The sequence below is a fragment of the Trachurus japonicus genome, chromosome 11 (genome assembly GCF_045865225.1).
Source record: "Trachurus japonicus isolate A0001 chromosome 11, Traja_1.0".
NCBI lineage: Eukaryota > Metazoa > Chordata > Actinopteri > Carangiformes > Carangidae > Trachurus > Trachurus japonicus.
In genome coordinates this window covers 1,286,236-1,358,324 of record NC_140917.1, presented here as the reverse complement: position 1 = coordinate 1,358,324, position 72,089 = coordinate 1,286,236, and the positions used below count along the sequence as shown (strand labels likewise).

Here is a 72,089-nt window from a genome sequence, read left to right as displayed (position 1 = left end):
GGTCTTTACAGTTTCAGGTTTGTGAATCCAACAGTTAAATCTGAAACTCAAACCTGCAGGAACTTTGTGAACAGACAAACAGCGTCATCATGTCTGTCATTCTGAATATGAGTTAATGAACTCAGGTGCAGTTTTCCTATGTGCAACAGGTGCAAAAACACAATTATTACTCTCTCAGTTCATCTAAAATATGATGTTTTTCCTTTTAATATTTCTTATTGTGGCGTTTTTTGCAGCCTTTTTCCTTGATCTAAGCCAAGCTTCTCCCTGGACCGATGAAGTAAATCTGAACTTCATGTGCATGTCGACCTCACATTTAAATCTGACTAATGATTTTGAGGTTTTAAAATCAACATAAAGAGCAGCCTCCATCACAAAGAGTTCTGTACAGTTGATGTGGCGGCCTGTACATGATTATGATTATGATTATATCCCGTCGGCGAGTCAGTGGCACCATGATGACACGCTGCTTTCAGCAAAACATTCTTAGGGAGTCTGACATATTTTTATCTGCCGTGTTCCCCTGATTAGAAACCAAGACCAGATGGAGAATTACATCCTTTATGTGGGACCTGGTCTCAGTTTCAGCCAGATTTAGCTGCTCAGAGACTCGGTCCTGTAAGTGCAGCTGTGTGAAGCCAGAGAGACAGAGAGACAGAGAGACAGAGAGACAGAGAGACAGAGAGACGGAGAGACGGAGAGACAGAGAGACAGAGAGACAGAGAGACAGAGAGACGGAGAGACGGAGAGACGGAGAGACAGAGAGACAGAGAGACAGAGAGACAGAGAGACAGAGAGACAGAGAGACAGAGAGACAGAGAGACAGAGAGACAGCGTTACATCGTTACAGCGTATCATTACAGCTGACCAGTCATTTCACTTCCTGCTACATGTTGTCCCTCGTCGTTCCAGAGCTTCGTCCCGTCCCGCCGGTCTGGACCGTGTTGACATAAAGAACTGGGCTGAATTCCAGACTAATGGTTGTTTTCATCCTTCACTGTCTCTCATCAGACGGTTCTTTCATCTACAACAAACTAAACATGGAAATGATGTGTTTAATGTGTCGCAATAAACACGTTTGGCTGCTGCCAACAATGGCTGGTTTTAATCAGCAGGCTTTGTTTTCTTTTTTTTCTGTTTCTCTCATATGGGTGTTTTATTTAACTTGATTTGATTCTGTATGATCTTAGCATTGTTTTTACTTTGATATTTGCAGATTTATTTATTTATATTATGAAGTGCTGGATTGAATCCCTTGTGTTCTGATATTCACTGTTGAAATGTGAGTAACAAGTAACAAGATTCACCGTCGGTCAGTGGTATCGGTCCAGTCTTTACATTTATTTCTTTTAACAACCGTACAGTAGGCATTTTAAAAATAGCACTTGATGACAGATAGCCTACTTCCTGCTGACGCACTTTAATGAAACTCAAATAGCACTTTAGGACAACTATGGTCGGATTAATGCACTTTCATTTTTTACCATCCTCCTGATTGATGCAACTATTATATGATGTAACTATTATGTGATGTACCACTATGTTCACCATTTGTTTTGTCTTTGTCTAAATGTCATTCTTTTTCTTTGTGGACCATGAGACAACAGATGGAAACTAGTTCTCTAGCTAAATCTGACATATTTACATATCAAATAATAGTTTTTGTTTGTTCATGAATATGTGGAGTTCCGTTTCAAATAAAATAATACATGTATAAATAAATAAATGCATTCAAGGAAAACTCAATAAAAATCATTTTGAAAGAAAAGTAGGCTTTGTGTGTGTGTTTTTTTTTTTTTCCCCTCAAGTGTTTGAACACAGTCTAAATTGTTAAGGCAAAATACTTCAATCCTAATCGTTTGTTTCAAGTTTATGACTTAAATACCTCAATAAACATACTAGATAAGCCTGGACATGTGTTTTATAAACAGGCTGCAGAGAAGAGATGTGCAAAGTCTGCACATTTTAAATTGTGTGTTTGGGACTGAGTTTAAATGTCAGAATAAATACAACTTTTCTTCTTCCAGGAAAATGATGCAATCCTCAAGTTCATAAGGGGATTAGAGTATTTATTAGCACTCTGCTGTCAATAAAGCTCTGTCTTCCTCAGGTGTGAATGTGTGTGTGTGCGTGTGTATGTGTGCGATGTGTGGGGTATTTCTGGCGAGTGACTTCAAACGTGTCGTGTTTCTGCAGCTCACAGCTAAAACATTCAGCTGGTGAAAAAAAATAAAAATCCACATTTGTGAGGTAGAAATGAAGAGGAATTTGACCCCGAGTAGAAAAGGATAAAAGGTGTCTTTCTGCAGCGCGACCGACACGCCTCACACAGGGAGGGGAGGGGGGGGGAAACAGGAGGACAGGAGGGAGGGGGCTGAAGGACGAGGAGCCAGAAGGAGACTGGGGAGTGAGGAGGCCAGGAGAGGAGAGGAGAGAGACGGAGGGAGAGATGGAAATGCTGACAGAGAGAGACAGAGAGAGAGATGAGTAGAGGTGAAGACAGAATTAGTTTCTTTTTTTTTTAAGTATATTTTTTGGCTTTTCGTGCCTTTATTAGATAGGACAGTTGAGAGTGTGACAGGAAATGGGAGGCAGAGAGGGGGGGGAATGACATGCAGGATAGGGCCGTCCGACGCGGGACTCGAACCGGGGCCGCCTGCAGCGAGGACTTCAGCCTCAACACATGGGGCGGGTGCTCTACCAACTGAGCTACACAGCGCCCCAGAATTAGTTTCTTATACAGATCTCCATTAGCTGCAGCAAAGCCACAGCTTCTTCTTCTTCTTCCTGGGTCCAACAGCATCAAATATACAGTTGAAAACACAAAACATAAACATTATAAAAATTAAAAACAAAAAACCAAGTGAGTGATATGCTTCACCTGACAAAACAACAACAGAGTGTTTATGTCTCTTAACTGTGCTTCATTCATTCTTCCTTATATTAATTGTTCACATACTAATCCTATTACCCACATTTCTACATATCATATATGTATACTACTGTACATCATTACACATCACACATCATACTTGTATATACATTCATTCTACAGAATATACATTATAATAACACATATCATATATCCATGGAAATATACTCCATATATAAATATACCATGTTGTCTTACTTTGATAAATGCTGTTTTATTCGTGGTGAGTTTGATATTTTTCCATTCTTTACCTCTATACAGAACAGTACGCGTGATGGAGTTAGATCTTTAGGTGATGTAAAGTACAAGAACAAGAAGCTGAGACAACAGACTCAGCTGAGGACAGAGAGACGGCTGAGTCTTTCTTTCATCTTTAGAATATCTGACTGCCAGGAAGAACAACGTTAAAGGGAAGTTCCGTAATTCAGTATGGGACTAGTTCTTTCGATACATCAAGGACTCGTCACAATGAGCAGAATATGTTGAATCACATCACAACTGATATAATCACAGACACACAACGGTACAGACGGGTGGTGTTGGTGTTGTCCTTGTAGTTTGTTTTTCACTGCCTGTTTGTTTTTATTTATCTGTTTGTTGTTGTCTTTTGTATGTATTTTATTATTTGTTGAAAGATAAATAAACACTTTAATGACAAAAAAAAAAGAAAGAAGAAGGTGAGACCAGACTGTGATGGAGCAGCAGAGGACAGACAGGATGTGATGAAACATCTGAATCTCTCTCTTCTAGTGAAACTAAAACCTGCTGCTCCCTGAAGAAATAAAACTCCTCAAACTGCTCATGACTCCTCTCCTCCTGGTCCAACTTGTCCAACTGACTGTTACTGCTCCTCAGGTGGAGAGGTCACAGCCTCTTCTCCTCTACACTCTCTGCAGACAGAGAGCTCTTTGTGGTGGCGCCCTCCTCTGGCAGCAGCCGGCGCTGCACGCTGCGTCCACAGCAGCACATCTGGATCATACATCCAGATCACACATCCAGGGCCGTTGTATAGGGGAGAAAGGTGATGATAACTCTAGGGGCCCAGCGCCCAGTGGGGCCCATAAAAAACCCCAGTAGTCTAATCTTTGTATGACTGATTTATTCTGCATAAGACCCTGACTAATACTCATAGTAATGCTGCATTAGCATCAAAACAAAGAAGGCTAAATAAAAAATGATAATACATATGTAGTCTATGAAAAAAAAAGGAAAAGTTAGGGGACAGGGGCCCACTTTAGTATTCTTTAAGGGGGCCCAGAATTCCTAGCAACGGCCCTGCACACATCTGCAGCACGGAGGAGGAGGAAGAGGAGGAGGAGGAAGAGGAGGAGGAGGAGGAGGAGGAGGAGGAGGAGGAAGAGGAGGAGAGTGATGCTGCTCAGCCTCCGTCTCACTCATCTGAGCTCACTAAGGAGAGTCGTCACCACGACGACGCTGTGATGGAGAGTGAGACTGAGAACAAACTAAACTCACAGAAGAGGAGGTCAGCTCAGTGAAACAGAAGGATAAACAGATTCATCAAAGAGGAAAAGCATCATAATGCAGTTATGATGATAGTTCTTTCTATCTATCTATCTATCTATCTATCTATCTATCTATCTATCTATCTATCTATCTATCTATCTATCTATCTATCTATCTATCTATCTCTGTTACTGAATCTATATGAACCAATTAAAACTGGATTTAGGAAAAACAAAGAGGATCATTTCAAAGAGTGAAATACTGGAATATGAAAATGATCCACTGCTTTGGTCTGAACATGATCAATTATCTGTTTAGGATAAAAAACAAAAAACAAACTGAAGACCCTGTGTGTTTTTTAGCATTTAACATGAGTAAATATGAAAGTATCATCTGCTTTATCTGATAAAACTGCTGCTGAATCCTTAGAATAATCATAGTGAAATGAACATTTATCATTATCTGATGGTGATAGTGGTTCAATTTCAGTTCTGTGCATCCGGCCCTCGTTCATAAACTACACACTGCAAAAAAAGCTGCTTGTTTTTAGACACTTTTTACTTCTTTCAAGCAGATTTTCACTTGAAATAAGTAGAAAAATCTGATAGTGGAGCAAGTTTTTCTTTCTTATTACAAACACAAAAAACTTGCTTTCACTGGCAGATTTTTCTACTTATTTCAAGTGAAAATTAGTTTGAAACAAGTGAAAATGATCTAAAAACAAGTTCATTTTTAGGTGATGATTTTTATTTTAAGTGAAAAGAGTTTAGTTTTGACAAGAAATAAGACAAATCTTTGGAAAGATGTTGGGTTTTTGCAGTGCAGAGAGCTGCTGGGGTTAACTCACTCTGCTCTCTCTACCTCTACATCACTCTGTCTCTCATCCCTCCTCCACCACTCTGTCTCCTCCCCTCACACACACACACACTGTTCAGATGATGCGTTTGTTCGTTTGTTCATCCATTTACAAATCATTTTAAAATTCTAAAATTAAAATTCACAATTCATAATATAGGCTACAGCAGACATGATCTTGTAAAAAGTTTAAACATGTGTCAGAGTGAACAGAGCCGCTGGTGCAGGAGAGAAATTTACCTATAAACATGTTCTGATCTCAGTTCAGCTGCTTTCTTATTGGCCGAGCTACAGAAAAGTAAAAGTAAAGTAAAAGAAACTGTTAAAATTAACAAAACAACAAAGCTTGGTTTGACTTTTCAATTTTGTCTTTCCTAGCGCCTCACGTTTTTTCTTCTTTCCTTTTTCGTGTTTACATTGAACTCAATTTATCTGTATCAGTTCTTTTCTTTTGTTTTGCTTTATTTTCTCACCTCTTTTATTTAGTGTTGTTATCATTACTACTACTATTATTTTTACTATCATCATCTTCCCTTATCTCTATATCTTTTCTTTTCTTTTTTATTTTGTTATTTCTCTACCTTGCACAAGGTATGTGAATATTATTTCTTTACAGTGTTTCAGTGATTTGTTAGGTCAAGATGAGGTCATTCGTGTTAGAAGCCTTTTGGGTTTCAGACCTCACCTGCACATTTTTCTTTTCGTATCTTTCTCACTAGTAAGAGAGATAAGTAAATGCACTGTAATGGCACTTTATCTATCTAAACTTGCACTTGCACTTTAGAAACTGGCACTTTACAGATCACATGCACTTTATGTCTAGGTATGAATGTGTATATGATTGTGAATCATTGTAGAATTCTTGTTTGTTTATTACCTGCCAAGGGACAACGGATGCAAATCGGCAAGTTTTTAACATGTTTTGTTCTATTTTATATGTGCAAATAAATAAAGTCTAAAGTCTAAAGGCTGGGAGGTGTAGTTTCACCTCCATGCAGATGCAGTTCGAGGAGGAGGAAGAAGAGGAGCAGCAGCAGCAGAAGGCCGCTGGGCGAGGACAGAGGTCAGTGCTCCCTCTAGAGTTGGACAGAGGGAGTGCGGTGGCGGCGGTCAGCTGAGCCGGGGCCCGGGGGTCCTGCTGGACTGAGGAGCAAACCATCTGTCTGCAGGACGGGACGGGTCGTACCATCTGTCTGCAGGACGGGACGGGTCGTACCATCTGTCTGCAGGACGGGACGGGTCGTACCATCTGTCTGCAGGACGGGTCGTACCATCTGTCTGCAGGACGGGACGGGTCGTACCATCTGTCTGCAGGACGGGTCGTACCATCTGTCTGCAGGACGGGACGGAGCGAACCATCGGGTCGTACCACTGGATGGAAACAGAGTGGGTGTTTTATGTGGAGCCTGAAGGAAACGAGAGCTGCACTGCAAAAACTCTAAATCTTTCCAAAGATGTTTGTCTTATTTCTTGTCAAAATGTTTCATTTCTAGTCAAAACTAATCTCTTTCCACTTAAAATAAAAAATCATCACCTAAAAAATGAACTTGTTTTTAGATCATTTTCACTTGTTTCAAACTAATTTTCACTTGAAATAAGTAGAAAAATCTGCCAGTGAAAGCAAGTTTTTTGTGCTTGTAATAAGGAAGAAAAACTTGTTCCACTATCAGATTTTTCTACTTATTTCAAGTGAAAATCTGCTTGAAAGAAGTAAAAAGTGTCTAAAAACAAGCTGCTTTTAATGTGATGAGTCTGATTTTAATTATAATGAGATTTGTTTTGACTAGAAATAAGACAAATATTCTTGGTGAGAGTTTGAGTTTTTGCAGTGTAGTCATTTTCAACCTCCGCTGTGTTTAAAGCCTTGAGTCATTAAACGCAATTTTCATTTTCACTTCTTGCAACATTTGAAATGATGTGGAACAACTTGATGACTTTCTTCCATGATGATGAAAGTTTCAAATGTGAAGAAAAAAAAAGAAAAACCAGGCAGCGCAGTTACAGTATTAAAACCTTTACTCGGACATGATACAACAAACAGAAACAAGATTCAGAATTAATGACTGAAAAAATTATTCATATTTTTTTTTCCTCTTTCAATCCCCAAAGCACACGAAGTCACTCAGCTCCACATGAACAATGGAGCAGATACAAACCAGACAGAACAGACAGAGAGAAAGAGAAAGAGAGAGAAATTAAAAGAAGAGACAGATCGGCTTCTGCTTTTACACTTCTTGTGTTTGTTTAATACTTGGTAATAAACAAAAGATGATGAACAGTGAAGTTGGAGAAGAGAGAGAGAGAGGGAACGAGACAAAGAAAGAGTGGATTTTAAAGGTGGAGAGGAAACGATGGAGGAAGATTCTAGATCAGCAGCTGATCTGAGCTCAGTTTGTCTCTCTGACCGTCGCCCTTCACTTCACCATCCACCACCGTAACAACCAACCACCATCAGTCGTATTATTCAGTCATTATCGTCCAATCAGGTTCATTCAGAGTGACGGGGTGTTGCCTGGTAACCACAACTCCTCCGTCATCGTCTAAACCAGAACATGAAGCTTATTATTGTTTTGTGTTTTGTTTTGTTTTGTTTCCCCCCCACAGCTACGGCCACATGTGTTTAAACTAGGGCTGCAAAGGGCCGGAAACTTTCCATGGGAATTATGGGAATTAACTGGAAATTAGGGGTATTATAAACAAACCGTATCAAATCCAAACATAAATGTAAATATTTTGTTTTGTCATAAGCAGACATCCATGCTAAATAATACAATTAAAAAACATTTCAACAGATTTATTTGTGAGTAGAACTTTATCAAGTTAAAAAAAGTCCCATTCAAAATGTTAACTGAAAGGAGCCCCCCCCTCTTGTGCTTTGGGCTCTAAAGTGTGGCCTTCAGGGTGCATGTGATGGAGGAATAGCACCGTTCTGGACATTTTTAAATGTTTTTTTGAGAAATTGTATCACTTTTTCCTTTTTTGATAAATGTAACCTTTTTTTTTTAGAGAGAGAAATGTTTACCATTTTTTTCTAGACATTTTTAAACTCTCTTTTTGAGATATTGTTACCACTTTTTTTCCCAGAAATGTCACTAAAATGTTTCCAAAGATTCACACCAATGGCCCTAATTTGAACATACATTTACTAAGAAAGCAGCGTTATTCAGTCTCAGATGGGGGTCTGTGGTCTAAGTTGTGTCCATTTAGGGTCCTTGATGTAAAAAAAGTGTACTTGCATTAAATCTGGTTGTTTTAGCCAAGATTATGCTACAATATATACAACAACAACAACAAGTTCCCTGTTAAAGGGCCAATCTTCAATTTTGTAAATGTTGGATTTTTTCTTATTTATTCCCATATATTCCCGTTAATTCCCATGGAAAGTTTCCAACTTCCTGAATTTTGCAACCCTAGTTTGAACACAGTGAACACGTGTGTGTGTGTGTGTGTGTGTGTGTGTCGGCTGTGGAAACACCTCAGCAAATCCAGCTGAAGAAGAAGAGCAGGTCTCAATCTTTTATTTGCATTTCACTCGTGTGTTGGAAACTAAAGCCGACTGTTTCAGACTGTTTCAGGCTGGGGGGGGGGGGCTTTAAAACAGCACCGATACACAGCTGGAGCACCCAGAGGGTCCACCCCCCCCCCCCTGCCGTGTGTGTGTGTGTGATGCTGCTACACAATAATCACAACATAACATGACAAACAAGCGCTGGGGGGGCGGGGGGGGCTGCGTGGAAACAACAGCTTGGCAGTGATAAAGAACCAGTGAGGGTGGTGAGTGGCGTCAGGCCGCCTCATTGATCATGATGGGATGGCCGACACGTCAAAACGCTGCCGCCATGATATCTAAAAGCTGTACATAAAGATCCTGGTAACACTTTACTAGAATAGGTGATAACACTGTCATAACCATGACAACAGCTGTCATAACCATGACAACAGCTGTCATAACCATGACAACAGCTGTCATAACCATGACAACAGCTGTCATAACCATCAATGAATACTTCTGACAGCTGTGGTTAAGTGTCATTCAGTAAGTTATGTCACTTTTAATGCAAAGTTGACATTGTTTGAGATGTTTTTGTTCTGACAACTTGACATAATTGTTAAAGTTTGTCCATTAGGTCTGCTATGACAGTTTAAATTGTCTTTATGTCAAGTTGTCAGAACAAAAACATCTCAAACAATGTCAACTTTGCATCAAAAGTGACATAACTTACCGAATGACACTTAACCACAGCTGTCAGAAGTATTCATTGATGGTTATGACAGCTGTTATGTCAATCTGATGAATACCTATTCCAGTAAAGTGTTACCAGGATGTGTCTTCGGTCGCAGCCTCCATTTCCCAAAAAAATAATAATAAAAAAAGCCTCTTTAATCAACGTCTTTCTTGTGAAGAAGCCAGTAAGTAAAGTTCAAACTGTAACAAAGATGGCGACAACAACACTGCTACACAGTCAGAAGGTCACAGCATGCGTCTGCCTCGAGTGCACACGGTCGCAACGACAAACGTTTCGTGGGTGGCGCGGTGCAATCTGGTCTGGTGGTCTGGTCTCCCGTGGCAACCACCACCACAGATCGTCGCTGCTCTGCCGTCAAGTAAAGTTAAAAAAGCAAAAGAGGGTGGGGGGGGGGGGGGGGGAACACAACACGGCACTGAACCCCGTCCTCACAGCTCGACAACGCTCAGGCCACTTACACTAAAAATAAAAAAAAAAAGCTTCACATCCTTTTCAAACAGTCCAAGAATCAGAAGTTTTTATTCTGCGATGCGAAGCCGCTCGATTCTAACGTGAAGACGCGTTTGTTAAAGCAGAAGTAAGTGATATATTTGTGTTAATCTAAGTCTTAAATAGTTGTATCTTCCGACAGCAATCACTTCTATAGAGTGTTTGGTCTGAAACACGGGTCTGTCAGTCACTCTGCTCTGCTCTGAGCCCAGGAGAAAACTTTCCTTGTATCCTACAACCTTTATCCAATGAGGAGAGAGAACGGCATAAAGGGGCAGTCCTCTCTGTGTGTGCAGCCAAGGGATGCGCCTGAATGTGGTGACGTAGGGACGAGGACCAATAGATCCATGACGAGGGCGGGGGCTGCTAACTCCATCTGCTGACAAGACGTTACGGTGCGTTCAAGGCAACTCGTAACTGGTGTTTTTCTGACCTGTGAAGTGGTACCAGTTCGATCTGGTACGAGTTCACGGGTCAGAAGTTACGAGTGGCCGTTATAGTGACTTTCACAGGTAAAACAGGTCGGAGAAACACGAGTGGGTTGCCTGGAACGCTACAAAGTCGTAAGTCGTGACTTGAAGCTGTAATTTACGGTTTCAAAAGCCTGCCTGGAACGCAGCATTAGCCAAAACCACCGGATCGCTTACTTCTGCTTTAAGCTTAAAAGGTCAAAGGAAGCAAAGCGGTGGAAACGGGGCCGAGTGAAGACAGAGAAGAGGAAGAGCGTCTCCTCCTCTGTCCATCCTCTCATCATTAAATCTCAACAAATGAATCAAACAGCTCAGCTCAGCTCATCACAGCCAAAGCCACACACACACACACACACCGTAACAGAACGCACACACCCGACCACTCCACCAGCGTCTGCAGAGCCTGAAGTGTCTGAGCAGACTGAACCAGTTCCTCGTCCTCTACAACCACAGCTCAGAGCAAAACATAGAGAAACAACGATGTAAATGTCAGAGCAGAACTTAATGCTGTTAATGGAGGGATGAGAGCTGCCACCTCGTATCCACCGCTGTAACAGACCGAGATGAACTCACACAAACACAATGTTGCATGACCACTGTTTAATTAACCATTATAAGGTTATATACCAGTTGCATATTTTGAATTTTTGATGAGTAATTATTAACAAAGATGGCGTCTGCTTCCCATCCCCCGGCTATAAACACGATGCAGTAGCAGCAGGCTGAAACATTCAACAGAGGAAGCTCCAAAACATTAAAATCCTGCAGAAATAAAAAACAAAAAGCTGCTGTGATGTCAGTCTGAGTCCAACCAATAAGATGTTGGATGATTATTTACAGAAGCACACGTTCCTCGAGTCGCTCTGAGGAAACAAAGCTCATGTTGCATGGTTGCACTCAATAAAAACAAAAAAACTAAAACCTTCATTCAACACAACAGTCCAACTGTCTCTAACCAGCTCTCACATCTGTGAAGCCACAAAATCCTTTTCAACTGAAGCCTTAAAAAACCTCCAGCTGCTGTGATTGGTTCATCATCTGAACGAATCACATCGCAGCATTTACAGTACAAGAACTCTGCTCTGTGTGTGTGTGTGTGTGTGTGTGGTTAGACCAACTTAAAGACACGTTACACAAACAGCACCTGTCTTACAGGTCAAACTGCCTCCAAGTCCACATCACATGGGGCCGAGGGGCCGAGGGGCCGAGGGGCCGAGGGTCAATCCGCTGGGCAGGAAGCTCATCGCTCATCGCTCTAGTAGCTGATGGTCCCCCATGGCAACAAGACATTTTAACATTTAAAAGCCAGACTTATGTGTTGTAGATATCTGGAATTCAGTTTTACCTCTTGTCAAAAAGAACATTTCAGATCCACAACTACGTTCTTCCCCTTTAACCGTTCATGTGTATGGGGTTTGTCATTACAGATATCTACAATTCAGTTGCAGATATCCACTATGTGAATTACAGATATCTGTAACTGAATTACCACTAGTACTAATTCCAGTTACAGATATCTACAACTTGATTCTGACTAGTCATAATTCCAGTTCCAGATATCTTTAATTCACCTCAATTACAGATATCTACATGTCCCTGTTCAGATATCTGTAATTAAGTTTTGACTATAGGCAAAATGACGTTGTAGATATCTCAAACTGGAATTAGTACTAGTGGTAATTCAGTTACAGATATCTGTAATTCACATAGTGGATATCTGCAACTGAATTGTAGATATCTGTAATGACAAACCCCATACACATGAATGGTTAAAGAGAAGGAAGAATGTAGTTGTGGATCTGAAATGTTCTTTTTGACCAGAGGCAAAACTGAATTACAGATATCTTGAATAAAAAATCCAACTATTCCAAATGTAGTTACGACCAGTCAGAAAGACGTTGTTGATATCTACAATGTTAATTCTGGAGAGTCAAACTTAGCTTTTAAATGTTAAATCCGCTCGCCATAGGACCCTAGAGTTAAAACAGCTACGTTCATCATCACCTCGCCGCCCACATGCACAAGCACTTAGCTGGTGTTCGTTTTCTGAAGTAAAGTCGGGTTCACAGAAGAAAAAGAGGAGAGAAAATAAAAAATAAAAAGGGAAATCAACATCTGACACAGACCTGATTGGTCTGTGTCCTTGCATACTGTGTTTGCATTGATGTGAATGTGAATGTGCAAATTTTAAACTAAAAGACCGTATTAGTTATTTAGCACCTGGTAGAGGCGGCTCGGCACCTCTTCCCTGTAGAACGACACTGCACAATGTTGTACACGATGTCTCTAAGTCCTGTTACGATGTGGTGACTAAATGAGAAACTAAATAAACCTCAGTTATATGTCAACACTCTGTCAAATACTTCACTAACAGAAACGCTTTGATTTATAAGATTTAGAAGTTTCTCCTGATCACGATGTAGCTGCATTTGACTCGCTCAGATTCAGTTGCCCCCCACAAAAAAAAAAAAAATTCAAATCACAGTAAATGTCAAGTGCCATAGTCAATGAAATCCAGCCAATCAGTTGCCAAGAACAACAACAGGAAACACTGGCAAGAAGTTGGTGCAAAAGCAGCAGTGAGGTTGTGGTTTGGCCCTGGGCTCAAAACGATGGGATGGTGATGGGGGGGGGGGGGGTCGATTCAACAGCAGAAAATAGAGATTTAAAATCTGTTTGTTGGAGCCACTTATTTCCTCTTCACACGGCCGTGAACAGGCTTTTGTTTCTGCATAACTCCTGTGTCTTCTTTTTATTTTATTTTATTTTATTTTTTTTTTTATTTACATCTATTGTACAAAAGTCGCAAGCATCGAGCCAATACACACTGAATAAAGTTTCCAAAGCTGCAGGTAGTAGGTGTAGGATTCCCATCGTTTAACAATGGAGTTCATCATTATTGCATTAGAGTAACATAATACTTTAAAGACCGTCTGCAGCTTAAACATTCAGTATTCAGTATTTGGTAATCCACATCCACATCCACATCCACATCCACATGATCGATGCAGAAGCAGTCGGTTTTAAATTGCCCCTTGGGGACAAATAAAGTGTTTGATTGATTGAGTCGGCTGAAGAGCTTCTGTTGCAAATCAGCCGAATTAAAACACTGATTAAAAACTACCAGTGAAATGAAACCTGGATCATCATTTCTGCTGGTTTTTACAATCTCCTTCTCTGCTGCTGGGTTGTATGTTTCAAAAAAAACAAACTAACACTAAGTTTTCCCATCGAGTTCTACAGAGAGAAGACGGTGGGATCTTCAACACAAGCATCTTGTGTTCGACTTGCTAGGCCACATAATTAGAGATAACGGGATGATAATGAGCTGCACACAGAACGGGTCAGAGAGTAGAGACGGGTTTCGTCTTCTGTGGCCGATAAGAGAGGCGACTATTTCAAGAATAATAGTCCTGGTTCTTTTGTGCAGGAAGTGAAGTGAGCTGTTATTATTATTCAGTATCTAGTTCGATAACGTATCCTCACATCTGATTCACCATGATGCAATAATGAGAAACCCTACACCCAGCACCTCCGAGGTTGTCTTAGGTCTCTGAGAGAGATGGTCATTTCTAGGAAACAGGAACATTTACACAGTTACAACTCACAAAAGTGCATAAATGACCACCAACAAAGGGAGGATTTTAGAGGGGTGGGGGGGGGCAGGAGATAAAAGAGAAACAAATCCTCTTTTGTCTTGCATGAAGCTGTACTTCCTGGGAGCCTCAAGCTGTTTAAAATGCCAAACAACTGCCAAAGTAGAGAGAAGGATAAAATCAAAACTAAAAAAGAAAAAAAAGAAAAAAAGAAAAATAATAATAATTCAAGTCATTCTTCTTGCCTTACAAAGCCCGCTGTGCGCATCAGGGAGGGAGGGACGACGTTTATCTGCTCCCAGCCCCCTTTTCCTGGATTTCAATGCCTTGGAAAAAGCTCTCATTTCATGAGTACAGTACTTCAAAATAGAAACTCAAACAAGTTTCAGCATGAATATTCAAAAAAAAAACAAAAAAAAGCATAAAATATTTAAATGTTAATGAGATTGGATGAACTCACTGGGAGGGTGTGTCTGCCTGTCCGCCACTGGACACCTCCGGACCAATCAGAGGTGAGCTCAGAGGGTTTGATAGTGGACAGCTGATTGAAATGCTATGCACCTGATTTTCAAGCTAAAAACCCAAAACATGAAGAACTAACTAACTAACTAACTGGCTGAGTGATGGATACAACAAACAGACAGACAGACAGAGGTGCAGCTGGCAGTGTAACCATAGTAACCCACGTAAAAACCAGGGGGAGTTCACCAGTTACGCAGAAGCAAAAAAAAAACCCACTGTGAGATGAAGATGTGAAAACTGAAGGCTAACTTAAAATTCATTAAGACATTTACTGTATATGTGTGAGAAAAAGGGGGAGAATAATCCTTGAATGGTCAGTCACCCCCCCCCCCCCCATGGGAAAAGATGGTGAACATGTGTGTGTGTGTGTGTTAGAGTATGCGTGTGTGTCAGCACACTGTGCATTCAGAGCCATATTATCTGGGTTTTAGCTTTGTAGCTTTGTAGCATGTAATGTCATGCACGCAAGCAAAGACCTGCAGCTGCATGTGTGGAGATAATCAGCCGGTGGCAAGAAATATGTGTGTGTGTGTGTCTGTCCGTGTGTGTGTGTGTGTGTATGTGTGTGTGTGTGTGTCCATGTGTGTGTGTGTATACAAGTGTAAGAGCCGGTGTGTTTAAACCAGCAGGTGCTGCAGTTAAGTGAGGCCCAAAACGAAAAAGAGCCAACGAGCCGACACGCGGGGCGACGTGCCGGTAAATCCTGGTGTGCATCAGATCCCAGCTGGACCGGACCGGACTGAACCGAACTGGACCGAACTGGATCGAACCGGAGCGAACCGGACCAGACCGGACCAGACTGGACCGAACTGGACCGAACTGGATCGAACCGGAGCGAACCGGAGCGAACCGGACCGGGCTGCTCTAGGTGAGCTGGTGAGGCGCCTCCAGCATCTCCATCAGGAAGGTGTCGATGGGCGTGTCGCCGATCAGCTTGAAGAAGAACAGGTGCTCCAGGCACTTCAGACCGATGGAGCGGAGCGCCGGCAGCCGCAGGAGCAGCTTCGCAAACCTGGAGGAGGGAGGGAAAGGAGGAGGAGGAGGAGAAGAGGAGGAGAGGAGAGGAGAGGAGGGAAAGGAAGAGGAGGAGAGACACGACCAGAGATGTGTCAATCATAGAAACTGAAAACATTAGGGGTGTGCCAAAAAATCGATTCACATTCGATATAGAATCGATATAAAATGTCCCTAAATCGATTTAAAAAAATTAAAAAATGAACATGGATGCAAACAGCGCGCCGAAAAGCGAAACTCGCTTTTTTCATGACCAATTAGGTGACTTGTGTGAATCGTTCAGATCCGAAGAGTTTTTGTTTTTGGGAGGAGGGGGGGGTCTCAGCGTCTCAGCTGGGGTCAGTAAAATGTTTTTCTAACAGGCTGACAGTGACAATCACGTGAAACTGAGGCGAACTCATTCATGGTCTCTGATTATACTGATAACAGCCGACCTCCAATGTAGACGCTCGACATGCGCGCTCATTAAAGCGGCGCGTATCCGCGTGCAGTCGGTGCGACGGCGACGCCGTTTTTTTTTCCCCCCATGCATGTGGAGCTGTGCGCCGCGGACATGCACGGTTCCCTACGTTGCTGTGTCAGGCAGGTGTTTCCACAGAGCTCTGCCCCGTTTCAGAGGTGAAGGAAGCCCTGAGTGGAAAGACGCCGCCTCCGCGATGTAGAATGTGTTCAATTAAAGTGAAACTAACACATTATATAGGCCTATATGTCCATTACACACTGAATGAATCATCCCATGTCTTTATTTATTCAGTTTATTTTAATAGTAATAATTATGACTAACATTCAGTGAAGACCTAAAATTCAGTATCTCCAAAATGGAAATATTGCAAAGGAATTTTTTTTTAAAAGCATTTTTAATATAGAAATGTTGGCCTTCTGAAAACTATGTCCATCTATAATCAATCAATACTTGGTTGGGGTTGAACTACTGGAAATTGACTTTTCCGTGATTTGTTAATGGTGAGCACCCCCCCCCCCCCCCCGGGAAATTCCTCTCTTTTTTGGTCCTGACCCGTTTGCATCCCTGAATGAAACAAATCTGCCGGCTGTCGGCCTTCATTTCCTTAGAATTTGAAAACAGCATGTTTAACTAACTGCACTATTTTTTTTAAATAAAGAGGCACTTTTACTGTTACTTAAAGGAATAGTTCACTCAAAATTGAAATTTCCCTCATGATCTCCTCCCCCTCATGTGGACTAGGGGCTGGGAGAAGTTTCAGAGTCCTCCGTGGCTTCTCTGAGTTACAGGGGGTCTCGGCGTAGCAGTGCATGTCCATATGACGGTTGCTAATGGATACCAACTGTCTTCGTAACAAAAAGACACACCAAACAACATCCAAATACCTCCATGCTGCTCGTCTGTAATGTCCGTCTTGTATTGAAGCCCCAAAATGCAAAATTGTTCTGAAAAAAATTAAATAAGTCTATATTTCAAGCTTGTTTTGTAGCGGAAGCTTCTTGAAGCTCCTCTTCCTGGTCCGTCCAAATCTCGCAAGATTTGGTCATATGGACATGCACTGCTACGCCGAGACCCCCTGTAACTCAGAGAAGCCACGGAGGACTCTGAAACTTCTCCCAGCCCTTAGTCCACGTGAGGGGGAGGAGACAATGAGTGAAATTAGAATTTTTAGTGAACTATTCTTTTAAGCAATATAACCGTAGCCCCAAAAATCAGAATCACATCTAATGGTGAGATAGTAAAAGATTCCCGCCGCTAGAAAACATGAATTCAGAAGATGCACAAAGCAGAAATATGATTCACTGGAGTGGAACTAGAAGCTGCAGGTTGTAGAGTCGAGTGACAAAATGTTTTTCTACACATCACAAACTCTTAACAGTGCAGCTTGTTGTTGTTGCCCCTGTGTCTGATGGTTGTTGCCCCCGTGTGCAGCTTGTTGCCCCTGTGTCTGATGGCTGTTGCCCCCGTGTGCAGCTTGTTGCCCCTGTGTGTGGTCTCTGTTGCCCACCTGCCCTGCTGGTCGGGGTACTTCTGTTTGCAGTACGACTCCAGAGAGGCGTAGACCCGCTCCCTCAGCAGCTCCACCTCACTGGGGTTGGACAAACCCTTGGCATCTGCAGGAGGAAACACACAACATCAACATCATCATCTCTGCGTCGTGGACATGAAGCTGGTCAACGTGTCGACTTCCATTACTACAGCTCTAGTTGCGTTTCCATCCACCTTTTCTTATTCGCATTTTCAAAAATTGCGAATAAATACTTGGATGGAAATGCCGGAAATTCGAAAAAAGGCAGTAAATGTGCATAAAAGTTTTGACGCTTTGGGGGGGTGGATTTGTCAGCGTATCGATAAAATGAAAATGTGACTTTTTGTGATGGAAACAGATGATGTGAATTGAGGCAGAGTTTGTGGGTGAAGCTGCTGGACTTCACCCAGCGACGCCCCGGTCTCCCAGCTCTCCTCTCTGCACCGCAACACAAACGCTACGTAACCAGTAATGTTTTGTTTATGACGGTTAAGACGACACAATCACACGCCGTAACATCGTTATGTAACGTTATTCACCGCTACATTTATTGATGTTTCACCAGCTTCGTATGTAAACAGATGCACATGGAGGAGAGGCAAGGCAAGGCAATTGTATTAGTATAGCCCGTTTTTACCACCAGTTTGTCTCAAAGGGCTTTACATCCCATCATAACAACATCCTCTGCCCTTAGACCCTCACATCCACTGAGGAAAAACTCCATGGAAAACCCTTTTAACAGGGAAAACCAGGAGAAAGCTCAGGGTGAGCAACAGAGGAGGGATCCCTCACATGGACGGGCAGACGGGACAGAGATGTTGTTACAGACAAGAAAACAGTTTATAGTTTATGTCACAGAATGTGCAAAATATGGAAAGTAGGAGGAGCGTAACCAGAACAGACTGTCAGAGTTCCCGACTGTCTTTCTGTGTAAATATCTCATGTTACAACATGAAAACCTGACGCTGATATTCAAGTGCAGCCTACAGGCTATATGTATTTTCTTTTAACATTTAGCTGGTGTGGATTATAGGACGAATCTCCTTGTTGTTTACAACTACTTCCTGGTAGAAAACCAGCATGAGAACAATAGTGACGGACGAGAGTTTCTCTATATTTATCTACTTTTTCATGTCACTATATCACCGTTTAGACTAATCTGATGTTTGTAAAGTCTATAAAACCAATGATTGGACAAACATTACTATTTACGTGTGCATGTTTTTGTAATTAGTCCTGGTTATCATAGATTAGCAGGGCTAACGGTTAGCTACCTGTTTAACTTTAATAACTCAGTGACTCAATAAACGCTCCATGAAAAAATATTTTCTCCAGCGGATATCTGAGTTCCAACATGACTGAGCTAACTGGAGTAGTTTCATGTCGTGTCCTCCTCCACTCCTCCACTCCCAATAATCGCAAAACAATAACGAATGGAAACGGGCATAAATTCGCATTCGCTTTTTGCGCATTTTAACAAAATCCGCTCTTAAATTCGATCCATTTGGATGGAAACCCAGTTAGTGAGTTAGTGTGTGTTACCCGGGTTGAAGAGGATGATGGCTCTAAGGCAGCCGAGCTCCGTCTTGTCCATCTGCATGTCCCTCATCTTACTCACAAGCTCCGTCAAAACCCTGAAGAGAGGAGAGGAGAGGAGGAGGAGGAGGAGAAGGAAGGCAGGAGAGGAAAGGAGGAGGAGGAAGGGAGGAGAGAAGATAAGAGGAGGAGGAGGAGGAGGAAACCCCAGTTGTAGAAAGGAGGAAGAACATGAGGAAGGAAGTGATAGAAACAGAGAGGAAGAGGAGATTAAGAACAAGATTCAATCATCACATTGTTGTTTATAGAGACTGAAACTGCTGCTTCAGTTACAGGTTAAAAGCTGCTCAGGCTGACTGACTTTTCTGCTGCTGCTCGTCTTTATCATCAACTGTGTTAACACAAATGTTGTTACAAGTTATTAAAGCCATTAAAATGCTTTACTTTTATTTATCCACTATTACATCTTTAATATGATTCAAGAATGCAATGTTTGCTCATTTTAAGGTGAAACACTGGCTCGGCTGAAAGATTTAATAACTTAAAGACTTAAAAATATAACTTAACCCTCCTGTCCTCCTTCTGACCCAATCTGCTCCATTCCTCCATCCTTCCTTTCTCCCTTCCTTCTTTACACAATCCATATTCCCTTCCCTCTTTCCTTCCTTCTTCTTCTTCTGATCCAATTGACCTAATCTGTTCCCTCCCTCCATCTTTCCTTCCTTCTTTCCCTTATTCCTTCCTTCTTCTTCCTTCCTTGACCTAATCTGTTCCCTCATTCCATCTTTCTTTCCTTCCTTTTTCTCTTCCTTCTTTCCCTTATTCCTTCCTTCTTCTTCCTTCCTTGAACAAATCTGTTCCCTCCCTCCATCTTTCTTTCCCTTCCTTCTTTCCACAATCCTTATTCCCTTCCTTCCATCTTTCCCTTTGTCCTTCCATTCTTCCTCTTTTGATCCAATTGACCTGATCTGTTCCCTCCCGTCTTTCCCTTCTTCCTTCCTTGAATGAATCTGTTCCTTCCTTCCATCTTTCCCTTCGTCCTTACTTTTTCCTTCCTTTTTGACCCACTTAACCCAACTTAACCCAATCAGTTGGGTTAAGTGGGTCAAAAAGGAAGGAAAAAGTAAGGACGAAATTAACCCAATCAGTTCTCTCCATCTATCTTTCCTTCCCTTTTCCCTCCCTTCTTTCCTTCCATCTTTCCCTTCGTCCTTCCTTCCTTCCTTCCTTCCTTGACCCAGCAGGACAACAGGAGGATAATTATAACACATCTGTAACGAGTGTTGTGTTTTGATGTTCAGTGCTGATGCAGCGGGTGGAGGGAGGTGGAGGTGTGACACATTTAAAGATCTATTCTTTTATTTTTTGACTCTTAAAAACAACTGTTATTCAACAACAACAACAACAACAACAACAACGCAGGCAACAATAGAAACACCAACTTACCGCTGCAACAACAGGATGCAAACAAAACATCCCAACATTACAACATGTTTATTCAGTCATGCTTCACTAGATGTGCACAACATTAATATACACAACAGAAGTTTGGACGATATATTATCTGCATCCTCCTAAATAAAAACTAGGTCTGCTCCTTCTGAAGAACATGACATGAGTGAAAGATGAAGGGATGGACACAGAGCAGAGAGGGAGGAGAGAGAAAGGACAAAGTTTATTCACTAATCCATAATAATCCATAATAATCCATCCATCATCTGTGATCGATAAACAGGAGATTTTAAATCACGTAAACCGATGTGAACTGGCAGTGATCGACGATACGGTGGTGAACACTGTTAAAATGAAGCTGTTAAACACATCACGCGTCACCACGGATACGAGCGTTGTCCACTGTTAGTGTTGCTCTGCTGGGACTCTAACGGCTCAACGACGCCCCCCGAAGGCTCCACGGGGAACTGCATCCTGACTGACTGCTGCTGCTGCTCAACAGTATCACATCCTACCCATAGATATATATAAGAAGACTAGATGACTCACCCACCGCTGCTGCCCAATGACAAAGCGTAGCCAGTACGGCGGCCATCTTGGTAAGGTCAACTCTCTCCCTCAGAGCATTAAAGGACAATTCCAGGCGAATTCAACTCGGGGGTGTATTTTCATATCATCTGTCCCCGCATTGCCACGGCAGCAATGAATGGGAGTGGATGTAAGTTCTGCTGTTTAGGCTGTTTACAGCCCTCAAAGCTGCAATTTTTTTCCACAGACAGCGTCAGATGGAGATTCAAACATGCACCGAGAAGTTTATTTACTTCAAGCAAGCCGACATGTTTGTAAAACTAGATCTAATTCAAAGTCTCCCAGAGTCTCGCGCGAGACCCAGTTACCGTGCTCGGTGTGTTCAGGTGCAGTGGGAAAAGCTACCGTTTGTGTCATAAACACAGGAATATCAACTCTTTACTTGCTTCAAGTAAAAAAAACTTCTCAGCGCATCTTTGAGTCGCCACCTGACGCTGTCTGTGGAAAAAAATGTACACTTGAAGCAAGTAAAGAGTTGATATTCCTGTGTTTATGACACAAGCGGTAGCTCCGACTGCGCCTGAATACACCAGCACTGCAACTTCGGGCTCGCGCGAGACTCCGGGAGACTTTGAATTAGATCTAGTTTTACAAACATGTCGGCTTGCTTGAAGTAAATAAACTTCTGGGTGCATGTTTGAGTCTCCATCTGATGCTGTCTGTGGAAAAAAAATTGCGGCTTTGAGGGCTGGAAACAGCCTAAACAGCGGAACTTACATCCACTCCCATTCATTGCTGCCGTGGCGATGCAGGGACAGACGCAACTACCGCAAAACAGGAGACATTAAACTGAAAATCTTCAGATTCATTCTTTTAGACCTAAATTGATATGAAAATACACCCCCGAGTTGAATTCGCCTGGAATTGTCCTTTAAGCCTCTGCTGCATGTTCTGCTATAATGACCACAACTTGCTCAGTTTTTGTCCGATTTCAAAACGGTTTGATTTTTTATGAACGCCTATGCAGTTATGATGCAGCATATTTAGAATCACGGATCATTTTAATCATGTATTTTTTTTTGTAAAAGTAACATTATAGTGACGTTATGCAAATAGGTAAAGTGATAGCTACATACTGATTTATTTTTCACAGAGTTATGAATCGTTTTCTTTAGTGCAGATGACTGGATCATCATCTACTGCAATGTAACTGCAGCCAGAGTCAGAGACAGTTGCCCGTTCCAATATGGCCGACTGTGAGCTACGCCTGCGTGTAGTCAGATCTACCCCCTTGATCCTACCAGTACAGCCCTTAGCTTAGCTTAGCTTCACAAAGCCCAGCCCACACGGTTGGATTTGCTCATTATTATGGTCTGGCGGGGCTCAGCGAGCTTTTGGTTTTGTATAAGAGACGGTTAATGGGCAAAAGATGAAACATCCTGACCAGACTTCTAGCAATGGAAACTAGTAATAGAGTCTAGTTATCAGAGGTACAGGGACGAGGAAGATGTTGGGCAGCACCAAGTGTTATCAAGTTACTGCGCTTATTTATTATTATCTTTTTATACTGGTCATTATCTTGTGGTGTTGTTTCTTTTTGTTTTTTTCCTTGTATGTATGTATGTGTGTGTGTTTGTGTATGTATCTGTATGTGGGCATGTGTATGTACTGTATGTATGTATAATTAGTGTGTATAAGTAAATTATATTCATGATTTGGTAACATAAGATATGTTTAGACAAGGATGTTAGTTAGTCATATATAAGGAGAGGGGGTGTAGTGGGAGTTTATAAGTTTTACTTCTTCTCACTCCTTTTCGAATATGTATTCTGTATCTCATGTTTAAATGTTTTGTCTTATTCTCTTTTTTTATTATTTTATTTTCATATTCGAAATAAACACTTCAATCAATCAATCAATCAATCAACTAAATGCTGCTGTGTTCAGACCCAAACGCCGCTGCGTGACGTCACCGTCTAACCTCTGGAGCTCCCTGACACTTCTCAGCGTTATGTTAAAGGGATAGTTCACCCAAGATTGAAATTTCATTCCTCATTATCTCCTTCTCCCCCTCATGTGGACTAAGGGCTGGGAGAAGTTTCAGAGTCCTCCGTGGCTTCTCTGAGTTACAGGGGGTCTCGGCGGAGCAGTGCATGTCCATATAACGGTTGTCAATGGATACCAACTGTCTTCGTAACAAAAAGACACACCAAAAAACATCCAAATACCTCCATGCTGCTCGTATGTTCGTCCAAATATGACGAACTGGGAAGAGAAGCTTTGAGGAGCTTCTGCTACAAAACAAGCTTGAAATATAGACTTATTTAATTTTTTTCGGGACAATTTCTCATGTCGGGGCTTCAATACAAGAGGGACATTACATACGAGCAGCATGGAGGTATCTGGATGTTTTTTGGTGTGTCTTTTTGTTACGAAGACATTTGGTATCCATTTGCAACCGTCATATGGACATGCAGTGCTACGCCGAGACCCCCTGTAACTCAGAGAAGCCACGGAGGACTCTTCTCTCTCTTCTCACAGCCCTTAGTCCACATGAGAGGGGGAGGAGATAATGAGGGAAATTTAAATTTTGGGTGAACTATCCCTTTAATGTTTCCTGTACAACTTTTAGTTTAATAAACCCTGCTGGTCTCTGCGGAGCTGTGGAAAGGCAATGAAAGCTTCGAGCGACCGTGCAGCTTTTTGGTTCTGTGTTTGTTTCAATGTCGACTCAAGAGGAGGGGTTTAAGAAAAAGTGTTTGTGTAGTGGCGTAATTACCTGTCAAATATGGCCCCAACCTCGGCATTGTGCGCCCTGTGTATTCAATCACAATGTGTTATTACAACGTCATTACACAGTTACATTATTATTGTTATATTATTATTATTATAATTATTACAGTTTTCTGTTGGTGGTCTGAGTCTGAGAGTTAGTTGCTGACAGATGCACTGCAAAAACTCTCAATCTTGTCGTATTTCTTGTCAAAATGTCTAATTTCTAGTCAAACTAATCTCTTTCCACTTAAAATAAGACTCATCACCTAAAAATGAACTTGTTTTTAGATCATTTTCACTTGTTTCAAACTAATTTTCACTTGAAATAAGTAGAAAAACCTGCCAGTGAAAGCACGTTTTTTGTGTTTGTAATAAGAAAGAAAAACTTGCTCCACTATCAGATTTTTCTACTTATTTCAAGTGAAAATCTGCTTGAAAGAAGTAAAAAGTGTCTAAAAACAAGCTGCTTTTTAATGCGATGAGTCTTATTCTAAGTAGAATTAGATTTGTTTTGACTAGAAATAAGACAAATATTCTTGGTAAGATGTAGAGTTTTTGCAGTGTGGTTTCAACCTGGAGTTTTAACTGTTGGGAAACAGCGTTGACACATTTCCATGTCAGAGTTCAAACTTGTCTACATGTTGCACCTCCACCCGAACACTGATCAGTTTAATGACATCAGAGGCTGTAATCTCCCATAATGCACCGCTACACTCACATGTAGCCAGATAAGCAGAAAGGAGGTTATGATCAATCTGATGAGCCAAATGCGCAACAGCAGAAAACCATTAGTACACAGGAAACTAACGAGTCAAACTAGGGATTTGTTTTGGTTTTTTAAAAGGTGTTAGCTAGTTTAAAGGAAGTTTCACTGGACTGTGAGAAAAATAAAGGCTCGAAGTGCAAAATACAACATTTAAGAACATTTATGAACAAACAAACTAATGAAAGAGAAAACACAACAATTCAAAAAACCCAATAAAATAGAGATAAAGAGATAGGCGCCACTGTCTTTGTCATTCTTGACTCGGCTACAGTTTCACTCAGCTTTTCCTTTGTAAACCTGCTGCAGGTCAGTGAGTCTGTCTTTACACCACAGGCCTTGATGCTCAGTTACAATTATTTGATTTGCTGCCTATATCCGATTTTTTTAACTGTCTATTTACATGTTCTATCAGAAGTAGTGCTGGGCGGTATACCGGTTCATACCGAATACCGGTGATTTTTTTTTTATGATATGAATTTTTCATATACCCCAATACCGGTGAGTGTGTAGCGTACAAAACGTTGGGAACACAGAGCGGCGGAACGTCGCGCCGCGGGACATTGTTTGAGAGGGGGACTGTTTTGCAGTTGTACCAAACAAGCTGCATGCCTGGGTTGAGCGGTGAATAACATGTACGGAGAAAATGTCACAGACACAGAGGAACTTATACCAAAAAGAGGAGCCGTGTCGGTTGTGTGGAAGTACTTGGGCTCTTTTTCTTTTTTACTTCATTAATTATCCTAAAAAAAAACGAGTCTCCCCCACACCAGATGGTTTAACCCAACCTGACATTTGCCGCACCGCACGTTATAGCCAGTCCATCAAACAACGGAGTCGCGGTTGATGTGTAGCAGCAGCGCTGCTGAAACACGGAGGGATAAGTGATTTAAAAAAAAAAAAAAAAGGCGAAACCAGCGCCGGTAAAATCCCGACAGTATTCAGAAGAATTTGTGATGAAGGGATTTACGTCCACGAGTTGCAGCCCACTTGAGCTACCGTGTTTTTTTGGGTTTTTTTTCTGTGGGGAGAAGTTAGCAAACAGTGGCATGAAGCTGCTCATCTCCAGACGCATCTCAACACAAAACATGCACGTCATGTCGGTGAGCCTCCTGACTGCTTCATGAGGAAACTTTATGAATTCAGGTTGGTGTTACATGAGATTTTAAACCACAGCATCAAAGTGACCAACTTCATAAAGTCAAGGCCACTAATGCAGGTGTGTTTCACTGCCTCAGTTAACACAGACAGAGAGAAGTCCTCTGGCTCTCAACCTGTTGTTATGATCTGAAGCCACACCTCTGATTGAGCACAGTCCCCCCATGCCACCGTGTTCCAGGACAACTGACTTGCAAACATAGACTGTAAAAAGAATGGACGTAGCGTCCGTGACGTCCCCCATTGGTTTTGGGGAGTCGTTTTTGTGACTCCAATATGGCGGCCTGAACAGCGCCATGTTGGATTGGCGGCCGAGAACCCGCCCACTGGCCTCGAAGCAGCTGTCCACGGAGCTGCTCGGACCTGTCACTCAACGTTTCCGCGCCCTAATTGGCCAGAGTTTTAACCTAATAACAGTAAAACGGCAGAGTTAAAAAAAAATTCACCCCCCTCAGAGTGTGTGCGGGGGTAGAAACTATCGATTGAGACAAAAAAACGTTCTGACACCAGGCTTTTAACATGTTTACTGAGGATGTAAAGTCGGCGATTTTAACATGGGGGTCTATGGGGAATGCTGCTTTCTGACACCAGCCCCCAGAGGAAGAAGAGGGGATTGCAGTTTTTTGAACGCGGAAGTGAGCTTCACTTCTCAGACCCACAACTGCCCCCTTGCTTGCAAAGCAGTAGCCCTACTGTCTGGGCTTTTATTGTGTGTGTGAAGAAATGTTTATTTATAATTGATGTCATGAATTCATTTTGAGAACAGATATTTATTAGATAGCATTTAGATTGATTATTATTCTCATGTGCAAAAATCTTTATATATAATCAAGTTGATTATTTTTTTAGTGTGTATTATATTAATAAAGGCTTCTGTCATGCATTCTGATTCCTTCACCTCATTACAGTTATGAGTGCCACTGCCACCTCTTTGTGAACAGCAGCATTTTGTGGGACCATTCAAACCCGTGTTAATACTAGTCTGGATACTAATGTTCTTCTACAATATTCACTCCTCGTGACAGTAAAATAGGTCATTCTAAGCCAATTTACTGCAGTAAGTATTCTCTAAATTATTAGAAAATGGGGTTAACACCCAGTCATGCATGAAAAAAAAAATACCGTCAAATACCGTGAAACTGATATAATTATGAAAAATACCGTGATATAAATTTTTGGTCATACCGCCCAGCTCTAATCAGAAGTGACCCTGATATCTGCTTCTACACCTGCTTTGGTTGTGTGAAACAACCTGCTGAAGAGGAAATGAGCTAGTGTTTTTTAGACAGGAGATTTATTAGGTCACATTATAATTCCATTATAATTAGAAAGGAAGGTGAGTCTGGTGCTCAGAGTTTATATCCAACACGTCACTGTTTACAAAGTGAACATCTAGTCTGTCCTTACAAAATAAAGTTAGTGAAGTGCCTGTATGGAGATGAGATGAGCAGCTGACTGTGACGGTGACGTTGTGCCACCGTCCGAACCTCCGTCGCTCATGTACTGAGAACGGGACAAAACCTCTTGGACAAATTTGTGTAAATTGTTTGGTTTTTCTCTTTTGATTTCTAATCGGCTCGTTTCAGTTTTTGCCGGTAGGAAAACGTGAAGTCTGGTGTTTCTCTAGCGCGCTTTCTTTTTTCACACTCTCTCTCTTGTCCTCGTATCGAAATAGCATAGAAATGAAATGAATGTTACTGTATGAAAACAAGAACTAGTGAGGAAAAAAAAACAAAAAACTGACACGTCATGGACACCACGAAAATGAAACACTGTAATTCCTGTGACCACAGCTGGCTACAGTGGTTCAGTGAAACGTGTCGGCACGGGAATTAATATTATTATTGATGACGTATTACGCACATTACCAGGAAAGATCCGATCTGTCTGTCCAGACTGCAGACGCACTGGCAGATATCTGATTTATATCTGATTTATTTCCACATATAACGGGGCCTCAATCTGATCTGACAACATCTGATTGCGTGCGTATTTGTCCCGTTTACACGTTCATGTTACAGATCCGATCTGTTGCCACTTGAGAGGACAAAATCTGAATCGGGCCACTTGAACCTTGTAGTGTAAAGACAGACTGAGAGTCGTTCCTGCTCAGAATGACACAGACAGAAGGTACAAACTCTTCACTGGTGGTAAATGTTGAGTTTTCTGAATCCAGTGTTTTCTCTGTTTCTCTGTTTGTGTTATGAACCATCACCGTTTCTGTTGTGTGTTGGTTTCTGCTCTATTTTGCACTTCTGGTCCTCCCTAATAAGAAGTTCATCTCTAGTATAAAGAAATGATATTATTCAGGTATTAGATTATTTCCATCCTCCCTGCTGACACAGACCCAGTAGCTTTAGAGAGATGCCGTTGCCAAGCTGAAACAGAAGCTGCTGCAGGAGGCAGGTAGACGCATCAGAGGAAGATCATGGAGCCATGAGCTCAGTTAACTAACTTTACCCCAACATTAACCCTTTATAACAATGTAATTACTGTGTAATAAACAGTGGAGTGACACGTTGTGACGTACTTGGGCTTGTATGTAAATGTCATCTAGTTGTATTTATTCACATTGATGCATTTTTATGACTAAGTTTAACTAAGTTCATGGTTTGTAGTGACGGTCGGTGGCGGCCGCTCACAGATCACACTGTGTGTTATCATTGGGCTCTATATAGAGAAAATCTAATCTAATGTAATAAAATCTAATGATCATTATTGGAGGCTATTTGAGGCCGAACCCTAACTTCACACAACACAGCACACAGTATCTACTCATGTCCTGCACAATAATGACAGTAAACTAACATTTCTTAATGTATTTTAAAGGGACATTCCTATTATACAGCTCTGGAAAAAATGAAGAGACCACTCCCAAAATGACCAGTTTCTCTGGTTTTACTATTTATAGGTATGTGTTTGAGTAAAATTAATTTTTTTTGTTTTTGTTTTATTCTATCAACTACCTACAACATTTCTCCCAAAATTGAAAAAAAAATATTGTCATTTAGAGCTTTTATTGGCTGAAAATGACTGAACTAGTCTAAATAACAAAAATATCAAGTCTTTTCAGACCTTGAATAATAATAATAATGCAAAGAAAACATGTTCATATTTATTCTTAAACAACACAGCAAGAATATTTTAACTCAGGAAAAGAAAAGAATGACTGTCATACATGTAGAGATGCTTTTGTGAAAGTGCTCTCTTATTTATCTCGGAAAAAAATAAGAGAGCACTTTCACAAAATGTTTCTTAAAAGCATCTCTACATGTACGACAGTCCTTCTTTTCTTTTCTTTTTTAAATACCAACACAAACACAACTCATTCTCCTTAATGAGACTGAACCACATCTGGTTTTATAGGAAGATTATAAAAACCACTGCTGGGATTAAACATCGACATTATCCCACTAAAACTGATTTATAAACTCTTCCTGAGTTAAAATATTCTTGCTGTGTTGTTTAGGAATAAATATGAACATGTTTTCTTTGCATTATTATTATTATTCAAGGTCTGAAAAGACGATATTTTGTTATTTAGACTAGTTTAGTCATTAGCCAATAAAAGCTCTAAATGACAATTTTTGTTTTCAATTTTGGGAGAAATGTTGTCGGTAGTTGATAGAATAAAACACATACCTATAAAGAGTAAAACCAGAGAAACTGATCATTTTGGGAGTGGTCTCTTCATTTTTTCCAGAGCTGTATACTGTATATTCACAAGTTAGTAGTGTACATTAGCCAGCCATGATCACATTTTAAATGCTGCAGTAGGTGCTATGCCGCTGTGTGTGTGTACGCGCGTGTGTGCGCATGCATGTTGTCTATGGGTAAAGCAGCATTAGTCACCAGCAGCCTCCCCGGCATGCGCTGTCACCCTACAGGCAGAACTAAAGCAGCAAAGTCTCTCAGCCAATCACAGCCAACGCAGAGCACAGCAGCTGCAGCCAGCCATGAAGACGCAGTGTCTGAAATCTTATCCCAGCAACTAATCCAGCTCAAACCTGACTAACGTGTGTTTAGCTTAGAAAAGCAGTGAGAGAGAAATCATGTGGATAAATAAAGGAAAGTGTTCTTTCTTTCTTTCTTTCTTTCTTTCTTTCTTTCTTTCTTTCTTCATCTAGACTTAAGTTGATTTACTAAGTGATTTAAAGAAGAGATGGTGGGTTTTACCAGGCCTTTCAGGGTCTGTCTATATTTCAAGCTAAGAGTAGCTGGTGCTTTTGGAGGAAGGCCTCAGATATAAGCTCTTAAAGGGATAGTTCACCCAAAATTCAAATTTGTGGACTAAGGGCTGTGAGAAGTTTCAGAGTCCTCCGTGGCTTCTCTGAGTTACAGCGGGGCTCCGTGCAGCACTGCATGTCCATATGACGGTTTAGAACGGAGCTCACTTTTCTTCGTCCAAAAAGACACACCAAAAAACATCCAAATACCTCCATGCTGCTCGTCTGTAATGTCCCTCTTGTATTGAAGCCCCAACATGAGAAATTGTCCCCCAAAAAATTAAATAAGTCTATATTTTAAACTTGTTTGTAGCGGAAGCTCCTCTTCCTGGTCCGTCTAAATCAGTGCAGTGACTTATTTAATTTTTTTCGTAACAATTTCTCATGTCGGGGCTTCAATACAAGAGGGACATTACAGACGAGCAGCATGGAGGTATCTGGATGTTTTTTGGTGTGTCTCATATGGACATGCAGTGCTGCACGGAGCCCCGCTGTAACTCAGAGAAGCCACGGAGGACTCTGAAACTTCTCACAGCCCTTAGTCCACATGAGGGGGAGGAGATAATGAGGGAAATTTAAATTTTGGGTGAACTATCCCTTTAAATCAAACGCTGCAGTGAACTGAATGTTTTTATGGTATCTTTTCCTCTCCGACTGGGTCGCCCACCCACACTGCTGAACGGTGGGGAAGTCACTAACGTCATGTGTGTGTGTTGTTGTGCGTGTGGCTCTGTGTGTTACCTGTCGAAGATGGCCCCGACGCCGGCGCTGTGAGCGCTGTTCCTGTGCACGTGAAGGCCGGTGGCCAGTAAGATCCCGTCCTTCACCGAGATGGAGCGATGGGAGAACGATGCAATCAGGAGCTCATTCCAACCTGATGGAGAATCAACGAGTCTCAGTCATTATCATCAATCAAAATGTCAACGTTTTCTCCTGTTGACTGAATGTTTGCAAATCAAAAATCTCTCATTAATCATAATCTGTAGATTATTTTGTAAATATGAACCCCTCTGACACCTCGACTGAGATCAAAAGTTGAAAACAGTCACTCTGTAATCCAGGAGGTCACTGGTAAACAGCTCAGGCTGACTCCTTCTTTCTTTTTACTTTACCATGATGCTCCAGACATTTTTTTGGACACAGACACCAAATCTCTGTTGATAATTCTTTTGTTCCTGGCTAAAAAATGTATCTTGCTGCGGTGGTCAACTCCCCAGGTCCCAACAGTCGACATGTGGATATCACAGATTTCTGCTCTTATTCCTCTCGAGAAGTTGACTGAAGTTTTGGAGGATCTGGGAACCTCTGCACTCCTTCTTACAGAAGCTTTAACTCAGCATCTGTCCCTGGAAGATGAGGACTGCCTGTTTTTTCTTTCATTTATTCCATGTATGTGCTCTTCGTTTACCTGTCTCCTGTCGTCTTTTTTAATTTACTTATTTATTTACTTATTCACTTTATGCATGTGTACAGTGCAGCGCTCACTGTTGGTTTGGGGTGGGTTTTCTTTTTTCTTTTCTTTTTTCTCTTTTTGATGTTCTGTTGTGTCTTGTTTTGTTCTGTTCCAATGTTTGTACTTATAAAACTGAAAAACCAATAAAAAGAGTATTATAAAAAAAAAAAAAGAGTTGAAAACAGGTCAATTAATACAAATATCCTTCAACGAAGCGTAACAAGTGAAAGGTCGTCGTCATCCAGACCCTGCTGATTCATGATCTTTGCAGTTTCTCTGTAACACACCTTTTAAATGAGTTCATCAGAACATTAATAAAGAAGAAAGTAACTGCCAACTCTGTCTCTTGTTGGAGGATTCGTCAGGAAACATCCGTCCATCTGGAGCAGAGTTTGTAAATTAAACACCGTGCTCAGATCTACTGGTCCGACAGCTGCTGCGGATCCACATGTGTGAACACAACGTTAAAACGATCGACCACTCGAGCCTTGAACTGAACACGTTACGACACTGAACCTTCTCAAACATTTCTGATTTTCTACCTTTGTAGCAGGCTTTGCAAAACTACTTTTTAATACTTATGATTCCTCTCAGGCTTTTAGATTTTAGACCCGAATATTTAGTTTTATATGAACAAAAGAACTGAGATACATGATTATAATAACAACATACAATGTCTTACTCCATCTACACCAGCATCTAATGTTCTGTTTGTGCAAACTGAAGTGCAGCCTTGTGTTAACTGATGTTTGACTGCGTTTGGATAAAGGTAAAGAAAAGTCTGCAACACCAAAGAAGCTCCAAAGCAATAATCTATTAAAGCTACATGATGTTTCGAGCACCACCAGCTCTTCCTATTTCTCAGTTTAACATCTATGGAAACGTCACATAGCTTTAATTAATTATTGCATCGGAGCTCCTTTGTTGTTGCAGACTTTTCTTTACCTTTATGTTACATTTTTTTCGGTCCAGAACCCACCCAACATTGGGAAACTAGGATGTGCGTGCTGTTTTTTTTTACTTGTATGACTGCGTTTGGATGACATGAAGAAGATACAAGGTGAATACTGTACATAGTGATGTAGTAGTGATGTAAACAGCCTATGAACAGAATCACGTCTGATCCGTGAAACCTTCTTTACCTGCACGCAGCAGGATGACCTGGTCGTCCAGCGGCAGCTCAGAGAAGTGAGGGATCCTCTTGGCCCACTCCACCAGGGTGAAGAGCTGCTTGTCTGCAGCCTGGCAGATGTTGGTGACGGGGTCGTTGGGCTGAATAAAGCAGATAAGAGTAGAGAGAGTTACTGGTAACCGCTGCATCGGTATAACAGAGTCAGCGTGCAGCGACCACCAGTGTTGGGCAAGCTACTTGGAAAATGTAGTGAGCTAAGCTACAAGTTCCTCTACATGAAATGAAGCTTCACTACACTGAAGCTACCCACCAGAGAAATGTAGCAAGCTACGCTACAATAAAATGACTAAAGTAGAACCATCAACATCAAACCAACTTCATTCCAAGTCATTGCTCTCTAGTGATCAATAAAACTTGAAGGCAAACAGATCAGCAAAAAATGTTCATTTTAATAGTTTAGGCTATTTAAAAAAAAAAAAACTGCAAAAATAATATTTGAGTAACAGCTTCTTCCTTCTCTCTTGTCATTTGTCCTGCCTCTTCCTGCCTAAATGCCCTTACACACACACACGTTTGATGTTTTCTGACTGAATTGTGAGCTTAGCTGGCGATTGTTGTGTTAGCTTCGGGAAAATACCTTAATGTGAATGTGTGTCCTCAAACCCCTGTTTGATGTGTTGGACGTTGAGCGCAGCTTCATGTTTGTGTTGCAGAGGAAGCGTGTGAACGTGTAACGTTAGGTAATTGTTCTCTGAGGACTCAACTAGAAACATAAAGTTGTCCAGCTACGGCCTTGATTCACTCTCCTTCCTCCTCTGTCACCTGCTGCTCCGCTGCAGCAGACGGCCATCAGCAGGAGGATACGCACAGATATACATGTATATATCTATGAAGGATACGTACATGACGTCACATGGAAGCGGTGCGTTTAAGGTCTACAAAATGCCTGGGGAAATGTAGCTTCTGTGGACGCTACCGCGCTACTGATCGGTAAAATAGCTTAACTACTGAAAAGCTATTTGATGTAGAAAACAGCGACACTACGACCACGCTACTGAGAAATGTAGTTAAGTTACTAACGCTGCTACTTGTAACGACGCTACTGCCCAACATGGGCGACGACTCACCGAGCTGCCGCCTGAACTTCCATCTGCGTGGAGCTCCGTCTTCTGCTCCACGGCCATCTCCGCCTCTAAGATCTTCTCCACGGGCATCTCCTCGTTCACGGCGCTCGTCGACTCCACCTCGCCCTCGCGCTCTTTGTTCCTCTGCCGTTCCTCCTGGACAGCTGCAGGCGGACGACCGGCCGGAGAGGAACATGGGAGGAAACAATAAAAAAGAAAAGGACAAGACAGAGGAGGAGAAAGAGTAGAAGAGTAGGGAAAGCAGACAGGAGAAAACGTGGATTAGAGGGACGGGTGAACGAAGGTCGACATGTGGCAACAGGTGCAAAAGATGAGGAATGGAGAGGAAGCAAAGGGTTTGGAGAAGGAAGAGGAAGGAAGAGGAAGGATGTACCAACAGTGGGACAATGGAGAGGAGGTGAAGTGATGAGGTGGCAGGAGATTTACACACAAAAAGAATGGAGAAAGATAAAAGAGTGAGACCAAATTAATGTGAAGAAATGTGCAAAACAGTGGGAAGCAGAGTGACACATAGATGATAAATCCAACGTCTCTCATACTCGTCTTTCACTCTCCTGTCCGGCCCAGTGGACCATGTGGGACACAGACCACACACATGGTTATTATCATTCCCTGTGTCGTCACTGCTGTTTTAAAGTTACACTCAGGTGGAAGTGCTGTTGAAATCTGACTTCAATTAACTTTTTGAGAGATATCTACACTGTCAAAGTTTCTTTTAATCCTCAGCTTAAGGAAACTGTCTCTCTCATGAGGAACTCAGGTCATCACTGTCTAAAGTCCAGCACACAGACATCAGTAGAAGTTTGTGACTGGCTCGGACAGTCATGGACATTCAACTTTGACTTGTCTTTTTTTTTGGTTGTGTGTGTGGGATCACAAATTTTATTTTATGCTGTAAAATCGGGGGTGTGGCAGCTTTTTTTTTTTTTTTGAAGCCAATACTGTTCATCACACGTCTGAGATAACAGCTGCATCGTTCAGGAGAAAACGGCACTGTGTCGACCAACAGCTCATCAAACTGACTCCTCTAAGGTTTGATGCAAATGTTCTGTTTCACAGTTTATGGATAATTGTTCAGTAATGACCAAACAGATGTGAGCAGCACCAGTGATGTCAGTAATGCTACGTGTAAAATCATGATTCAAATACAATGTAAAGAGAGTGTATATTCAAATTAAGTGTTGTGTTGTCATTTCTTTTGATGATTAAGCTGCTGCTGCTCTACGAGACTCAAAGGCTTAAAAAAATCTGTGCAGGAAACGACTTAACTTTCTCTGTTACAGGCATCAAACAGAGAAGTGACTGCTCTTTAACAGAAGTGGAACTGCTCTGTGGTAACTGTCTGTGGTAACTGTCTGTGGTAACTGACTGTATGTAGCAGGGCATTTTACCCCTAAAATTTGAGTGTGAAAGTACATTTTTCATCTACCTACACATGTGCAACCAGTAAATTTGCCGTGTTTTTCTATTTACACTGGTGAAACGTCGAAGGGACGACTCAAAGTATCTGAAATCTGTGATTACAGGTGTCAGGCCGATGTGTGTGAGGATTAGGAATAAAAAAGGTAATGTGAATATTTGCTTTGCAAGTTGATTTACGGTGTGTGCGCCTAAAATTTCTGCTTGCGCTCCTAAAATTTTAAGTTAAGGGGGGGCCACTGTGCTCCTAGTCTGGAGCTTTGTGTAGTAGCTGTGATTAATAAACAATGAGTAACTTTAAAATAAAGTAGGATGATGATTAAAGAGAGTGTGCTGGCTCAGCAAACTTTCCCTGGATCTGTTCAGTTAAAGAAACCAGGGGGGGGTTGATTGGAGGCTGGCACCGGTCCACCTCTGAGCACTGGGGGGGGGGGTATCTATGATCTATCTGATTGTAAGGGATATGTGATCATGTCATATCTCTCTGCTTCTTGCTCACTCATGCAGGCAGACATACACCCCTCCCTCCCTCTTCTCCTTACATCTGTCGTTCATCGTGGCCACTACAGAAGGAGGGAGGGGGGGGAGAGAGAGAACGAGAGGAAACAAAAAGAGGAAGACAGGGGGAAAGGGGGTTAGTGTTTACAAGGCTTACCCACCCCCATCTCCCCCTCCACCACTCTGCACTCGTTCTTCCTATCCCCACATCACCGAGCCTCAGACCGAGGGAACAGAAAGCTGCTGCCTTCAACCTTCCTCTGTCTGGATTCACTTAAAGGGACACTTCACCCAAAATCGATAATTCACCAATCATCTCCTCACCGTCATGCCAACAAAGGGTTTGGAGAACTTTCAGAGTCATCAAAACTCTTTAGGAGTTCCAGATTGTCATTTATAAAGTTCACTTTTGAATGGTCCAAAACACACACTATGAAACATCCAGATACCTCCATACTGCTCCTCTCTACTGACCCAAGTGTCCTGAAGCCGCCACATGGAAAGCTGTTGGGAAAAAATTAATGTGATCTCTGTTTTTATCCTTGTTGTAGCAGCAGCTCCCAGTGGCTGGGCGAGATACGTGAGATTTGCTGCGAGATGTTCGTAGAAGAACGTTCGAAGAACATCTCGCAGCCACTGGGAGTTGCTGCTGCAACAAGGATAAAAACAGAGATCACATTAACTTTTTCTGAACAACTTTTCCATGTCTTGGCTTCAGGACACTTGGGTCAGTACAGACGAGCAGTATGGAGGTATCTGGATGTTTCATAGTGTGTGTTTTGGACCAATCAGAAGTGAACTCTGTGAATGTAAATCCGAATTGCCAGCCGGACCCCCCCTGCAACTCCTAAAGAGTTTTGATGACTCTGAAAGTTCTCCAAACCCTTCCTTGGCATGACGGTGAGTAGATGATTGGTGGATTATCGATTTGGGGTGAGGTATCCCTATAATGCTCGGGGGCGACGGGGGTCGTCATAGTAACAACAGTGACCACACAGCCTGTCAGAGATAAACTGAGCCGTGATCAGACATGCTGGGGAAGTGAAGCACATTGAGCTGCTGCTCGGCTGCTCTGCTGCTGCTCGGCTGCTCTGCTGCTTAGGCCTCGGCTGCTCTGGGAGGTTCAGCAGCAGATTATCTCAGACTAGACCGGTTTAAAATGGATCTAATGTGATTTTCAGTGTTAAGACGCAGCAAACAGATCAGCTGCAGCTCTGTTTGTTTAATCACATTATTAAAATCACCTGTATCAGTTTATTTGTCTGGTCAACGGTCATATGGTCACTAATATGAGAGTGGTATATTGTGTTTATTCAATATAAACCTCATGAGAATCTGTTTTAACAAGACAAAATCTATGATTTGCTTCTGTTTTTGCTTTTTAATTGTTTCAGATCATGACTGACATATTTACCGATGACTGACTCAACACCTGCTAAATACGACATGGTTACGTGATGTGCAGACTAGACATGGGCTGCCACAACATACTGTAATGCCTAAAGGTTTACTGTTTTATAACACAATGGATGTAAAAAAAATAAATAAAAGTTGATATAGATCAACTGAAAAAAAGATGAAAAGTAAAAGCAAGGGTAGCAAATACCTCTGAGGTATTATGTGAGTGACATGCAGTAGTTTCAGGACACTGTGGGATGGAAAAGATGCACAGCTGTGTCCTCTAATTTTGGACTGGAAATGTGACATTGAACATGGCACCAGAGAACTGGAGGGAAAACTGTGTGTTTGAAGGAGCTCGTTAGTCTCATGTGAAGTTGGCAGAAGAGTGAGTCCCACAGACCGAATCTGCCACTGGTAAAGGAAACTAGTTTCTTCTAAATCTAGAAACTACGACAGAGTATTAGGGCCACATTGACAAATAAAAAAAACACAAACTTCGAGAATAAAGTCGTAAATTTACAACTTTATTCTTGTAATGTTATGACTTTATTCTCAAAGTCTGTGTTTTTAGTTTTTTTCTCAATGTGGCCCTAATACTCCGTCGTAAGAAACTGATTTTTTATTTACAGATTTATTCAAAAAGAAAACACTGACATATCACAGACTTCACTATTCAGACACTTTGCTATGGGACTTGAAAATTCACCTCAGGGGCAACGATCATGGATTTGATTGGCTGTGAGTTGAAGCATACATACATCTGTGTGTATAAAGTGAAATCGCTGCCGTATCGGGGCTAAACCCGAGGCCACGAGGTTGAAGGAACTGAGGTGAACAACCTGATGGTCAGTCTGGCTGAGCTCCAGAGATCCTGTGTGGAGGACCAATTGTGAAGTAAAATTAAAATTAAATCAAGTGGAAATTGATAGAGTATATGAAACTAAGTTTTTGGGAGTAATTATTGATCATAAATTGTGTTGGAAGCCTCATATAGAATATATCAAGGGAAAATATCCAAATCCATTGCTATTCTTTATAAAACAAGGGACATGTTGAATAAGAAATGTCTGCATATTTTATATTATTCTCTTATATTTCCATATTTGACGTACTGCGTTGAAGTTTGGGGAAATGTTTATAAAACAAACATAGACCCTATAATCAAACTTCAAAAAAGAGTAATTAGAATAATAAACAAAGAGTGCTATTTATAAGATCTAAGGCATTAAAATGTTCAGATATTGTGTTCCTAAAGACAATGGAAATCATTTTTCGAGTAAAGAACAACAGCCTTCCAGCTTGTATCCTTCAGTTATTTAAATTAATAAAAGGAAACTATAATTTAAGAGGGTTATTGATTTTTGAAATGTGTAAAGTGAGAACTAACATAAAATACAAATGTGTTTCAGTCTCAGGAGTTAAAATGTGGAATAAGCTCAGTGATGAGTTGAAGACATGTAGTTCTTTGTTGAGTTTTAAGAAAGCCTTGAAATGTAAAATAATGAAAAATTATAAAATACAGTAATGATTACTTTCATCTTATTATTTTGGACTGCTGACATTGTGTGTGTGTATGGTTGCAATTGTGTATAATATGTGCTGGCTAAACTGTTCACACAGAATGGTTGATTTTGATGTTGGTGTTGTAGGACCGAAATAAACAAATTTCAATTTCAATTTCAAAATTTCAGATGGAAGAGACGACCGTCTCTTACGACACCGCTCCTCTGGGCCGAGTGTGAGAAACAAGAGTCGTCTGGTCTGAAGAGAACTAATCACGCTCTATGATCTGAAGCACCTGAGCTGAATTTGTGGCAGCAGAGTGTCTGAATACTTCTGTCAGGAGGATATGTCAGTCTGTCTCCGAGCGCTGATTGATGAGGGATTCTTTATAACTTAAGCTGCAACAAAACAAAATGAGAAAATGCAATATATTTGTTTTTTTCCTCCACTACCACAGGATAATCTTAAAATCTGATTTGTTCTGGATGACGTATAATATGTCTGCAGAGCGCCGCTGCTGCAGGACTGAATCAATGTGAGCCTTCAGTGTCTGTCCTTAACAAACACACAACACCACAGCTACTGTGTTGGCAATAACCTTTTTAAATCAAGTTAAAGAGCTCAGCTACTTACATGAAATAAATCATAATTTGCGTTAAAGCCTTCAACAATGTGTGGGAAAGCCGTGTTAAATGAGCAGAAGAGGCTGAGGGTGAGTGGTTCACAGGCCGCTCACCTTCTCTCTTCATGCCCATGGCCAGGCACTTCTGGTAGCGGCAGTATTGGCAGCGGTTCCTCTGCCTCTTGTCCACCATACAGTCTTTATTGTCCCGACACGTGTAGGTCAAGTCTTTGCGTACTGTCCTCTTGAAGAAGCCTTTGCAGCCCTCGCAGCTGTAGACACCGTAGTGTTTACCTGCAGGTTGAGAGGAGGAGAAGAGCCAGACGACTAAGACCGGAGCGATGACACATCTCACAACTCTTTACAGTTTATATACATACAGTACAGGCCAAAAGTTTGGACACACCTTCTCATTCAATGTGTTTCCTTTATTCTCACTGAAGGCACCAAAACTATGAATGAACACATGTGGAATTAACAAAAAAGTGTGAAATAAGTGAAAACACGTCTTTCTTCTTTTCTTCTTCCTCTCCTTCTTCCTCCTCCTCCTCTATCTCTGCCCCCACCAGTTCTAGTTTCTTCAGAGTAGCCCCCCTTTGCTCTGATTACTGCTTTGCACACTCTTGGCTTCTCTTGATGAGCTTCAAGAGGTGAACCTGACCTGAACATGGTTTTCACTTCACAGGTGGTGTGAAGCCTTGTCAGGGTTCATTAGTGGAATTTCACTGAGAATCTACAATGTAAATAGTCATGAAAATAAAGGAAATGCATTGAATGTGTCCAAACTTTTGGCCTGTACTGTATAAAACAACAGGCCCTCGTAGTATCTAAGGTGTGTAGTCACCAGAGGATCTGTCACCGCAGATGGAACAAAGGCGTTTCTGGGAGAGCATGGGCCCGCCGGGGCTGTGGGGCGACAGCTGCTTCAGGCCCAGCGGAGGCTTCACGTCGTCAGAGCTGCTCACGGCGTGGAGCCCCGACATGGACACGGTCGAGTTGATCTGGAAGAGCCACAGGAGCCACGGTGAATGACACAATCACACAACATTTATTTACTTCATACCTACAACATGGAGAACAGCACAATAAATATTAGATGAGACTGAAACGTGCTTTTGTTGTGGTTTATTAACGCTGCTGTCGGCACGGGCGGACGAGGCAGCGTCACTACCCGATTTGCGACAAAACTGGTCTGTACATGCGCAGACCGGCCGCCATCTTGGACAGCTGCCTACGGCAACTCCACTTGGACAAACTTCATCTGAGCGCTGCCCGATTTGCGTACGGTACATGCTTAAAGTTCTGTGAATTTAAAATACAGTACTGTGAAAATGATTAAAAAATAAAATAAAATAAAATAAAAACCGCGGAGGTCCGTCATAAGACAGCCGCGGCAGACTCGTTTATTCAGTGAGTGTTGTGGTAGTTGTGATTGTTTGTGGTTGTCATGGTGATGAGGCCGGCGAGAAAAGACGACAGTAAACATTAAAAGTCTCTACCTCTGTTCCTGTTTTCTGAGCATCAAGATCCAGACCACCACAACCAACCCTCAGTTTACATTACTAATAAAGTATTTAAAAAAATAAATAAAAAGATAAACCGTCTCTGGCGACGCACATAGGGCAGTGATCCTAAGTCAATTCAACTAAGTTTGTCCAAGTGGAGTTGCCGTACGTGGCTGTCACAAATCGGGTAGAGTTGCAAATCGGGTAGTGACACGCAGCACGCATTCGGTTTCTTTTTTTTTTTTTTTCTTCCGTGCATGTCCGCGGTCCTCTACGAAGAATGCAGCCATTGCATCCACCTGTTTTGCCGATGGTTTTGCCCTTTTTGTGGAGCCGGACTCGTCATCAACAGCACCATCACCTAGACTGCAGGGAGCCCAGACAGCTGATCTCTTCACTCTGTCGCCTGTCAGCATGCGCGCACGCTCCCGTCACATGTGAAGCAGAATGAGGGTCAAGTAGCTATCCCATTTAGAAAACGTGGATTTGTTTTATTTAAAATATTTTATTTCATTAGGGGAAAAGTGGCACTTTCTGCTGTTTATTTGAATAGGAAATATTGAAAGACAAAAGGAAATTTACACATGGAAATCCCACAAGCCCCGCCCCCTCGACATTTTGACACTCAATTTTTTTTGTCGAGGGGAGCATGTGTCGATTTTTTGTCGATTTCTCGACAAAAAGTCCCATCCCTAGTTGACAGTGTGAACTCTCTGTTTTGTCGTTATCCTGCAACACCTGCTAATAAATAACATGGTGGTGCAATGTAATACAAATTTAGCCACATGGCTTCTTTGAGTTTTCCTAACTAACTAAACACCTTGTCATTCTCCTCAGTGTTGCAGAGCCTGAAGCTCATCTCCTTTCATTCATTCATTCATTCATTCATTCATTCTCACACAGACTGGTGTTGTTGCATGTTGACACCAGTGAACCTGAATCCCCTGCTGGTGGGATCGAGCTGGTCCCGAGTCCCGACCTCGCTGGGACTCTGAGCAAAGTTCGGCTCAGGCTTCTTCTTACCCGACCCGAGAACCATGTAAACCATTTTCATTAAAAACTATTTATACTCTGGCCGGCTGAATACACCGACCCCCCATGCACGACCTCTGTGGAATCCAATTCAGGGAGATCCGATGCAGTGACGGGCAGGGGTGGGAGAAAAAATCGATTCACATAAATATCGCAATATCTTTTTTGACGATTTTTAAATCGATTATTTTTTCAAAAATCTATTTTTTTTTTAAAATATTGTGCAATGTGCATTTGTTCGCCTTTTTTACATACAGAGAGTCCAGGTTTTGAAAAGGGTTTAAGTTCACTTTATAATGGAGTATGTTCATTTATAGGCTCCTACAGTATTTGTGTGCAGATAAATGTTAAAAATGCAGACTAAAAAAATCGAGAGAATCGGCAATATTGTAGAATCGCAATTTAAAATCGAATCGCCATCCAAAAAATCGTAGAAGAATCGAATCGGGAGAAAAGCGTATGGTCCCTATCAGCCCTAGTGACGGGGAACTGTAACTGCTGTGAGCTGTATATTTCCCCCGGGCAGAGACCAACAGAGCGGTGGAGCTTTCTGTACCTGCGGGCTGCTGATGGGGCCGTAGCCCACCGAGGGCGTGCCGGGGAGGCAGGGCGAGCCCAGCGAGGAGCTGATGACGGAGAAGGGCGAGCCGATGCTGCTGATGGGGCTGTTGACGCCGGCCGAGGTGATGGGGGGAAGTGAGGTCATGGAGGCCGCGGCCGAGGGAACCAGGGGGGGCGAGCGTTGGCCCGACGGGGGCGACGACACAGACGAACTGTCTGGGCTGCGGGAATCTGAGGAGAGGAAGCAGAAAAACAGACGATTAACAAAAAGCAAATTTAATCTATGTAATGTTATTTAACCGATATGAGACTGAATTTGAGCCTTTTTTTTTTAAATAATGCAGGACAAAAAAGATTTAGGGTGTGGAGAACTTTCAGAGTCATCAAAACTCTTTCGGAGTTCCTGGGGGGGTCCGGCTGGTGACGGGTTTTCATATAATGGCGGCGGATAGAGCTCACTTTTGAATGGTCCAAAACACACACTATGAAACATCCAGATACCTCCATACTGCTCCTCTCTGACCCAAGTGTCCTGAAGCCGCCACATGGAAAAGTTGTTTGGAAAAAATGTATTTGAGCTCTGTTTTTATCCTTGTTGTAGCAGCAGCTCCCAGTGGCAGCGCGAGATTTGCCGTGAGACGTTCTTCTGTGTTTACATCCATGGTTTTCAAACGATAGGCACTCTCACAACGACGGACGAGCAGTATGGAGGTATCTGGATGTTTCATAGTGTGTGTTTTTGAACGATTCAAAAGTGAACTCTATCTGCTGCCATTATATGAAAAGTTCCCCCTGGAACTCCAAAAGCGTTTTGATCACTCTGAAAGTTCTCCAAACCCTTCCTTGGCATGACGGTGAGTAGAAAATTGGTGAATTATCGATTTTCGGTGACGTATCCCTTTAAAGGTATAAATGCAGGATAATTTTATCTAGCAGTTGTAACAAGTGCACACATACACTGGACAACTATTAACCAAATACCAGCTGTAAAACTATAGTTATAACAGGCTGGCACAGATTAAATTTGCACAATTTCTAATATTGGACAACATAAATGACATGCTAATAATTACTGATAAGACCAATGACATTCACTGACTTCACAGTGAAAACACACTGGTTAAAAACCCTCACAGTGTAAACAGAGCTCATTTCAATTCCCAGTACAATTTGCTTTGCTGTTGACATCACAGGGTTTGATGTCTACTGAAACTGCAGCGGACGACTAAAAAACATCTGGCTTTCAGTTTCTACATAAAAATACTATACTTCTCTCATGTTGATTTAAACAATCCCTTCCTTCCAGTGCTTAGGATTTTTATTATCCCAGTTGTTTGGTTTACTCTTTGTTTATGTTGTGGTTTGTATCTAGCTGTGCTTAAGGCTCTGTTCTTGGTTGTTGTCATCTGATCTAATCTATTTCTCTAGCCTCAAACACACGGGGAAGAAATAAGCCAATCATTTTGCCCACACAAATCATCTGCTGTGGCCTCACCCTGACCCTGCTTCCACCACCATGTGAATACGTATTATCAACTCAACTAATGCCAGTTCTCACGCTTTTAATTACTGAGAAGTGGGGAACATTTATTTTATTCTATCCTGAAATTCATGTTACGTATGTTCTCCTCACAAGTTTCTGTCATTCTCCGACACAGCACTAAGTAAACTTGTGCACTGACTTCAAGTTGCACAGTGAGAGAGTGCAGAGTCCTGTGTGTGTGGCCAAACAAGTTCGGCATTTCACCCACACTGGTTTGCCATTAATTTCCTTGCATAGTGGTGCAACAGCGAAACTGTCTGTGACATCTCTATTTTCCTTAGAGGACACTAAGAAACTGAAAAACTGTCATCATGTTTTTATCGTGCACAATTTAAATCCATTACAGCACATGCAACTTTACTGTACATCTGGGTATAATGGGTGAAATGAGACAAAGATAAAACACTTTCATTTCAAAATCTCAACATTATATTATATTAAAATCCACTCTGCTTTGGTAGGATGGAAATCTGGATAACTGACCCTGATGGATTTATTTCAAATGAGTATTTGCTTTGTAAGTCAAGTCAAGGGGGGTTATAGGTCAACTTTGCCCACTGAGATTTAAAAGGCTTCAATTTTCTGTCATTTCAGTAAAGACTTCAGCTTGTTTATGTTACATCATATTTCATAGGCCTGACTCTGACTCTACAGCAGACATAATCACAAATGCACAACTCCAATATGTAAAGTTAGCAGTTAAATCAGTTACTCACCAGTATTATTTTGTATTTCTAAGCACCACAGCTGTTGAAATTAAACCTGTTAGAGTAGTTTTCTCACCTCTGCTGTCTCCCATGATGGTGTCTGTCTGGCAGCTGCTGCACCGTCGGTCTTCCGTCTCTCTCTCAGCCCGCTATCAAACTCTAGACCGCGGACTGAGGCCCGGGCCCGAGTCGCTTTGGGAAACCAAAAACGGGTCTGAAATTCCAGCACAAGAAAATAAAAAAAGAAAAGAAAAGAAAAAATTGAGAGCAGTGAGTTAAGATAATGTAGTGGCACAGTGAATGGCTCTCTGCTGCTAACAATGTTAACACATAACGATAGTAAGTAGACAACACTCAGTACATTGCAAAGCTGAGGGCTTCCCGTCTGGCTGTCAGGAGAAATAAATCTGTAATTGAAAATGCTTTTTTTTGGCATTTGATGTTAACGTTATAGCAGTTAGTTTCGTCAGCTGATGCCAGGACTGACTGGCTCTGATTCCTCACGGAGGACAGAAAAATACATGTTTTTAAATTGAATAATTAAGAAACACTACATTAATAAAAAACACCGACTGATCTTCCTTTGGTTGACCGCTGTAATTAAAAAGAAACGTCCCATTCGCAGTGTTTAGATGGAGCCCAGACAGATGGCAACAAACCACCAACGTCTCTCTGGAAGCTAACGTTAGCAACGGTCAGCTAACGCTTGCTAAGCTAAGCTAAGCGTCTTGACTCAACAACCGTAAACTGGGTGTAAAATAAAACTGTAACTACGCATCTCGACACGATATCAAAAAACGCAAACGGGTACGTGTAGTTTTCATTTCGTGGTAATAAATAAATAAATATTAAGCCAAGTCTCGGCTAAGTCTACAGCTAACTGTTAGCCACCTAACCTAACTAACTTAGCTGGCTGGCTAGCAAGCTAGTTAGCCAAGCCAGTGTGCATCGGAGCAGAGCTACAGAAGCGAAAACAAACCGGTTCATCGCAGCCCGCTACCCCGCTACCTCAGTCCGCTATTCACACACTAGCTGGTTGTTGTAAATATATATTAAGTGCAAATAAATTCGGGTTACTGACGGTTTAGCGGCACAGCTTCTTCTCATGAAAAGATGTGGCGACTAGGCCCCGTGTATGTGTGTGTGTGTGTGTGTGTGTGTGTGTGTGTGTGTGTGTGTGTCTCTCTCCCCCCACTTTGCCTCGTAGTCAACCCTCCCTCCCCCTGCAAGGATGAAAACATGATGATGATGGAGGATTTGGCTTAGTGCGCTGCAACACTGGCTGCGAATCACTGAGAAACAGCAGCAGCTCCTCTCCTGAAGGCAGGAGAAGGAGAAGAGGAGTTGTTGTGTCTCTCTCTCTCTCTCTGTGTGTGTGTGTGTGTGTGTGTGTGTGTGGTCGTGTGTCCCGCCTCACATGTCACTGAGTGTGTGTGTGTGTGTGTGTGTGTGTGTGTGAGTGAGGGAGACACACACATCCAGTGCAAGAGGTCAAGAGGTCAAGACGAGTTCAGCTCAGTGTGTCAGGTCGCTGCAGAGGTTATTGGAGGACACCGGGGCTCTGGTGAAGCTGCTGCAGCGTTTTACTGACCCACATCTTTGTCTTTTATGTTGAAATTAATTAACAATTTATTATTTATTTTTCATTTTCTACCAGGAGCAGCAGTGCAGACTAACGAGGTATATGAAGTCATCTTCTGTAAACACAATGGTAAGAGCCTTCTTTTATTTCTTTGTGACAATACACTTTCACAAATATAAATGTGTCTTTATTATGTAATAATTTAGATCGTCCTGATTCAGTCTGGTTATTTGCACAAGACATATCAGCAAAGTTTGTCTCACTGAGAAAGTAATTGTTGCGACTTTTTTTAATACTTTTGTGTTCAAAACTCCCGCCACCACACACAATAAGCAAAAGATTATAGCTGCTGCGCAGCGATGGGTCGGGTCCGGGCTACTTTTGGGCAAATTTAGGCAATTCTGAGCAACAAACAGGAGAATAGGAAGACAAGACAGTTGTCCTTATAATGTCCAATTTGCATCAGTTGAGGATTGAACCCATAACCTCGGGAACCTAAGACCGTTGTCTATCGCACTGAGCTAATTGACAAGTGGCAGTTCAACAGTGGCTTCACAAATTGAGTAAGCCATTCACTGTCGTGTAGGCAGAAAAAGAAAAATCCGTTTTTGAGGTAAAATAATGATATGTATTTGTCAAACATCTACTATGAGTCTAAGATATTAGGAGCCTTCGCACATGGTCCAGTCCAAGCTATTTGGATTTTTAAATTTAGAAGCTTTCTGTGATGCCACCATTAGGACAATTGTCTTGTGTTTCGTGTTGAGAACATTTGACACTTTGATCTGTCATCATCATCACCCTGGCTGGGTCTCGAACTCACAGCCTCTGACACCAAGAACCAGCGCTTAACTCAGTGAGCTAATTATCTGGAAGTGAAACATGCTGTGTAGCTTCATTTATCCACTCAGGTGAGCCAGTGCCCGGGCAGCTGTTGTGATGAAATGGTCAAAATGTCAATAATTCAGTCATCTAAACAAAAATCTGATAATACATAAATTGCATCTTGACAGCATGGAAATGTTGGTGATTTGTTTTTTAATGATAAGTGTTTTGCTTCATAAGAGAAAATATGATGTTTATAAATTCCACTCTCACATTGACTGCAGTTGTTCCCATGAGAGCAGAATTCAAAATGTTCTCGAAAATTCAGTTTTTGAATTAAAATTCTGATATTTGCCAAACTTCATCAACCATGACTCCAGAATATTCTCATTTTTTTTCAGGAAATTTGAAAATGTATTTAGCAAGAATTTGATGGTATATGTTTATAGTACTGTTTACAGTCAAACGTTTTCATGCACTGTAGGCTCAATTTTTGCTTAATCAAAAATCCGAGAAACAAGTTTTGTGGAGGACGGTCTGGAGATGCTCTGTAGCAAGTTTGGTGTCAATTGAGCAAAAATTGTGGGAGGAGATACATTTTAAAGGTTTTACAGTTATTGAAAAAAACAGAGTGATGGACTTCATAATTTGTAATAAGTTTAAGTTGACAAAAGTTTCAGCAGTATTGAGGCGACATTGTGGTGAAGTTTCAACACTGTAGCATCTACCGTTGGTTTGGTAGGAATTTTTAAAGTTTTTAAATTTAAACGCTTATTGTGCCCCCCCTAGGAGGGGGGGGCACATGTCCTTGGAGTTGAGTGCATCTGGCATGGGACTGAACCTTTGTGCAAAGTTTGGTGAGTTGTCGCCCATGGGAAGTATGACTTCCTTGGAAGAAGAAGAAAGAAAGAAAGAAGAAGAAGAAGAAGAAGAAGAAGAAGAAGAAGAAGAATTCCTAGGTGTGTGTAGATCCTAGGTGTAAAAATACCCACACACCCTTAATTATTAGGGTCCCGGCAGCTAAGCTGCCAGGACACTATTGTATTCCTAGGAATTCTTCTTCTTCTTCTTCTTCTTCTTCTTCCAAGGAAGTCATACTTCCCATGGGCGACAACTCACCAAACTTTGCACAAAGGTCCAGTCCCATGCCAGATTCACTCAACTCCAAGGACATGTGCCCCCCCCTCCTAGGGGGGGCACAATAAGCGTTTAAATTTAAAAACTTTAAAAATTCCTACCAAACCAACGGTAGATGCTACAGTGTTGAAACTTCACCACAATGTAGCCTCAATACTGCTGAAACTTTTGTCAACTTAAACTTATTACAAATTATGAAGTCCATCACTCTGTTTTTTTCAATAACTTTTAAAATGTATCTCCTCCCACAATTTTTGCTCAATTGTCACCAAACTTGCTACAGAGCATCTCCAGACCGTCCTCCACAAAACTTGTTTCTCGGATTTTTGATTAAGCAAAAATTGAGCCTACAGTGCATGAAAACGTTTGACTGTAAACAGTACTGTAAACATATACCATCAAATTCTTGATAAATACATTTTCAAACTTATTGAAAAAAAATGAGAATATTCTGGAGTCATGGTTGATGAAGTTTAGCAAATATCAGAATTTTATCTCAAAAACTGAATTTTCTAGAACATTTTGAATTCTGCTCTCATGGGAACAACTGCAGCCAATGTGAGTGTGGAATTGTTAAACATCATATTTTCTCTTATGAAGCAAAACACTTATCATTAAAAACAAATCACCAACATTTCCATGCTGTCAAGATGCAATTTATGTATTATCAGATTTTTGTTTAGATGACTGAATTTCTGACTTTTGACCATTTCATCACAACAGCTGCCCGGGCACTGGCTCACCTGAGTGGATAAATGAAGCTACACAGCAGGTCTCACTACCAGCTAATTAGCTCAGCGAGTTAGGAGCTGGTTCTTGGTGTCAGAGGCTGTGGGTTCGAGACCCAGCAAGGGTGATGATGATGATGATGACAGATCAAAATGTCAGTTGTCCTCAACACGAAACACAAGACAGTTGTACTGATGGTGGCATCACAGCAAGCTTCTAATTTTAAAAATCCAAATAGCTTGGACTGGACCATGTGCAAAGGCTCCTAACATCTTAGAGTCATAGTAGATGTTTGACAAATACATATCATTATTTTACCTCAAAACGGATTTTTCTTTTTACTGTGGTTTCAAATCTGCCTGCGCGACAGTGAATGGCTTACTCAATTTGTGAAGCCACTGTTAAATGCCACTTGGCAATTAGCTCAGTGTGATAAACAACAGTCTTTGGTTCTTGAGGTTGTGGGTTCAATCCTCAACTAATGCAAATTGGACATTATAAGGTCAACTGTCTTGTCTTCCTATTCTCCTGTTTGTTGCTCAGAATTGCCTAAATTTGCCCAAAAGTAGCCCGGACCCGACCCATTGCTGCGCAGCAGCTATAATATTTCTTTGTGACAGTACTGTCAAGTTTCCCCCACTTGAGAGGGGCAGCTTGCTTCAGAAGATTCCAACTGGACTTCACTCAATGACCAGGAATCAATTCTTTCTTTTCTTTCTTTTATTTTTGAAAAGTTGTCATGGCCAAAAGCAGGTGAAAAACCTTAAACACAAACACAAATAGATCAAGAAAAAGAATAAATCAACATAACAAAAGATCAAATAACTAATCTTAACTTAATCCTAAACTACTAGAAACTAATCTGAAATATATGTAGAAACCATATCTAAAGCAACCAAAATGAAATAAAGACATGTTTAGCACTCTCAATAATGATTTTAACCTTTAACCTTAGCAGCTTTAACCTCCTATAAACACACACAATCCATACCTTTAACTCCTTAACCTTTTAAAGTCTTTTAAAATACATTTCATTTTTAACTACATTTTAACTTTTAACTTTCACAAATATACATGTGTCTTTATTATGTAATAATTTAGATCGTCCTGATTCAGTCTGGTTATTTGCACAAGACATATCAGCAAAGTTTGTCTCACTGAGAAGGTAATTGTTGTGACTTTTTTAATACTTTTGTGTTCTCTTTGTGTTCAAAACTCCCGCCACCACACACAATAAGCAAAAGAAAATATCCACACACCCTTAATTATTTATTTTTCTGTTCTTCCAGGAGCAGCAGTCAGGTACGGTGCAGACTGTCTGGAGGAGGTATGAAGAAATCTTCTGTAAACACAATGGTAAGCCCTTCTTTTATTTCTTTGTGACAATACACACATTTCACAAATATACATGTGTCTTTATTATGTAATAATTTAGATCGTCCTGATTCAGTCTGGTTAGTTGCACAAGACAAAACACAGATTTCTTTTTCCTGTTAGTGTTTTATCATTTTAAGCAATTCATCAGCTAAAGGTTGTCTCACTGACAGCAGGTGGTTCATGGTGATTGTTGCGGCTGTCTTTCACAACTTCAGCCACTGAAGTTGTGACGCGTCCAAAGATACAAAGGATCAATGATCAGTTTAAAGTGTTTATTATAACAAAAATTTAAAAAAAGAGCCAACAAGCAGTTATAACAAAAAGGGAAAAATACTAGGTGACTTTCAATAAATTATAATAATGATAACGGTAAAATGACGGTTAACAAAAAATATAGTTGTCTTTGTGTTCCCTCTGTGTTCAAAACTCCCGCCACCACACACCCTTAATGTGTCAATGCAATGACGTGAAACATATGTAAAGAAACAGGCAAAATATATTTTGTCTCCTACAGTAATAACTGTTTATAATACTGCATCACAGAGTTACACTGGTACCGGCAGTGTAGTAACATGCTACTGTGATTACTGTCAGTTTACAGGAAGGTTAGACAGAGGGGGTCACATCTGTAATTAACTGCATAACTAATCTGGATTATAATAGCCTAATAATCAAAACAGAAGAATATTATCAGATCTATTTTGCATCAACATCTGATGTGTTCATATCCAACCTGTCTGGAGCTGAGAGGACATTTCTTATGAACTCTTCTTTAAAGGCCAAAGACTTTGAACCTGAAGTTTATTTTTTCTTTGGCTGATACAAGTGAATGAAAACAGCTGCATTTTTAATTATTCTAATGTTTTAAGATCTTTGAAAAGTAACTGTGAACTATCTGTTTGGTGATAATTCAGATATTAGAAAATCAGCTGCTGTTGACCACAAGATAATGACATCATTCACTGTGTGGTTTTCTTAACGAATGCTGATGTGCTGCTGCTGCCTTGATCATTACTTTTGTCTCTATATAACTTAAATTAGGTAAAACAATCAGTTCCAGAGTCCCTGAGGCCTGAAGCACCAAAAACCCTCTGACCTTCTCAGCCTTGTCATGACCTGACAGCTTCTTCCCTCCACCAATCTGATTGTTTCTGATGCTTTATCCCCCTCAAGTGGGCTGAAGTGGCATTACATAAAACTAATTTACCCCAAATTGTATGGAATTCACTGCAAGTGCACAGTTACATCCCAGTAAATATGCATGTGTCTTTTTTTTGTTGCTTTTTTCATTTTTAACAAAGATATCTGACTTCAGGTCGCCCACTGCAGCTACTTTGCAATTTAAAACTTATATGGATTTTTCTTGCCTTGCAGCCACTGTTGTGAATTTCACAACAATTTTTACTAAAGAGGAAACATCAGCCGAGACAGGTTATTATTAGTCATATCTACTTAAAAAAAAATAGTCATAGTGTTTTTAGTTATTTAGTATTAGTTTTTTGTTTTATATTTAGATTATTAGAGTCTATCTGTTAAAAATTGCATTTCATTGGTTAAATTACTCTTTAATTAAGTTTAAGATTCTGACAACTTAGGTAAAACATAACATTTTGTAAGTGTTTGTATTACATAAGTAGACATTACTACACATGATGTTCAATCTTTAAAAAAAAATGCACATGCAAACTGTCTCATAAAGAGACAGTTCAGACATTTCATCTTTTTAACAGTTTAGATGTACCTGTAGCTCCTGAGAAAGAAACACAGTAAAACAACATCACTGGTTTTTGAATTTTTTTTATTTTTTTTTATTTCACAGTTTGCACAAGTTGTACCTGTAATATGATCATAATATACAACAATATCAACATTACCACACACACACACATCACACTGCGTGACACACATCAGAGCAGCTGTTGGGAGAAACTGACATCTTGTGTTATGAGTGTGATGCAGTTGGTTCAGAGCTTTAATTCTCCTCCTGTGTGTCAGTGTGTTGCTGCTGCTGCACCGTGGATTTACAAGGAATAAGATTTAAAAACTAAACAACACACAATAACACAAGATAGAAACATTAATCACTGAAAGTAAACACGTTAACTCACACACACACACACACACACACACACACACACACACACACTCGCTGTTTCATTTCAAATCCACACGGCTGAAACACAAAATATGTCACTGTGTAAACATTTCAACCTGCTCTGCGTGTGTGTTTCTGTGCGTGTGTGTGTGTGTGTTTCTGTGCGTGTGTGTGTGTGTGTGCGTGTGTGCGTGCGTGTGTGTGTGCATGTGTGTGTGTGTGTGTGTGTGTGTGTGTGTGTGTGTGTGTGTGTGAGGGATTAGCCTCAGTGTGTGTCCACCAGTGATTAGCCTGGTCAGTGGGCCTGTTGTGCATTCACTCAGCCCATTAGCATATTAATGCAGCCTCGCTCTTCATCTCCCTCCCTCCTTCTCCCCTCTCCCTCCTTCTCCCTCTTTCTCTTTCTCTTTCTCTATACATAATATTTCCCAGACTCAGTCGTCGCTTCCTGCAGCTTCAATCTATAAGTCTCACCAATTTACACCACATCCATCCATCCATCCATCCATCCATCCATCCATCCATCCATCGCTCCCTCTCTTTCCCTCTCATTTCACTGCATTCAAATCCTTTACTTTCTCTCATTTCTATCCCTCCTTTCTGTCTCCAAGTCTGCAGGCCCCCTGAACTTTGTCAAACACAGGAAAACACACACAGAGGCAGGCAAATACACACACACGCACACACACACACACCTCCCTCCTCTCATTCATTCTCCCTTTCTGTCGCTCTCTCTCTCTCTCTCCTTCCACAGCAGGTTTAGCAGGACTCTCTCTCTCTCTCTCTCTAGACGCCGGCGCTGAAGTGCGAACCGGACACATTCAACTGTACTTACCGTGGTGAGAGCTATTCAGTCCTTTCTGCTGCACAGACACACTCTAACCCCCCCACACACCCCCACCCCACCCACCCCCCCCCATGCTTTTCCAAAATGGGACACCCCCCGATCGCCTGCATGGACGAGCATGAGGCTTCGCACCTAAGAGGGAAAAATATACAAAAAAGAAAGAAAAAAAAAGCACAAAAATGAGTGGCAGGTGCATGTAGACAGTTGGATCAGCCTGGTGAAACTCACATTTTCACATGAGTGTAATAAAATAAAGTCCGTTTGCCTTTTTTTTTTTTTAGAAAATCATTAGATTTTGCATAAAAATGTTTGTGAGGTTGTGTTTTTTAAGATTTAGACACACGCGGGCTAATTTGTGTTGTGTGTGTGTGTGTGAATTGCCAAATATTAAATGAAGTGACTTCCTCTTCACTTCCCATTTGGCCCCTGTCCACCTGCTGTCTCTGCTCGGTTGCCATTACTTTTTAAACCAATGATGATATTAATTATTCCCCAGCCGGTCTTGTAAACCATGACTGGCCTGCAAATGTAAGATTATTAAAAAATAAAATAAAAAAAGAGCAGAAATGACTTTTCACTACAGATCAGGCTGTTCTGGTACAAGTCCAACTTCTCACAGGCCGGACTGGAAGTGGAAAAAAGAAAAAGGAAAAAGTTGAACTAATGTCCAAAAGTGTCAAGCGAGTTTCTTAGAGGATTTACATTTACATAAACACACACTCTCCTCTGTTCACTGTCTCTCTGTGTGTGTGTGTGTGTGTCTCTCAGCAGCGGTGATCGCTCCCTCGCCGGGGTTCAGAGGTCAGGGGCGTGATGTCCATCCACAACTCCTGGTTTCACAAAGGCAGACGCAAGAATTGCGTTTGGACAATCAGCTCCGGACCTCTGGATCATCATCATCATCATCATCACCATCATCATCATCATCATCATCATCAGGTGAGTTCAGCTCCAGGAAACTCACAGGAAAACAAACCATAGTGTGCAGATAGGTTAGAGGTTTTTTTATCCCAAAACATCTTCCAAACTTCCATCTGCTCTGCTGACTGAGGCTCAGTTTCCTAACGGCAGCGTTGGACCCCCGGCTTGGATCAGGTTATGGAGGGAAGGACGGTCGGGACAGAGCGGTGTAATAATGAGCGGGAAGGAAAGAGAAAGAAAAGCAGCCAAGAGAAGAGAAGAGAAGAGAAGGGAGAGAAAGGCTCTAACTCATGGCTGTCCTGTGTGTGGGTGACACCATGATGAACGGAGGGGTCACCACCGGGGGTGTGTGTGTGTGGGGGGGGGGGTCAGGCCCAAACGGAGCCTGAGACGTGACCCTCGCTACAAAAGGAGAAGTGGCTCCCCCAACGGTCACACGGATCAAAGAGGACAAAAGCCTGAGATGATAACTCAGCACAGCAGTGGAGCGCATTATTATCACACTCATGAGCAGCAGCGGTAGTAAATTTAACTGGAGGAGGAGGAGGAGAGGAGGAGGAGGAGAAAGAGGAGGTGTCCCTAACCCTCCAAACCAGAAAGTAAAGCTCTGACTGGCTCTAATCTGATTTGCCCTACGCAACATTTTCTCTTTATCTGCTTCGCTCTGTGAGGCGTTTTCTCTTTCTGTGGGAGTCCGTCTGTATCCAAACGCTGTGGTCTTTGGTGCGGCCGCGGCCTATTCATGGGAACCCCATGTGCTGCTGTGTGTGTGTGTGTGTGTGTGCCCACCATTGAGGTGCAGAGCAGCATGGCCACAAAGGATGGCAGCGATTCAGAGGGAGAGAGACCTCTCCTCTCCTCTCCTCTCCTCTCCTCTCCTCTCCTCTCCTCTCCTCTCCTCTCCTCTCCTTCTCCTTCTCCTTCTCCTCTCCTCTCCTCTCCTCTCCTCTCCTCTCCTTCTCCTTCTCCTTCTCCTTCTCCTTCTCCTTACAGTTAAAGTCTCTGTTCAGGACAAAGTTTACAGTTAAATCACAGAGCCAGAACATCCACCTCACTCTTTAAAAGAGGAGAAAGAAAGAAAAAAGGCTGAATGCTGCAGTTAAAAGTGTCTTTTAGTCTGAAACTGTAAAATATGAAAGTTGCACAGCAGCGTGGGAGGGAGCAGCAGTTTGACATGAAGGCCATAAGGAAAAAAGTTTTTAAAAGTCAGAGATAAAACTTTGCTGTAAAGTTTACAGCCATGTTTAATGAGTATTAGTATTCAAAACAACCTCTATATTCTGTTTCAGACAAAAACAAAAACCCTCTGCTCCATTTTCCAGATGAAACTCCCTGAAGCCTGAAGGCCTAAAGACACCGCTACACACACACACACACACACACACACACACACACACACCGGCTGCTGAGCCCATTCAGAGACTCGGCCTGTTGAAAAGTGCACAAAAAAATTAAAAAAAGAGAAAAAAAAGATGTAAAAGCTGCATTTGCATCAGTTAGAGAAGAAATAAAAGAAGAAAGAAAGAAAAGAGGAGAAAAAGAAGAGAAAAAGAAGAGAAAGCTCAGTGTTTGGAGCCTTTGGGGCCTAAAGAATCTCACGTGATGAAGTCGTTCCCTCGTTCCCTCGGCCGGCGAGGACTCGTCCTCTCCGTGCGGCGGACGTCCTGTCGTCTCTTCACTCGTCCTCAAGTCTCAGTCTCAGTTCTGGGTCGAGTTTTAGTCGCTGCGTTGCCGTCGACGACCGCACTTGTCCTACTTCTCTCCATCTCTCTCTCTCCTCCTCTCCTCCTCTCCTCCCTCTGATCCTCTGATCCTCGTCCTTCTCCCTCTCCCTCTTCAAGCCTCTCTGTCCCTCCGTCCGTCCCTCCTCCGCCTTTACATTTCCTTCTCTCTCTCTCTCCATTTCCACGCCCTCTTTCTCTCTCTCTCTCTCTCTCTTTCTCTCATTCCCTGTCTCTCTCCCTCTCCCTCTCCCTCTCCTCATTTCATGCAGCGCTGGGGTTACCTAAGAGACTGGGCCTCAATGGAGAAAATCTCCTTTGGTACAATGAACTGGGCGAGAGGCAGAGGGGAGGGAGGGAGGGAGGGGGGAGAAAAGAGGGTGAGGGGGGGTGTATGTTGGATTGAAGGGTGAGGGGGTGGGGGGGGGTGAGTGGAACTAGAGGGGGAGATAGTGGGATGTTCAGTTGAGTTTATTTCATGTCCCAAAGCAGGTCCTAGAATCACATAAAGGTAAAAACAACATAGACACATAGTGACATAGAAACACATCATTATAGACAAGGCATCTTTATTTATACAGCACATTTCATACCAAGGCAACTCAATGTGCTTTACATAAAGACAAAACACTGAAAAAAGAAGCATAAGACAGAATAAAAACAAACAAAACACTAAAAAAACAGAGTTAAAATTAAAAGCAAGAGCAAATAAAAGTAAAAGAAAAGAAAATAGATGAAGTTTTAAGTTCTTGAAAAGAGCTCAGCTATAAGCTTATTAGTTCTTTTCTCATTTCTGTTCATTTTGCTCATATAACATTGATTATCTATGCTCTTTATCTCTTTTTTTCTATGTTTATTTGTTAGCCATTGGAATTTGTCTTGCTGTAATTTGTTATAGAGGTGGAACTTATGTACGAGCCAACCGGCTTCCTTCCCTCCTTGCACCGTTGACATTTGTGTGCTAAATAAATCAACTCTAAGCACATGAAAAGAGAAATGTTTTTAACCTGGATGTAAAAGTGCTGACAGTTGGGGCTGATCTCAGGTCTGCTGGTAGTTTTATTTGTTCCAGTTGTTGCAGCATCATAACAGCTAAAAGCTGCTTCACCAAGTCTGGTCTGAACTCTGAGCTCCACTATAAATAACAATATAGATAGAATATGCACTAACTGTGATCATATAAGAGATAAAATATAAGAAATACCGTTAAAACACTGAATACAAAATCCAAGATAACTCTGTTAAGAACAAAGTGCATCAGATAAAGTGGAGGAGAGCAGAGTGGTGGGGACAGAGATGGAAGAGGAAAAAGCCCCAAAAAATTGAATAAGTGGCTTCGCTTGTGTGATTTCGCCTCAATGGTCAGTCTTTTGGCGGTTGCCTGTTGCCCCCCCCCCCCCTCCCTCACCCCCCACCTGCTCTCCAGTCAGCCCACTTGGTTGAACTGAAACACACACACACACACACACACACACACACACACACACACACACACACACACACTCATTTAGCACATTTGAAAAAAACCACAAAACTTGAAAACCTGAAGAAAACTAAACTGTCTTGTTGCTTCATTGATAAAACCCACGGCTGGTTTGAGATGAATAACCTTTAGATGTGAGAGCTCTGTGTCAGTGGCCACCATTTTGTTTGTTTACTTGTTTGTTTACCCTGGCTGGGGGGGGGTGCAGGATGAGACCCCCGGGGATCAGAGCTCCTCTTCTCTTTTCTTTTCAAAGACGACGACAAGTGTGTAAACCCTCTCTCTTCCTCCGACCCCCATTCAGCTCCAGTAATTACACTGTCCCTCTTTAATCTATTCACTGTCTCTGTCCAAGAGCTGCCCCCCCCCCCCCCCCACAAAAAAAAAAAAAGAAGAAGAAAGACAGAGAGAAAACACACACCACCTTGTTTGGAGGTTAGTTACTGATTAGCACCAAAACTGTTGCAGTTCATTTTCCTGCTGCACCTTATTGAAGCTATTCACTTCCTCATTTGTCTCTGAGTTAGCAAACAGAGCCCCCGCTGCTCAGCTCTGTGTCTTTACAACAACCCCCCCCTCCCCAACACACACACACACACACACACACACACACACACACACACACACACACACACACACACACACACACACACACACACCGCCCCAGCCCCTTTTCTCATCGCAGGATGTGAGAAACAATAGGAGCTAATAAAAGCAGTAGAGAGATAATTACAGTTAACGCTCCGACGCCCAGAACCAGAACCAGAACCACCGGCCACTTTGGGGGCTCGCTTTTCCTTTTTTGGGGGGCTTTTTTTGTGCTTTTCTTTTGCCGACAACAGAAGTGTGTTGTTGGTGGCGTGTTGGTGGCGTGTTGGTGGCGTGTTGCTGCTGTGTACATGCCAGAGTGGATGTGGGATCAGTGTGTTAACGGCTCTATCAGCCCGGCCCCCGCCGAGGGGACGGGTCCTAGAGGATTGGGGTGTTAGAGGTGTCAGAGTCGGTTTGGGGGCGACGGGTGTGTGTGTGTGTGTGTGTGAGAAAGAGAGTGAGAGTGTGTGTGTGGGGGGGAGAGGGGGGGTAAAGGGGGGGTGGAGGGGCAGATTGTCCATGGTGCTGGGCTCCCCGACCCTCCGGGCGGCGGCTGAATGAAGTTATTTCCAGAGCCCCCCCCCCCTGTCCATCTGTTACCGTGGCAGCAGCGGTGACCAAGGTGTTGCCATGGCGAGGTGGACACACAAAAAGGCGTGGCGTGGGAACGGGTCCAGGGGTCAGGAGTGAGGGTCGGGGGGGTCGGGGGGGTCAGAGGTCACAGCCAGCTGGACGGCCGCGGTGAGAAAAGGTTTGGTTTCCTTTCACCACCGCTGGACGGCAACATTGAACCGGAGGGGGGGGGGGGGGGCAAGGGGGCTCAGTGGCTCAGAGAGTGGGGCCCCTCAGTGTCCAGCCCCCCCCCCCCCGCATTAGGCCGTAGACCTACTGGTGTCTAATCGTGCAGAGCATTTGACAGGCAATTGACTCTGGTCAATGTTCGGCACAAACGCGACGATTAAGAGGACGTGGTCGGTCTGTGTGGCCGCGGACAACGACACGTACTGCCCCTTTAAAACTGAAACCTGCTGAGAGACAATGAGACGGACTGAAGGACATGGGAAACACATTTTCTCATAACATCATTACACACATACAGTATATATATTCAGTTTCAGTTTCATTTATTGACAAGGGACAATCTACATTAATAAAACATTGTAAAAAACAGATGTAAATGCACCCGAGTGATGATAAAAGGCAACCTTAAAAAAAAAAGCAACAATGAGGTAAAATACCAAAGACATATTAATAAATACACATTTGTAAGACAAATACACACATTTGCTATAGCACCAAAATACCAAAACACATTCAATTCACATTAATAAATATACATCTGTAAGGCCATAACACACGTTTGCGGTGGCACAAGGTCGTTATATAATCAGTTCTTAGTGCTGCTGTCACAGGGCTTCAGCAATACATAGTATTAGGGAACAGGATTCATTAAACCAATCACTTTAACTATCTGGTTACTACGTAATAACTATCTGGTCACTACATACAGGTAAATACATGACAGAATACTCAATGCCTATACCACATATGCAGTAACTATCTGGTCATATACTCACCAAAAGTTCTGGATATTTGACAAGAATCTCCCTTTAAGAAGTTCTGCTACAGTGATGTTCTATCATGAAGCCTTTTAAGTAGAAGGATGCAGTGGTCATTTCTTTATCTCAAACAAAAGCTAACAACAGTGGTTGCTGTAGCAACAACAACCTCAATGTCTCAATAACTTGATCCATTTGATCAAAGTGTCTTGTCAAGGTGTCATGATGTCACCATGGTAACATGGTGGAGAGGAGAGGACTGTAACTGAACCACTAAATCAGACGCTGCTTGTGATATTTGTGGTTAATCAGCTTGTTAGAGAACAGCATGGTATTCAATAAGGACTGAAACATTAAACAACTGAACATGTGCATTCAAAAGTACATAAGTAAGTATATGTATGTATGTATGTATGTATGTATGTATGTATATGTAGGGGAGACCGGGGTTGGTTGTCTCACGGGTTGGTTGTCACAGTGCTTATTACAGCCACACTACAGGGCGCTGTGACATGATGTTGATATTAAATTTGAGCCCTGACTTCCTGTTCATTTTGCAATAGTCATCTTGTTGAATGCACACTAAACATTGAGGTGAGGACATATTTTATCATTTTTATGGGTCAGAGTAATTTTTCATGTTTGTGTTATTTTTGTAATAACAGCTTACACGTTACTAGTCATTTCACAATAAAACACTCATTAACAAAACAAAAGTGGTAGTTTTTGTTGTAGTCATCTTTTAGCCAGCAAGCTAAAGCTATGTGGTAGTTAGCTTAACATGTTTGTTAAATGGTCAGTTGGGGATGGTTGTCTCACTGCTCTGGGGGTTGGTTGTCACACATGTGACAATGGCTTTCACAGTGAAATAATTTTACAGCACTGCAAATTCTTCCATTTTACTTCTCATTAGATAATTCAGAGAACTGATCACCTGCCTCAGTCTTATTATAATATTGGACATGTAGGCTTCCTGTTCTTGGTACGCTGTTTGTTGTTGCCAAATGAGGTAACTTATTCATAATGATTTGATAATTTGATGGTTCTCGGGGCGCTGGTGATTATTATCGAGGTGGTATTCATTTCAAAAGTTGTTTGGTGTGTCTAGCTTAAAAAACAAGAAAGTTACACATCTTCTTTTAAAATCCTAATTTATCACTGAAACCCTATTGAACCTCCACAGGGACAACCAACCCCGTGATGGGGTTGGTTGTCCCATTGTGTCAGAGTGTCTTTCATGGTGAATTACTTCTTGTTGCAATATGTTATAAAGACAAAAAGAATACCAGTTTCAAGCCAAGACCTTAAGCTTTCATTTAATGGAAGAATTACTGTTCAAAGTTTTTTTGAAGATGAGCAATTCGTACATGAGTAAAAAGTGTGACAACCAACCCCGGTCTCCCCTACCTTTTGTCCACGAGCCCTGAGACGCAGATCACAGCAGATCACAGCAGATCACAGCAATACTCTAATATTTCATTGGACCGCCTTCAGCTTTGATTACCACACTCATTCACTGTGGCATCGTTTGGATAAAGCTTCTCCAATGTCACAACATTTATTTCCGTCCAGAGTTGAATTCATGTTTCAAAGCTTCTCAGTGGGTGAAGGTCTGGACTCTGTGGTCACATTGAAGATGATGGTTCCTCACTGTCCTTCCTGTCTTTAATAAAACGTTGAACAGTTCTTAACCCAGTTCTAGTCTCAGAAATCTCCTTAGATGTTTTATTTGCTTGATGCCAATACTTTGACCCTTCTGTCTGAAACAGATGAACATCTTCTCCACGACCACAGGATGAGTCTTCTAACATGGTTGTTTAGAGATGAGACTGCATCCGTTAGGGTTAGATAAGTTGTTTCCAGCTGAAACATAATCATCTATGCAGTAATTATCCAATGAGAGGCTCTGACCTGTTAGCTTTGTTAAATCCAAGTGGTGGCCCTTTTTTTTGGGACGGGCGGTGTATACGTATTTATGCTACACTGGGACTTTGAACCTCTCATTGTGGCTGTTGATGTATCAAGATGCATCAATTTGAGACGTGAGACATCTGAAATTTTAGATTTTAGTTTGAAATATTGACATTCCTTTATTCGTCCCATTATTCAAATCAAATCAAATCAAATAAACTTTATTTGTCCCATCAGGGGAAATTTGTCTTGGGCAAGGGAGTTATGACATTATTGGGACATGTACAATATTTCAGCAGACATCAGTGACAGGAATTAAGAGCACAGGAAATAAATACAAAGCAATAAAAAGCAATATTTGTAAAAGAAAGATTTTGGTACAGTTCAGTGATGAGTAATAACATTATATACAAAGAAGTGATTAACTCTGTACAGGTATAATATCAATATTGTGTATATATTAAATGACTGAATGATCAGCATCACTTTACTTTCCATTGATTTCCTCTGATCACAGTTCACACAGACGAGTCCTTCTGTGATGAGCAGTGATAAAACCACAGGACAGTTTTTAACATTTATGTTTCTACTGTATGAATATGTGTTATATGCATTATTGACCAAATCTCTTTAGTTTATCATTTAATTTAGAGCCAGTAGCCTATAGGTTTAATGAAGAAATGAATCAAGTCGCTGTTGGTGTTAATTGTTATTTCCCACTGTTCATTGCTACAGGTTGATCTCAACATGTGTAAACATCTCTTAGGTAAGAATCTGTTAAACTATATGGGATTGATTATTATTTTAGCATTTCATCTTCAGGTATAAAGAGGCTGAAGTCACAGGTGGCTGCTGATTGGTGTGACGTGATGTTTCCATGAATATTGATGAAGTGTTGATGGTTTTGGAGCTGATTGTGTTGACAGAGCTGAGGAGAAAAGATTCACACACATGGAAACCTGCCTTATATTTATATTTAACTTTATTAGTCATTCTTCTAAGACTATAATATGTAAGACTTAGGACAGATCTTAGTCTATTACTCCTAAATAATGCTGTCAAAACAGTTTTCATATAGAGACAGAAAAACATTTGTCCATTTGTTTATTCAATATTGTGCACAATTATTTACAGTTGAGCATCAATCACAGTCAGTCAACCTCCCATAATACAATCCTTAGTTCAGTTAGTTCATATATAGATCAACAAGGTGCAGGCTGAAGCTGTCCAGCTTCTAAATGCCTACCTCCCCTTTACATCTTTATTTCAGTAAAACCATCAGAGCTCTTCATGATTTCAGAGTCACAGAAAGAAACAAGCATCTAATAATTAACATATGAAGCCAAAAATAAAATAAGTAAACAGTATTACAGTTGCAATCAAAGCCTAATTAATCAATTGTGTTGTTTATAGCTTTCTACCATACTATGTTTTTAATTCATAGTTCATTATTATTATGTCCAAATAACTTGACCTGCACCTCCTATATGGCAGCAGACACGTGGAAAACCTATTATTCTTGTATTTCATGGCTCTATTCTGTGTACGGTAATGTTTCTTAGCTCATTAAAGCATCAGATGTTTTCCAGATGTGAAGATTCAGTGTGATCGTCTCCGCTGGACGACGCAGCAGCAGCAGCAGCAGCAGCAGCAGCAGATTGAAATGTCCACCTGCCCCGTAGCGAAGCGACAAGACGTCAAACCTCCAGCCGCATCACTGGATAACACATTATGACAACGTGGATAAGAAGTCGCTTACAATGCAATTACACACACAAGAACACACACACACATATTATACACCCAGAGTAAACACACACACACACACACACACACACACACAGGGCCCCATAGGCTTTCCTAGTTGCAGGATGAAGGGGAGCAGTGTAATAGGATTAGCAGCAGCCTCCAGAGGACATGGCAGCACTAGTCCAACGCTCCGTTTGACACCTTTTGTCCACCAGCCCCGAGACGCAGATCACAGCAACAGGATGAGGGACAAAGGCTTTTCAACATTGTGTTGTAGCTACAAATATACCCCGATGGGAGAACGCTGAGCCCCGAGCGCCGGCCACGGCCACGGCCACGGCCCAGGAAATGAACAGACAGTCATTCTGACAACTCAATCAACTTCATTTAAGGTGGATCAAGTGTTAAAGAGGAAAAAACAACAATTTCCTACATGGAAATTAAGAAAATGTCTTGATTGATGAACTGTAAAAGCTTCTCTCAACTTTACATGAGAGGCTGTTCATTATTTGATAAGAAAATGTTACAAACCACCGGCCTGATGCAAGTTTCATAATTCACTTTAAATATTATCTGACAATTTTATGAATGACATACAGTATACAGTAGCATACAAAGGTCTGGACATCCCTGGTTAAAAAGTGAACAGTGAACAGTTCAGCAAGTGGAAGATGAAATAATCTCCACAAGGCATAAAGTTACAGATGACACAGTCCATTTACATTTTAAACAATATATATTTTATATTTTCAAAAAGACAGAAAAGGAAAAGGGCCCTCAGTAAAGGTTTGACCACCCTGCATAGTTACTAGCTATAGTTTTTTAGAAACTATCACAGTGTGTAAATAGTAAATCTCTTGTCTGATTCCTTGGTCAAAGTTCTCTGAGAGCTGCTGCTTTGTTTCCCTTTTTCACTCTGACACTGTAGAAAACTAAAATAATACACTGATGCTGCTTAACATACTGCAAAAGAGTGTTCCATGTTTCACTTATGGAGATCATTTCATCTTCCACTTGCTGAATCGTTCACATTAACAGACATCTTGACCAGGAGTGTCCAAACTTTTGCATGACACTGTATATTTCTCAAATTTCGTCCAGATGTGAAATGAAAAAATAGCAAAAGCTGAAAGAAATTAAGAGCAAATAATGTTCCAATATCTTTCAATAGGATATAATTAACTTGTTTTAATTGACTGATAAAGTGCAGCTGTTTAGATTTTCTGCAGGTCAATTAAGATTTTTTGTGGGTTTGCTGGTTCGGGTCTTGTTTTCTGACCCTGCAGGTTGTTACACATCACTTCCAGTGGACACCTTACACTTAACAGAGGATAATGACATTGAATTTGTTAACTAGTTGGAAGTCTCACAGGAAGCTTATGCCAATTCAAATGTTGTCAAAACGTATGAATTTCTGGTTCTAATGTCTAATGGAGGTTGTATATAGCTGTTTCAGCTGTTTGTGTTTTCTGATGCTTCTTTCTCTTTTTCAGAAACTGACATCTGGGACGTCTCCACTGAAACTTGACTGTGATCACAGCTGGAAAACACAGTGAGTAAAACAACACAGAGCTGAGAAATAGAAGTTACAGAGAAATATCTTCACTGCATCATAGAGTGGATGAAGGTTAATCCAGAAGCTGCAGCACGATACATCAGACCACGTACAACACATCTGATGCTGGAAAAAATCAAAGACTTTACATCAAATATAAACCTTGTGCATGAAAGTATAAACCCAGCCTCGGCTTCCCCTCTGTGTCTGGTAACATGCTGCAGAAAAATGTCTTTACATTTGGATTTTTCACATTTTATTTAGTCATAACTAAATAATCCATAGGTCAGACTTGGTCCCCCCCCATGTGATCTTCTAGTTGACTTCCCTGTTACAGAGACAGAGGAGAATCATCTGTACAGGTGTTGGAGCTTTATTCTGAAAGGTAAAAGCCATGTTGTGTGTTTGAATGGCAGCAGAGTTAATATTCAGGTTGCTGTGCTGCTGTGAGAGCGGCCGGCAGCTCGGCCTCGGACCGAGTGATTATTGACATTCCCGGCGATCTCCTCACATCCCGAGCCTCGGAGCAGAGCCGACACAGAGCTGCTCTGTCCTCTCTGCCCCCCCCCACCCCCACTGCATTCTGGGAGTCACCAAGAGCAGTTTATGACCACGAGCTGCTGACACTCACTTCCTGCCAAGACTCAGAGAGACCAGGTTCAAAGTGATCGGTCACACACACGTGCAGCGAGGAAAACACATCGACGCTTAAACACACACACACACACCTGCAGCATGTGTGTGTTTCTTATATATTTATGTCTGTGTGTGTGTTAACAGACAGATTTCAGGTTTAAACCTGAGCTGCTGATGGTTCTTGTCTCTTTAGATGCTGATGTGGAGGTTTCTCTGAAGTGCAGCCAACAGGTGGATGGAACGAGTCCAAGTCTGTTCTCTGAGCGCTGGGGAAAGGCATTCTGGGAAAGGCAGAGGAGTCAGTGGCTGCATCTTTATCACCAGATGATAAATAGAGTAGAAACATGAAGAGCTCCAATAAAGAGAGTGAGTTTTACTGTGAGGTCAACACCGTGATGTTTCAGGAAGCTCAGGTGGCTGCAGTGGCTGCTGGGAGATCCACGATACACCTGCACAACCTTCACTGTCTCAGCTCGATGACTTTAACTCACTGTGACATCAGACCGACACAAAATCCTATTGTTTCAGTGTAATTAAACTCATATTACTAGGTGCCAGTAGCACTTAGAGAAATTGTGACAGTTAAGTGAGAAGTTTATCTTTAAAAAGAGGCCAAGATGATGCACATCCTCCAAACAGTTCAAGCACAGCTTCAGATTTCCTTTGGGTGTGTACATCCGCCCGGTGCTAGCCTTAGAAAAACAAGTGTAAAATACTCGTTTTTTGTCGGGTCATTGTCAAATTTAAACTGAGAATAGGTAACACTCCAAACTACTGTCCTGTTGTGTTTCCAGTTTTCAACCTCAAAGATACAGTCATTTTGAAGGCAAATATTATGAAAAAAACATTCAGGTGGACACAAAATCCTATTGTTTCAGTGTAATTAAACTCATGTTACTAGGTGCCAGTAGCACTTGGAGAAATTGTGACAGTCAGGAATAAAAGTGAGAATGTTATCTTTAAAAAGAGGCCAAGATGATGCACATCCTCCAAACAGTTCAAGCACAGCTTCAAGTTTACTTTGGGTGAACATTTCTTAGGAGCATTGGATAAAAATGTACAGAATTCTACGGCGTTCTAACAGGTAAAGTCCTGAGTCCAGCTGTTTGCTGCTCACACCGATCAGAAAACATCTGTCTGACGGCCTCGTTAGTTAGTCGTCACTGCTGCTGCTTGTGTTTAATCGTCTGCATGTTCCCTTTAAGTTAGAGTAAGAGAGAAAGATCTCAGATCACTTTCTGTTTTCATGTGACTTCAGCTGCAGAAAATGAGCCGATACAAAAGTTACATGTTGCTTATTTCTAGGCCGATACATCCCAGCAGAAACAGCACTTTATCACACTCTACTATATTTTGGTTTCGTTGTGTTCTCGACCCATCCTAGCACAACTCCATCAAGAAACCCTGTCCTGGTCTTTGCATTGTTGCATCTTCATCCATCTTATCCATCCCATAAACAGTCTTTTTTTGTTTTTTCTTCTGTCATAGTAGTGTCATGTTAATTGTCTCTCTTTGTAGTTTTTTGTCTGTTGGTTTCTGTTGGATACATGTGTGTTTTTCCTGTTTTATGAATTCTGTTGTTATGTCCTTGTGTTTATTTTAATGGCTTTTAACACCTGGCCAGGAGGACTACAGTCTGAAACACTGGCACCTTTACATTTCATTATGTCCATTAATGTGCATTGTCCTCCTTAAATAAAAATAAAATAAGAAAATAAAACTGAGACTCCCACATGTTCACCTGTTCATCACTGGACATGTGTCTCACCTCCACTGCTTTCATTTAAAAGCACCTTTCTTTTCTCCTGTGCAGAGCTGATACAGATGAATCACACCGAGCTCTTATTGAGCTGCCAGATGTGATGTGACACCTGAGAGACACGAGGTGGAGCTGCAGAACCGAGGACGAGGACGAGGACGAACTGTGAGGAGCATCCAGTGAAGTTTAGGGGTTGAAGTGTTGCAGAAAAAGGTAAAGAAAGCTGTATTTTAGATCAGTGGTTCTCAACTGGTGGGTCTAGACCCGTTCTGGATGGGTCGTGGACAGCTGGGCAAAAAAGTAAATAATATTTAATGCACATCTGATGTTGGACATGTCTTTTATTTTGAAAAATAACTTATTTTGAAAGGCACGAGACACGTGAACACATGCAGTTGTAATGCTCCTCCTCACTTTCTGATTATTTGCTCCATTTGCTCTGAATGCAAAGATATCAGTTTCTTATTAATGTGGCCTGATGCAGTGAATCTGGTTTTGTTTTGTGGGTCTTTATTTTGTGCAGTTTGATATTTATTCACTTTAGTGAACATGCTCTGAATGCAGAGATGCATTAGAAGTCAAATATATCGTTTTGTTGGTCTCCATTTTGTGCAGTTTGATATTTTTTTATTCACTTCCGTACATGCAGTTGTCATGGTAACTCCTCAGTTTCATTCATGTGCTCTGAAATGCACTTTGCTCAATAAAGAGCTAAATTAGTTTTTAAAGGCTTTAAAAAAAAATACTTGGTTTGAATTCTATAAAAGTGGGTCGCGACTTAATGACCATGGGAAGATGTGGAGCCCAGAGTGAGACTAGTTGAGAACCCCTGTTTTAGATTATGTTCAATGTGAAGTTTCTTCCTTATTAGGGTCCGGGCAGCGCAGCTGCCAGGACACTATTGTATTCCTAGGAATTCTTCTTCTTCTTCTTTCTTTCTTTCTTCTTCTTCCAAGGAAGTCATACTTCCCATGGGTGAAAACTCACCAAACTTTGCACAAAGGTTCAGTCCCATGCCAGATTCACTCAACTCCAAGGACATGTGCCCCCCCCACAATAAGCGTTTAAATTTAAAAACTTTAAAAATTCCTACCAAACCAACGGTAGATGCTACAGTGTTGAAACTTCACCACAATGTCGCCTCAATACTGCTGAAACTTTTGTCCACTTAAACTTATTACAAATTATGAAGTCCATCACTCTGTTTTTTTCAATAACTGTAAAACTTTTAAAATGTATCTCCTCCCACAATTTTTGCTCAATTGACACCAAACTTGGTACAGAGCATCTCCAGACCGTCCTCCACAAAACTTGTTTCTCGGATTTTTGATTAAGCAAAAATTGAGCCTACAGTGCATGAAAACGTTTGACTGTAAACAGTACTGTAAACATATACCATCAAATTCTTGATAAATACATTTTCAAACTTCCTGAAAAAAAATGAGAATATTCTGGAGTCATGGTTGATGAAGTTTAGCAAATATCAGAATTTTAATTAAAAAACTGAATTTTCTAGAACATTTTGAATTCTGCTCTCATGGGAACAACTGCAGTCAATGTGAGACTGGAATTTATAAACATCATATTTTCTCTTATGAAGCAAAACACTTATCATTAAAAACAAATCACCAACATTTCCATGCTGTCAAGATGCAATTTATGTATTATCAGATTTTTGTTTAGATGACTGAATTTCTGACTTTTGACCATTTCATCACAACAGCTGCCCGGGCACTGGCTCACCTGAGTGGATAAATGAAGCTACACAGCAGGTCTCACTACCAGCCAATTAGCTCAGTGAGTTAAGAGCTGGTTCCTTGTGTCAGAGGTTGTGAGTTTGAGACCCAACAATAGTGATGATGACAATGACAGATCAAAATGTCACATGTCCTCAAGCTGTTTTGCTGTCTAGATGCAATTTATGTATTAACAGATTTTTGTTTAGATAACAGAATTTCTGACTTTTTGACCATTTTTGAAATCTGCCTTGACAACAGCTGCCCGGGCACTGGCTCACCTGAGTGGATAAATGAAGCTACACAGCAGGTCTCACTACCAGCCAATTAGCTCAGCGAGTTAAGAGCTGGTTCCTTGTGTCAGAGGTTGTGAGTTTGAGACCCAGCAAGGGTGATGATGATGATGACAGATTGATATGTCAGTTGTCCTCAACATGAAACACAAGACAATTGTCCTAATGGTGGCATCACAGCAAGCCTTTAAATTTAAAAATCCAAATAGCTTGGACTGGACCATGTGTGAAGGCTCCTAACATCTTAGACTCATAGTAGATGTTTGACAAATACATATCATTATTTTACCTCAAAAACTGATTTTTCTTTTTCTACCTACACGACAGTGAATGGCTTACTCAATTTGTGAAGCCACTGTTGAATTAGCTCAGCGTGATAGACAACAGTCTTTGGTTTTAGAGGTTGTGGGTTCAATCCTCAACTGATGCAGATTGAACATTATAAGGTCAACTGTCTTGTCTTCCTATTCTCCTGTTTGTTGCTCAGAATTGCCTAAATTTGCCCAAAAGTAGCCCGGACCCGACCCATCGCTGCGCAGCAGCTATAATATTAAAGATGTTGTGTTTCTCTGCTAAAGTTTTCAAATATTCTTTCAGACAAACCACGGTTTTCTTTTTGAAACGTGCAGTTTAATTAAAATGAAACCTGAGTCTGTGGGACTGTGTGAGTTGATGGTGTCACCTCTCAGCTCTGTGTTGTGTGTGTGTGGTAACTAAGGTTCAACACATGTTGCTTTAAACTTCTTGACATGTTCTCTCTCTCTTCCCAGCGCTGAAAGAGTCTGATGAATCAATGAGAGCGGTGATGAAAAAGGAGGGAAACGTTCTGAGTGGCAGCGACGTCTGGATGAATGAGAGCGGCTGGTCAGAAGGTCACAATGGAAACGCTCCAGAGAAAGAACAGACTCCATTTTTATTTTTTAAACCTAATTTTTATTTAAGTTTCATACAAAATCATGTACAGAATCATAATCATCATATCTGCTGTTTCATACACGAGGTGACAGTTATAGAGACTACAGTGACAAAGAAAAATATAAAATAAAATAAAATAAAATAGAATAAAGCAAGATGGAATAAAAGAAATAGAATGATATCAGTATACCCATATAATAGCAGGGCTCCACCTTTTAGTGAATATGTGTTTTTGGAGCCTCAGGGAATATGTTATTTCTTCCATTTGATATATTTCCTTTATATTTTCAGTCCACATATTGTGTGTTGGAGGGTACAAGGCTTCAACCACCTTACTAATGCATTTAATTGCTGTTGCTAGTTGTATCTGTAAGAGATATCTTTTGGCTCTTCCTTCCTAGTAGGGTTAGTTACCATTGGGTCCATTGTAATATTTCCACCAAATATTTTATTAAAGGGACAACGAGGAGTTTTGTTAAAGCAAAGTGTTTCCACACTACATTTATGAGCCTCCGCACCGTGAAATTCTTTGACCGGGTCAAGACAGACTCATGTTTTCATTCATCAAGAATTAAAGTCAGAGGTTGGAAGACGATCACATACCGTCGTAGTTCCCACCATAAACGGAGATTCATACGGCGGCGTTATTCTCATGACTCGCCACGAAACCGAAAGTAAAGAAACGCTGGTCGGCTCGCCCAGCATTTCCACCACCACTAATAATAACAAAATAACCATAGAGACAAAACCATAGATTTATCTAAAATGGACCATTAACAAGTGGTAACGGAGATTCATCCACATTAATATCAGACTTTTTTATAACCAGATAGAAACTCCTGGTTGTCCCTTTAAGTGTTTCAAACACTTCCTTCCAGAATGCTCTGCTATAGAGTATGTGGGTCTGATTACCAACGTGTGGCCCACAGTTTCTCCAGCATTTATTTGAGTGTGTGGTGCTAAATTTATAGCTGTAATTTCAGGTGTCTGAAAGAACCTCATGACTACCTTCCATTTCAATTCTCTCCACACATTTGAATTAGTTCCCATATGTACAAATCTCTTCCCACACAGCCTCCATGTTTAAAGGCAAAGTCATGTCTTCTAGAAAATGTGTGTGTGTGTGTGTGTGTGAGAAAGTATGAAAAAAAAGAGCGGTGCATGTGATTATCGGACAGAGGCCGGGGGGGCTGGGGGGGGTGAGAGGGGCTGGGTGGGGGGGGGGGCAGCCTGCAGACGGACCAGAGAAAGGGACATTTACCTTGAACTCCACTCGTCCCGTCTCTGGGGCGGGGGCAGGTATTGTAGCCGGCCTGACAGGGTCAGGAGGGGCAGGAGGGGGCCGGGGGGGCAGGAGGAGCAGGGGGGGCAGGAGGGGGGGGCAGGGACACAGGCTGCCCCGGGGGTCGTGGGGGGCCAGAGAAGAAGGGGGTGGGGGAGGTATTGGCAGATTTTCTAGGGGTGCAGATGCTCAATATGCAGATGTCTAATCGAATTGTGCGACGATGAATTGCCCCCCCCCCTGATTTGCATGGGGACAATCGGCGGCCGGGGCCGGGGGGGTTGGGGGCTCGGGGGTCAGAGCAGCTCCTCTGGACAAAATGAGCAGCCGGCTGCAGACGCCCCGGAGAACGTGTGAACTTGAAGTCGACTTGACTCAGTGAGGAGGAGACTGATATTGATGGATTCAGAGTCGGTTGTTTGTCTGGGAGAGTCTGACATCTGTCCTCTTCCCCGGGAAGAAGACGTTGTTGTTTCTCAGAGTGTGAAACGGAGAAAACATTCATTGTTTCTGTGTTTGTTCTGCACTTCACTACACAACACAACACAACACAACAACCTGAATCAGCAGCTGCACGTTGCAACTTTAATTACCACTGATCCACCGTCGTGTTAGAATCTTTATATTTTACTATTTTATTATGTATAGTTTATATTCTTTATATTCTTATACTATATGTATATCTATCTATCTATCTATCTATCTATCTATCTATCTATCTATCTAACTGCTCACCTTAGCTTTAATGTTGCTGCGTGTGATGTTTCAGATCTTTTTTAAAGCCGTTTGTCCTGTTTGTTGCGCCGAGTTTTCACCAGTTTACCCGAGTATTAGGAAAACAAATTTG

The 72,089-nt window shown here is 41.6% G+C and overlaps 1 protein-coding gene across 4 annotated transcripts; it reads right to left on the bottom strand.

Annotated features, from left to right (window-relative positions):
* Positions 1-13,199: 13,199 nt before the first annotated feature.
* rxrba (retinoid x receptor, beta a) lies at positions 13,200-45,721 on the bottom strand. Of its 4 annotated transcripts, XM_085790626.1 has the most exons (13): positions 45,621-45,721; positions 44,616-44,753; positions 42,285-42,520; positions 40,036-40,192; positions 39,306-39,485; positions 35,710-35,730; positions 33,731-33,891; positions 32,614-32,743; positions 30,760-30,892; positions 23,876-23,911; positions 19,123-19,214; positions 17,560-17,665; positions 13,200-15,587 (listed from the first exon to the last, which is right to left on the bottom strand). In XM_085790626.1, the coding sequence occupies exons 2-13, from the start codon at positions 44,629-44,631 to the stop codon at positions 15,440-15,442; spliced, it is 1,416 nt and encodes a 471-aa protein (XP_085646752.1). In that variant the 5' UTR covers positions 44,632-44,753; positions 45,621-45,721; the 3' UTR covers positions 13,200-15,439. The 4 variants fall into 4 exon arrangements, with proteins under 4 accessions (XP_085646752.1, XP_085646754.1, XP_085646753.1 ...); XM_085790628.1 differs by lacking the exon at positions 23,876-23,911; XM_085790627.1 differs by lacking the exon at positions 35,710-35,730.
* Between the last annotated feature and the right edge of the window lie 26,368 nt (positions 45,722-72,089).

Excerpts from the sequence above, each read along its gene's own strand:
- rxrba (XM_085790626.1), bottom strand. Across the intron at positions 35,731-39,305 it reads CATGGGCATGAAGAGAGAAG|TGGCCACGATGAACGACAGA; the intron begins GTGAGCGGCCTG and ends CTCCTTCTGTAG. Across the intron at positions 23,912-30,759 it reads GTCGGGGCCATCTTCGACAG|GGCGCACAATGCCGAGGTTG; the intron begins GTAACACACAGA and ends TTGAATACACAG.